Raw genomic sequence first — 60,479 nt, forward strand, 5'->3', positions numbered from 1 at the left:
ATGTATGGAATATGTTGAATAAAATTGTCTTTTATTGAATGCTTTGTTTATTAAATAAAGAAATCCAATACAAGTCATTAAGAATTACTACTACTAAAATAAAATACATGAAGTACACCAACTTTAATAGAAAACATGAAAAATAAAAATACATAAAAGGTATGCCAACTAATTTAATGGTTTTGATCATTTAACCAATCCGTGTTGCTAGGCCTATCATCCTGGAAAAGTCTTCTTCTCATAATATCCCTTCGTTCTAGCTTCCAATATTGTTTTGTATCAGGGGACATATGGCTTGTATCCATCGTCATAGTTTCCCGATCCGTCTTCTCTATATCTTTTTTGCGCAAATACTCCTTTTCTCGTGCACACTCGGCTTGAATTGCCACCTCCATATCTTGGCGTTTCTGCTCCATTTCAATTCTTATGGCGTTTTGCCTTGCAATTTCCTCCAAAAACTTTGAATTATGATTGCTTGAATTACCCGCTTTCTTTGCCTTCGCAGCCTTTCGGCCAATGGGCCTCGGTTCCTTTTGGATGGGTGAGTCTTCACTCATAGAGGAATCGAGAGGTGAATCCGATGTCGTTGCATCACGGAGAGGCGTCTCGTTTAACACAACGTCGGGACCCGTGAGAATAATTATGAAGCGTTTACAATATTTCACCACCTCCCAACATTCATGATGGGTGAATCTTTTTTTGCCACCCCCGGTTGCACCGAACCACATCTGTGCTTGAATGAGTTATTTAACAAAAATAATGGAAATGCAATTAACCTTACAAATAAATTGGAAGTGCAAGAAATATGAAGAAACAATTGGAAATGCAAGAAATATTAACAACATATTGAAAATGCAAGAAATATTAACAAAATATTTGAAATGCAAGAAATATTAACAAAATATTGAAAATGCAATAAATATTAACAACATATATATATTAGGACATTAAACTTAATATAACGAAAATTACAAAATACTTACCTCGTTAGTACGATTTTCCCCACTTTTATACAAGTTCATCGCTTTTGCCAAGGTATCTCTCCATTTTGCCATCTCTTTGTTGAGAAGTTTCCACCTAGACAATGTCATTTCCATACGAGGCGAGTCCGAATTTTTTCTCAAAATTCGGCATGAATTTTTTTCCACATATGGAAAAATTTCATCTCATTGCCTGTCAAGGGACAATGACAAACTCGGAGCCAAGCCTCACACAAAGAAACATCTTCCATGGTGCTCCATGCCCCTCCGGTTTCAATAGAAGAAGCCATAAAAATAAGAAATAAAATTACAAGGTGAAAGAGATGAAAATGTTGAGTGAAGAGTGAAGAAAATGTTGAGTGAAGAGTGAAAAAAATGTTGAGTAATTGTAGAAGTAGAATAAAATGTATGAGAATTGGTGTTGAAAGTGAAAGGTATTTATAGGAAAAAAAAAATCAGAATTTTTTAGTATTTTTTAAAAAAATTTTGATTTTTTTTCATAATTTTATTGCTGGAAAATCACCATTGTTGGATGAAGTGGAATCAAATCGGCGTGTACACGTGTCTTCCAACTGGTTCAAAATTTTTTACGCGTAGGTAAAAAATTTGAAATCGCGTGTCGACGCCACCCCGCGCTTTGGACTCGGGCGGAACTTGCCTTCGGCCAGCCCGGTTGGTGGGTCCCACACCCCGCGGGCCTAGGTCGCTCCTGAATGCAATTTTTTTTTCCCCTACCCTCGGGCTGGGCTCATGGATGGACTTGGTCTTATGGCCGAGGGAAACCATCGAGTTTTGACCGATTTAGCTTTGACTTTGTCTATTGGGCCAAAAATTTGGGGTGAATCCATAATTTGGGCTAAGCCTTTTTACTCGAGCCGAGGTTTTTGAGTCACGGCTTGGGTTTGTAAGCCTTGCCCTTTGGTTTTGCTTTTGGGCCAAATCTCTTCTGTCTTTTGCCCAAAATATGACTTAATGGGCATTCCAATGTCATCTCCTCTCGTGGGCCAAAATAGAAAAACTTGGGCACAAACAAAACCATCTCATTAAAGGGGTATTAGTTGGATTGACTCATGATTTTGGTGTGCTTGCAAGTGGTTCATGGTAACTGTGTGTGTGAGTTTCCCCCTCTTCTTCCTAACTTTGGCCCCCCCAAAAAAAGGTATTAGACCATCTCCAAGTCAAGCATCCTACGGACCCAAATTTGGGAAATGCCACAGTACTCGAGGATTAGGTTACAAATTTGGCCTAAAACCGACCCAACCAAACCTGTGCCCATTAAGTTGGATTGGGTTCCATTTGACAATGTCTAGATTTTATCGATACCTTAGTCTTTGAGAACACAATCTTAAAATTACAATGAGTTTTTATAATAAATAGCCAAAATTTACCCATTAAATTCATAAATGTCAATTTTTTATTATAAAAATTTCAATTATAGCAAAAAATGCAATTAAAAATATTAAATGCCCTTAAATTTAAAACCCATATAAAAACCTAAAAAAACAAAACCAAGCATTGTCTTTGCTGTTGTTGGGATGAACGAACGCACTTTTCCCATAGCCCAAAAAGCGTAGGGAGGAGGGATGCCCAAGTGGGAGTGAGCGAATGACCCAATGTGTGTGGCGGTTGTCAAGGGGAATCCTAAACCTTTTAATAAACTGAAAGAGAGTGAGGCTCCCCTACAGGAGCCGAGCGGTAGAAAGTAGTAGTATTCCGGTTACCTTAAATTTAAAACCCAGATAAAAACCTAAAAAAACAAAACCAGTTCTTCATTTTCTGTGTCTTCCCTTCTTCGTTTCTTAAACATGATTTGAATTAGGAATTGAAATATACATGATAATATTGGTAACAGCTGCAGACTCTTTCTGCAGTAACCAGCATATGGGCAAGCAAATCAAACATAAGCTTTAAACTTTCTCATATAGCCTACCACACTTTGTCTGCAACCAAAAAAAAGCCTGTCACACTTCTGCTACTCAAAATTTTCCTTCGTATACAAAATACTAGAGCTAATTAATTTGGCCGATGGTTTTCTTATTATTATAATACTTCGGATTTTGTTTGGTTCTGTTGTTAAATACTCACTATTAATCACCCGATGCAACAAAACCACCCCCACCAAACAGCTTCATCATTCTAAGCTTTTTCCTTGCCCATCTTATATATTCTTATTTGTAAAGAAAATTCGGACCAACAAAAGTTTGTACAGATAATCAATTTTTACTGGTGAGAAAAAAAAAAAAATTTAACTACATCCCTCCCTCTTTGAACCGATGCGAAGAAAGAGTTTTTATTTTTATTTTTTTGGTAATTAAAAAAAAAAAGAGTTTTGACTTTTAGGTTTACGAGGATTATAATTTTGAAAATATTTTAGTCTATTTAAGTGAGATTTTTTCTATATTTGAAAGCTTTTATAAAAACTGACACTTATGAATTCGGGTAAATTTATGATTAAAACTCAATTGGGTTTGCTGATTTGGTTTCCATGAACAAGCGGCATCAGATGGGAAACCCAAATAGTCAACATCTACAAGCTCACTGATTTGAGTCATTTTCAGAGAAAAAAAACTTCAAAACGACGACGTTTCTTGTTAACCATTACACTAATGCACCATCATAAACACCAGCACCTTGGTTATCGGTGTCAGTCGTCATTTAGTCAACAAAGCTGAAGGCTGAAATTGACTCTCCTTTTGGTCCCGTAAGGTAATTTCTGGGTTTTCTTTATCATTTTCTGCTTCACAACCTGTTGCATTGAAAATCTATCATCTCTCTCTCTCTCTCTCTCTCTCTCTCTCTCGGTTGTGTAATTGATGTTTTTGCTAAGTGTATCTAAGCACCGATTTCAGTTTGGATGTTCTAGTTTATATTTCCTTTATACATAATAAAAATTAAAATAAAATAAAACAAGTAGAATATTGTCTTCTCCACTGCCCTCTGCAGATTCTCCTTCTGTAAACCTAGCGTCATATTGATTGACCCAAATAACAGTTTGGGCATGTTAAGACAGTTTGGGGAAGTTGGGAGCTATATTTGTGGTAAAAGCATGTTACTTTTCTTGTGAATTTAATCACGCCCAGTACAAGTCAAGCTCCAGTTCTATGATTGTCCTCAGTAGTTTTATACAATTCTTGTTTGATGGTTTTAGCTCTAAGGAGAAACGGGTGCTCTTTATGTCCCCTCTCCCCATTTGACTTTTTTGATATCAGGATCAGTCATTAGGAGAAGCCAATTCTTGGAAAGCATTCTAAGAAGATATTTATTTCTTGTGTGGGCCACGTTTTGACACTCTAGGCCTCCATGAAAGAGAATTGATGGAGATTAATCTTTAATTTGATGTGTGTTTTTTTAATTTCATTTCCTAATCAAAGTTTGTTTGGGGCCTCCTTATCCAGAACTTAGTGGTAACTTAACATTAATGTTGAAGGTAGACTGGATTTCTGAGTTGACCATAATCTTCCTTTTCGTCTTCCACCTCTGTTCCTTCCTCATTCTCTCTCTTCTGTTTCTCTCCTTTTAAGTTTCGTGTATTTGGTTGGGTGCATTCCAAGAACCAGTTGGCCATGGTCCATCCAAGTGTGATAGGTTGGTAGGTTGGATGTAATCACATGGTTCATGAACCATTGAATCATCCAATTGTGAATTTTTTATCTCTGGATTAGTATGTTAGTTGGCTGATCCGAAGTTGTGCAAGTGGCTGATCAGCTATGGCTTAGTAATGTAGCAAGGTGGGCTTGATAAGTGTGTTGTGGCCAAGGAGGATGTTTGGGTGAGGAACTCAGGTGATCATATAATCAAGTACAGTATAGAAATGGTCTTTAAAAATCAAGGGTGTGTGCTAGAGAGGTGCACCATCATGTTGTTGTTAACCCTTTACCAGTAATGCCACATCTAAGAGAAGAAAGTATCGAATCCTCTCTTTGCTATGGTTAAGATATCCCCTGCTATATCTGCTGTTGAGAATCCTCTTCCAAGGAAGTCTTCTGTTTTTTCTTTCCCCCCTCTTAAAGTCTATCTAATTATTGCTTTTATCTTTGAAATATCAACTGTCTTCTTATTCAGAATGGAAAAGGAGAAAGGAAGAAATTGAACAGGAGGAAACTAGAATAAGATCAACTTGAATGAACTGGAAATTGCAATTGCAGATGTAGGTTCCATTTTACAACAAAATTTTCTGATGTTCTGTTTCTTGACAGGTCAGAGCGGGTGCATTTAGAAATTAGAAGAGGTAATCCTAGTCATTGGCCCTGTTGAAGAATTAGAATCTTGAGGCATGGACTCTGAGATGGTAGTGCATGAAGGTGGGTGCCATTGCAAGAAAGTAAGATGGCGAGTGCAAGCGCCTACCGGGGTTGTGGCGTGGAGTTGCAACTGTTCGAATTGCTCTATGAGGGGCAACACTAATTTTATTGTCCCTGCTGACAGATTTGAGCTTTTGGGTGATTCTGAACAGTTTCTTACTACTTACAGCTTCGGTACTCATACAGCAAAGCATAAGTTTTGTAAGGTTTGTGGGATAACTTCATTTTATTATCCACGCTCCAACCCCGATGGCGTTTCCATCACATTTACGTGTGTTGATCCTGGAACGCTAACCCATATTGAGGTTAAGTATTATGATGGGAAAAATTGGGAAACCTCACACAATCAAACAGGAATTGCTTCTCAGTCGAAGGGTTGAAGAAATGATTCATGTTGGTGATATCAAATAAGCATTAGCAACAAATAGAAACAACTTTTGTAGAGTGAAGTTGATGTTCGTCATTGTGTTGCTTGCTCCTAAGAGTTAATCAAGGGCATCGTGTATCTACTGCTTTTCCAATCATCTATCTGGAACCATGACTTGTGTGTAATGCTTCCTTCTAGTTTTTGCTTTGTTTTTGTTTTTGTTCTTTGGTCAAACTATTATGTCCATTTCTAAATATTCCATTTTTAGTGTAAGAAAAGGAAAAATGAGTAAAAACTCCCTATAACTCAGAAATTTATTATTCTTAGGCCGTAAATGGGTTCTATACTATAACCCAGAAATGGAGGACTTAAAGCTAAACAACAAAAATAACTGATGTTGTTTTTTGAGTTTACTGCGAAAAGCCCCCCAAAATAAAAAAAACCACACCATATTTATACAGAACAAACACACCAAAGGCCAGCTCAATACAGAACAAACAGAGGATAACCAAAAAAAGAGCCAGAAGCACACAAAATTGCACATCAGAAAAAGGCCCCATAGAAGTCATCGTTTCCTTGCATGACTTATGTTGGGATCAATCAATCTGCACATTCTTTGAGGAATTTGTGAAGGCACTTTTCTTTTCTAAGACATGCCAACAAGGAGGAGCCAAAATTTTGAAACAATGCATGTTTATAGGGACAAAATTATGTTGATCTCCGCCGTGTTTGGAAGCTAAACTTTTGTTGTTGCATGGAAATGGAATGGAAGAGGGAATAGGATCATTGGCTTCACCCGCAACTCGCAAAAGCATAATTGACAAAATCACAACCACAACAACCACCAACATGCTATTTCTATCCATCTCTCCTTAGGGTTTCTTTTTTTCTTACTTGGAAGTTGGGATAACTACTCAAGCTTTTATAGAAGACTTATGGTGTACTTTTAACGTACTGTAAATATATATTTACATGAGTGAAGGTGGAAGAGCACAACTAACAAAGTAATATTTTAAACTACTCTATTGTATGGAGAAAGAAATTGAACTTGAGTGCGAGTGAGCGTATATACACACCTGAACCAACTGACCTAACTCACATTTGTAGACTAATACCATTAATACAAATTTATAAATAAACCCAATCCTAGACATGTATTTATAAAAAAACTCAAGTACTATTTAAACATAGAAACACACCCAAAATCAACCCCAAAGTCAACTTTTTGGGTGTGTTTATAAATGGGTTTTGAGTGTGTGTAATGATGAGTTTTGGGTGTGTTTATATGTTTAAATAGTGCTTGGATTTTTTTATAATTTCAACCCCCATTTTAGGTGTTTTAGTGAAACTCCCTACTATTAATTAGTACTAGTCAGTCTAATATAATTTATGTATTACAATTAGTACATCAAAACTAATATTTGCATTGGAACTAGTGAGTCTAGTGTAACCCAATATAGTTTAATAAAAGTTGGAATTTACCGAATTATTGAATGCATGATTAGATCCAGATCCCTTTCCCGCTTGTGCTTCGGCGAAATTTTGTCCCACTACTCCGAACTGTATGTCATTGGCTGGAGAATTTGAGCTCTCAGCACAACACAACCATTTCTTCCTTTAAAAAAAAAACAATTTTTTCTAAATCTTTTTCGGTTTTAAATTATCCGATTTTCAGATTCTAAAATGCAGTTAACAAATAAAAAAGTTGATTTGGTTTTCACCATACCAAGGGGCAGCCCTAGAAAGAGAGATGGGATCATTGGCTTGCAAGTGAACTTGCAAAAAATTAAATAAATAAAAAAATTGTGAACAAAATCATCACCGCCAAATGACTCTTTTGGAAAAGAGCATTGACTTGCAAACCAGTAATTTCATATTCGAACCCTCACATACGCTATAAATATGAAACCAAAGAAGTTCATATACTAAATGATTGTTAATAATTATTAGTTTATACTAAGATCCGTCTCGTCTGCGCCAACTAAAGACTTTGCCATGTCCGGTGGTGAAATCACTGTTGGAACAAAGATATGAACTAGGTAAATAGAAATAGTACATTACCTATGTATACATAGGTACCTCATAGCCTTTAGCCCCCCCATTGGGAACTTTTTATAGCCAAAAGGTGGTGTTTTTTCGGGCTTATTACTGCGAAAACCTAAAAGCCTAAAAAAAACACACCATATATATACACCAAAGGCCAGCTCATTACAGAACAAAATAAAAAGAAAACAACCGCAAAACAGAGCCACAACAGAAGCTCACATCAGAAAAGCCCCATTGAAATCCTTTCCATATGAAGACTATATCTTGGGATCAATCTTTGCAAGATTTTAGGAATTTGTGAAGGCACTTGTCTATTTCTACGACATGCCAACGAAGTGGAGCCAAAACTTTGAAGCAGTGCCAGTTGACTGGGGCAGAATTACGTTGATCCCCTCCGCCAGATTTTATTGTAGATTTTGTGAGTTAGACAAACAAAAAACATTTTCAGTGGGTACGTAATCTATTAATTTTTTTTCTTTAAAATATTGGATATTATGCGGATTTTGAGTTACACAAGAGGCAACTCTTCCCTTCATCAAGCATCATGTATCAAACTCCCGCCCACAGAAACACTTCCTCGAAGTGGAGAAGTCTACATTTAACCAAACCAATTATTCTCTTTACTGGTTTTCTATTCATCGAACGAAAAGGTGAACGAAAAATCTTACAGTGATTTGCTTTACAAGAGAGCCTGGAGAAAAAAAAAGAAAGAAAGAAGAGAATAATTAATTAAAAAGAAATAGTAAATTTGATTTATATCCTTCAAATTCAATTTGCGTTACCTACAACTCTTTACTTTTTGTTCATATAAATAGTACCTAATTTTTATAAGTAAAATCCATGACTAGGATCCAACTTATGAAGTTACCTTATTAAGCTCAATATATCTGATGTATTATAATTTTTTGATTCTCGAAATACCCCTATTTACAATTCAACATGTAATGGAGTGATGTTTTAAATTTTAGTTCCCCAATTTATTGTGGTGATTCCCTTCAAAATTTTTGTATGCAATTAATTATCCGTTTTTTTAATAAAATTCATTAATAGATATAGTCAACAATGAGTTGGCCGGAAATGCTTAGTTTTCCTTATTTGCTTGCCTTTTTGAAATTTTGTTCCATCTTTTCCTTTCTACACATGCTCTCGGATTTTGGTTCAATAAAAGTGCCTCAAGGTTGATTATAAAAAATAAAATAAAAAGTGCCGCAGGGGATTTCATTTATTTAAAAAAATAATTTTGGATTTCATTTATTAAAGTTTTACTGTACCTAGTTTTTCATGGATAATCATCTACCTTTTTTTTAAATAAATAATAATGTACCTATTTCATGACTTATTTATTTAAATAAAAAATTTATATATAGTTTCTTTTTCTTTTATGAATGATAATATACCTATTAAAGTTTTATTGTACCTAATTTTTCATGGATAATAATCTACCGATTATTTTTAGGGAGTTTCACTAAAACACCCAAAATAGGGGCTGAAATTATAAAAAAACCCAACACCCAAAACACTTTATAAACACACCCAAAACTCATCATTATACACACTCAAAACCCATTTATAAACACACCCAAAAAATATACAATTATTGATTTTGGGGTTGATTTTGGGTGTGTTTCTATGTTTAAATAGTGTTTGGATTTTTTTATAAATACATGTCTAGGATTGGGTTTATTTATAAATTTGTATTATTTTTAATAGGTACAATAATTTACCTATGTTATGGATAATATAGCTATTACTGCACCTATTAATTTCATCCATAAAATAATAGGTAGACTATGATTTTTTATTATTTTTAAACTAATAATGTACCTATTATATGATTTATTTAAATAGAAAATTTATTTATGTTCCTTTTATTATGAATGATAATATACCTATTATTTGTATGGATAATAATATACCTATTATCTTTTATAGACAATAATTTACCTATTATATTTTATGAGTAATAATCTACCTATTATGTTTTATGGACAATAATTTACCTATTATCTTTTATGAGTAATAATTTATCTATTATTTTCTCCTATGAGTCATATGATGTAATATATGTAGGCATGAAAATGTTAACGTACATAATATCATCTAATTAACATACTTTTTTTTTCTATGGCATTGTACCTATTAGAATATATATTATATAGATCTATATAATTGAAGAATATTAGGTAAATATATATAATTGGAGGGTGTAGGTATAAAACAATTCATTTATCCGACCTGTAGGAGGTTAAGAGGGAGTATTTGAACTAATTTGATGGTAAGCCATTATTACATGAGTGCAAAAATAAATGTGCAGTGAGAGGTATTATTCATTTGCATAAAATTAGAGGATGAAAAACAGTCAGCCACCAAATAAAGATATAGTGGCATGATTTGTAAATAAATCAACTTACATGGACACATTGTCATCCAATTTTAAAATTAGATTTTACTTAAACGTTGTATTATTGGTGGGTTATCGTTTATGGTATTTGAGTTACAAGGACCTATTTTAGCATGATAAAGAAAAAGCCGACATTTTTGTATCTTGATGGTTGTTACCAAAATAAATAAATAAAATTTTGGCAATTTTTGATTTCAATAATTTCGGTATCGGTAACTCTAGGTTTGGTAATTTACGGTAATTTTGGGTTTTCGGTATATTTGGATAAATTCAATTTCCAATACTTGTTGATTTGCTTTTGGTTATTTTCTATTAGTTTAGTTTTTGTTTATAGCCATTAATTCACTAACATTACGAGCAAGGCCTAAAATATCGAGGCTTTCAAAAATATCGGGGGTCCAAAAACACAAAAATATTGATGGAAATTATCGATATTGGTAAAATTTGAATAAAAATCATTGAAATTGTAAGAAAAACTTGAAAATTTTGATTGAAACTTTAGAGGATATTTATTTAGTCAATTATCTATTATTTTATCACCAAAAAAAATTACATTGCATGGTAGGTTTGATTGATTTAAGTTAATTATATAGTGAGTTGACAAAGACTATGAGTGTAGAAAATATGTAGTAATTAATGAAAGAAGATTTAACACACCACAATCATTTATTTATAATGATTTACTACAATATTTTACACTTTATACATTGCATGGTAAAATACATGAGTGACTTAGTACCACATAGAGTTCTTATGAGGATCAAATTTGTCATTATCTTCACCATCTCTATGTGTAGGTTATGTGTACTGTGAAGAGTAGTCATCAAATGATAAATCCCAAAATAGTTTTGTATGTAATTGTTAACATGTCACCCATATTGATCCGAGATTGGTTAACATTGCCCATAAGAAAAATCATTTGAAGATTGGGTCTCACATTCTTTCTATGAGCCGCTCGATTCCATCCCAAAAGGCATGAGATATGAAAGGTAGGGAAAGGGTTGGAGGAAAAATAGAAGTGGAAGGGGTTTGAATCCGCATGTGCACGTGCATAAGCCTTTTCATTATTTTTTTCTATTCCACGTCGATATCGCGATATTATTGATATTATCGATATTATCGATTTTATCGTGATAAACCAAATGCTCATGATAATTGAAGGACATTATCGGCACCGAAACTTCCCCGATAATATTGATATTTATACAATAAGTACAAAGATACAATACAAAATATCCCCCTCCCCAAAAAAGATAATATCCCCAATATTTCAGCGATATTATCGATATCTCAGTCCTTGATTACAAGTAACAAGTAGTAGTGAGTCAAATTTACAAACTCTCTTACAATTAATAGTTTAGTACACTTGGCTATGTGTATGTAGGCTATATGTATGTATTTTTATGAACTACATGTATGTATAATTGTAACACTACTTTTTTTCTTATAAACTAAGTAGTATAAGAATTTGTTCATTAATACTACTAATTAGTACTAGTAAGCAATATAATATATGCATTACAACTAGTGCATCAAAACTAATACTTATATTTTGGGACTAGTGTGAGTGTAGTGTAACTCAAGATGTACATATAATGAGTGTAAGAATTTATCAAATTGTTGAAAGTAATGCTAGTACTAGATCAGAGTATTTAGGCATTTTTGTCCACATGTCATGGATTGAAGAATTTGTGCTTCCTTCCGAAAAAAAAGAAAAAAAAAACAGAAAAAAAAAAATTTGTGCTCCCACACTATTAATGATACTCGTATGATAACATAATAAATATGTTTATAAATTCTTTATGCAATACATATATGTATCTCTTTACATATATACAATAAACATTAATAGATTAGTTTAGTATTAATATTCACTAATATTTTAGTAACCACATCGATATATTATGGTAATAACCAGTAATTGAATTACTTTAATTCGATATATTTTTTTGTTTTCACCACAACAAAAGCAATATTTTTTTTCGGTTTCAAATTATTTGATTTTCAAATTCTAAAATGCAGTTACCAAATATAAATTTTTTTTTTGATAATAAGTTGATTCGGTTTTCACCATACCAAGGGGCTCCGTAGGAAGAGAGATGAGGTCATTCGTTTGCAAGTCAACTTGAAAAAAAAAAAAAACTAAAAAATAGTGAACAAATCCATCACCACCAAATGACTAATATTTCCATCCATGAATACCTCCTTAGAATTTTTTTTATATATAAATAATTTGAACACCAATCCATAATTTATAGGCTTAGTTGCTCTAGTGCTCCTTAAAAGAATGGTCTAGTCTCGCATAACCCACTGAAATAAAAATGACTCATTTTACCCCCTTAATCGATCCTTTGCGTATGACTTTTGCCCCTTAAAAAAATATTTCATTTTAAATGTATATTTTAATTAAGATTATTTACTGTAACACCCCTTGAAACTACAGTCAAGTCCCATTTTACCCCGCTTAAAGTCCAAATGACACACTTTGGCCCAGTTTGGGATTGCTGTCATTTTTAAAAAAAGTTACTTCTGTTGTGCTTTGAAAATAATTAGTTGTAAACTAAAGCAGCTCCGTGTTTGGTAAACAATATTTTTAAAGTGCTGTTAGTACAAAAAAAGTGTCAAAACCGTTTGGTAAATTTTAATATAAAATTGTTGTAACTGTGAATAATGACTAAAATAGACATGATGTTAAAAGTGTTATGTACTAATCATGTGGTGGTAGTGGTAGTGATGGAGTGGAGGTAGTGGTGGTGGTGGTGGTAGGGATGGCGATTGTGGAGGTGGTGGTAGTAGTGGCAGCATGGTGGTGGTTGTGGAGGTAGTAGTGGATGTGGAGGTTTTGGAGGAGTCGGTGGTGGTGGTGGTGGTGGTGGTGGTGGTGGTGGTGGAGGAGGAGGAGGTGGTGGTTGTGGTGGTGGTGGCGGAGGATGAGGAGGAGAAGGATGTGGTGGTGGTGGTGGAGGTAGTGAATGTGGTGGTGCAACTAGTGGAGTTGGATGTGGAAGTGGAGGTGGTGTCATTTTTTAAAATGAATTATTGTATTTTGGGAATTAAAAAAAATTCATTAACAGTGTGTTTGGATGCGGTAAACTAACTCAGATTTTAATAAAAGTCGGAATTTGGAGCGTGGAAAAGGAAAAATTCAGCATTTGGCAAAACCAACTCAGGATTTGCCAAATTACATGCATAAAATATCATGGGAATTGCACATCTAAAATCCAGAGTTGAAATTCCATGGTAATAGGGTGTACAATTCCCAACAGAGAGGGAATTTTCATCTTTGCCCGCCAAATCTCCTCTATAACCCATCTTCGCCCGCCAAAATTTTCATCTTTGCTGCCAAAATTTCAGGAATAACCTATCTTCTTCAAAGAGAACAAGCCTGCGCGCCATGAGTATTCTCTTGATGGTGTTCTGCTAAGTTTTCTGGTGAGTTTCAGTTTTCAGTTTCTTTCCTTGTTGTTGGTCTCTTTTTTGTTTGCTATATTGATTCTTTTCATCCATGGAACCAGGGTTCTGCTTTTATTTTATTTCTCCTATTTGTCTTTCAATCTAACAAGAAGATTTGCTCTTTCAATGAAGGTAAGAGTCTCAACTATCCAGACTCATCTTTCTCTGTTCTTCCTAGACTCATCTTTCTCTGCTCTTCCCATGGTTGTACTTGCTAATTTTGAGTTCTCTAGTTTTCCTTTTTCAGTTAATTGAATCTTGTTTACAAGATAATAATTCTCTGTTGTTCCCCTTGTGCTTGCCCCTGCTATGGGTTTGGTTGTGCTTTATATGTTATATTCCTATTGTATTGATCGTATTGTTGATTAGTTGGGATTGAAATTTTGGTCTAATTGCATTTTGGAGCTTACAATATGTGATTTTTCCTTTTCTTTTTTGTTTTTTGGTTGTTATTGATGCTATTGAATCTGGAGGACCCATTTATTGCTTTTCTAAAGTTAACTCTTTGTTTTTTTTGTTTTTTTTTTCTTTTTGTGCGTTTACAAGTACATATGTGATTGTTTTATTTTTAGTTTGTAGGTAATATGCTGGATTTATATGTTATGTGAGAGTTGGTTTTCTATTTCAATATCACAAAGAAGGTGGGAACATGTTAAATTAGTATAAACGCTGTTTTCAATCACATTGCATATTGGTATAAGAGTACTTATTAAATGCATATTGGTATCAGAGTACTTATAAACGCTGTTTTCAATCACATTGCAAATTAGTATAAACGCTATTGTAGTTGTTTGGGTTCTTCTCTGGTGTCCTTTATTATTTGTGGGCTTTTGGCATGGTTTGCCATTTTGAGCTATAACCTGTACTGTTATTAGATCTCTATGGTTGAGTTTGTGTTCTAATCAGTGTCCAATACCTCCAATGACTAAATTTTCTGTATTTGATCTGATATAAATTTCTTCCTAGTTAAGTAATGAGACTGCAATGCATTTGGTTTAATTTGCTTGTCAGGTTTGATATCATAGAATTGTGTGGATCATGTAATCCCTAGGCTTGATCCAACAGAAGCATAGAATGAAGTCATTGCAATTCCAGATCTTAGTCCAGATGAACAACTGAAGGCATGCTCTTGGTTTATAGAAAATGAGAAACAGTTTCTCATGTTAAAGACAATTTCAACTGAGAGAAAGAAGGGAATGATGTTGATGTTTATTTCACCGAGAGCGTAGACACATTTTATATTCAGTTGACATCTTTAATTTTTGCTGTTTTGTTGAAACATTGGTTGGGATGATTAGCTTCATTTTTTTAATTACATGATTTATGCTTTTTTAAATTACACAAGCTATAGTTGCAATTCTTTACATTAGTAACAATTGAGGTATGTGCTGTTAGATAATTTTCATATTGCACAAGTCTTTCTAATTATATAGATATATATATATATATAATGCGTTGAACAATGCTAATTATTCCTATCCAGATTTTATATACAAGACTGTTGGGAAAAAAAAATGTTGTTACTTTTAAGTAATTCTAATTCTGTGATGATTATCCAAACATGTGAAATTGTAATTTCTGTCATTTCTTAAATTCCACATATATGACATCCAAACTCTGAAATTTTGCAATTGACGGAATTTTTAAATGATGTAATTGGAAATTCCGTCATTTACAATTTCCATGGAAATTAGAATTACTTCATCCAAACACACCATAAAGTTCATCTCTGCTTCTTTTGAAAGCAGTTTTGAAAAGCAACTCAGAGCTTCCGCTTTTAAAAGCTCTTGTAAAGCCATCTTTTAAAATAGTCGGGATATTTTATTTTTACAAAATACCTTAAACTGCTTAACTTTAAAGTGAAGCAGGTTTTTGCGAAAAAAAGCAATCCCAAATAGGGCATTTATTCCATTGACTAGAGTTTTGTGTTCCGCATTGGCCATATCAGTAATTCTACATAATAAAAAGTCTTCAATTAATTTACAATAATTATATAAAATATTAACTATTTTCGAATGAAAAACGCAGGCGCGGAGCACTTTCCCCAGATCAATAATCTACAGGGGAAACTCAGTTATGGTGGTACCCATTGTAAACTAATTGAAAACAATTGTCAAACTCCAAGTGCAGGTTGGACAAATACAACCTCAAACGCCTCATCAAAAAAAAAAAAAAAAAGAGAGGAAAAAAGATGATTGGAGAAATCAAGATGTACTTGTTACACAAGCCTACCTACTCTCACATATATTATTATTGAATATTGATGAAATAATATTGAACTCTATCTGCCTTGGAGAAAAAGTCGCAAAACATGTACAGAAGCTAACGTGGGCGCCCATTACCACCAACATAAACCCAAGTGAAGAGAACAAGAGGCTCATCTATATCCACACACACAACAGAGTCGGTCAGTCAAGAAATCAATTCATAAAACCCATTTCCCTGATTTCACATTCATACCCAAAAACCAAATGGCCACCGCAGTTGAATTGCTCCCCAGAGAGTACGGCTATGTAGTCCTTGTTCTTGTTCTCTACATCTTTCTCAATTTCTGTATGGCTGGCAAAGTAGGCAAGGCCAGAAAGAAGTATGCAAATGCAAAGCTTTTATTTTTTATTTTTTAAATAAAAAATTCCCAGAAATCTTTGTTAAAATCTCTGATTGAATTTGTTATGAATTGGGCAGGTACAAGGTGCCTTATCCAACCCTGTACGCTTCAGAATCTGACAACAAAGATGCAAAAGTTTTCAATTGTGTTCAGAGAGGCCACCAGAACTCTCTGGAATTGATGCCTTTGTTCTTTGTGCTTCTGTTATTGGGAGGTCTTAAACATCCTTGCATCTCAGCTGGCCTTGGTCTGCTCTACATTGTCACCCGCTATTTCTATTTCAAAGGCTACTCCACCGGCGACCCCGAGAACCGCCTTGCCGTCGGGTTTGCCCTACTTCTTTCTCCATTTTCAATCTTACCCATTTCCCAATCTCTACTCATTTAATAATTTTTAACATATCTAGCATATGACGTGTTATGTAATTTTTCTTCTTTTTGATGAAAAAACTGTGGCTATTTGTCTTAGTACCATTTTTCAGTCTTCTTACTGATGAAAAAAAGACTTGTACTTTAAGTGGTTAATAACATTTACCCCTATATTCAAGGTGCTAGGTTCGATTCCCCATCCCCAACATCACTTATATCAAATAATTTTGACCAAGAGCATAATCAAATAAGATTTGATTGTATATACGTGGCCGCCGTCTTAATATGTTGAATTGAACTATTTGGAAATGGAAAATTTGCCTATAGAGTTCATTTTTTATTTACTTTTTTTTTTTTTGGTGTGTTGATGATGATAGGAAGTATGGGTTCTTAGCTCTGTTGGGGCATATTGTGTGCACAATTTCCTTTGGGGTCACTCTTCTTCTCCGAGGATAAACAGAAGTAACCAAAACCGTCATGGCCGTTTGGGGGCTTGCCAGTGCCATCTCATATGCTGCTGCTACTTTTTGGTCCCATAGTTTTTTTTTATTTTGTATTGTTTGGCTTTTGAATAAGAAAGTGCAAGAAATAGGAAGGAGGGTGTTTCCGTTTGTAGATTTTCATGTCTTTATGTTTATGTGTGAATGAATTGCATAATTACTATCTCATTTTATTTTCTTGTACTCGTTACCTTTCGTTTTCTCTGCCTTTGGTTTTGTTGAACAAAGCACCGTACGTGGTTGTAAAAACTAAACTTATTAAAACAAAGAAAGATACATGACCAAGACCAAAACAAGAATAAATAAATTAAGTAAATAAACGGCTCAACAAGAGCATACAAGAAGAAGAGCCACCCAAATGGCACAAAACAGGACAGACAAACACATTCATGAACTGACGAGGAATTGGTGGAGTTTTGTTTGATATAAAACAAAAAACTCAAATGATGAAGCAAACATAACAACACCAAATTGGCTAGAGCCAATGTGCTCTCCACTCTGCATCCGAATTCGAATTCCCCTTCCATAGTTTAGATTAGATTAAAGTAGAATATCGTTTGTATCAGAAAAATTAACAAAGTGACAAGATTTGGTTATTCAACTAACATCTTCCACATAACAAGAAGCCCCTTTATCTAGAGGAGCTTTGACTTGGGAAACAAGAAAACATATGAACGCTACTTTCTTTGGAACTGATAAAACATATAACTCAGCTAATTTATAAAAAAAATTTCTCTTCATTTGCATTCTGATTTGGTCCTTCATGTGTTGCATTCGAATTTGAGTAAAAAGCTTCGGTGTCGTACATTCAGTGAAGATATACAACAAATGGCTGGAAATATAATATGAAAGTATGAGTTCCTCAACAAAACTATATTTAAAAAACACTTTATCCACTCATCAGCAAATACCCACTAGGCCACTACCCATTCATCCATCTTCAGCATGTCATACGAGCATACCTGGGTACCAACCAATAGAAAAGCATCCGCTTTCTCAAGCCCAGCAATGCTACTGTTCATAATATATCCAGATCGAAGATCGGCATCACGATTTGAACCATTTCCTTCACACCACACATTGTTTGAACCCATTTTATTTAAGAAGTCTTTCAGTGCCATCATGGACTCGGCATCAGACAGCTGACCAGCAATCCCAACAATCTCCTCTGGTTTAACTTGATGAGCCATCTCAGCAACTACGGCAAGGGCATCACGCCAGCTCACAGGCTGAAAGCGCCCATCAGCACCACGAATCATAGGGTCATTTAACCTCTGCCTCTTCAAACCATCATAACAAAATCGAGTCTTGTCTGATATCCATTCTTCATTTATGTCCTGCAAGAGGTGGTAAGGAAATACATTATAGAAAGAAAAGAAAAGAAAAAATTTAAGGTGAAGGATAACACCCAAATACTTTAAAATCATAGGTAGATTATGATTTTTTTACTGTAACTATGATTTTTTATTATTTTTAAAATAATAATGTACCTATTATGTGATTTATTTAAATAGAAAATTTATTTGTGTTCCTTTTATTATGAATGATAATATACCTATTATTTGTATGGATAATAATCTACCTATTATCTTTTATAGACAATAATTTACCTATTATATTTATGAGTAATAATCTACCTATTATCTTTTATGGACAATAATTTACCTATTGTCCTTTATGAGTAATAATTTATCTATTATTTTCTCCTATGATGTAATATATGTAGGCATGAAAATGTTAATGTACATAATATCATCTAATTAACATACTTTTTTTTTTCTACGGCATTGTACCTATTAGAATATATATACATATATATTATATAGTTCTATATAATTGAAGAATATTAGGTAAATATATATAATTGGAGGGTGTAGGTATAAAAAAATTTCATTTATCCGACCTGTAGGAGGTTAAGAGTGAGTATTTGAACTAATTTGATTGTAAGCCATTATTACATGAGTGCAAAAATAAATGTGCAGTGAGAGGTATTATTCATTTGCATAAAATTAGAGGATGAAAAACAGTCAGCCACCAAATAAAGATCTAGTGGCATGATTTGTAAATAAATCAACTTACATGGACACATTGTCATCCAATTTTAAAATTGGGTTTTACTTAAACGTTGTATTATTAGTGGGTTATCATTTATGGTGTTTGAGTTACAAGGACCTATTTTAGCATGATAAAGAAAAAGTCAACATTTTTGTATCTTGATGGTTGTTACCAAAATAAAAAAATAAAATTTTGGCAATTTTGGATTTTGAATAATTTCGGTATTGGTAACTCTAGGTTTGGTAATTTATGGTAACTTTGGGTTTTCGGTATATTTAGATAAATTCAAATTCTAATACTTGTTGATTTGCTTTTGGTTATTTTCTATTAGTTTAGTTTTTGTTTATAACCATTAATTCACTAACATTACGAGCAATGCCTAAAATATCGAGGGTCCAAAAATACAAAAATGTTGATGGAAATATCGGGAAATTATCGATTTTGATAAAATTTGAATAAAAATTACGGAAATAGTAAGAAAAACTTGAAAATTTTGATTGAAACTTTAGAGGATGTTTATTTAGTCAATTATCTATTATTTTATCACACAAAAAAAAAAGAAAAAAAAAAGAGAAATACATTGCATGGTAGGTTTGATTGATTTAAGTTGATAATTGTAGAGGCTTTTTCTTCCGGTAGCTGCTACGGGCCTAGGCTGCCGTAAATAACAAAATGGATGAAATTTCCCTTTGAGCTTGAGTTCGAAGTTCAAACCCCAAGAATGCTTCGAAAGGACAGAGATTTCTTAGGAAACACCTTGGTTACCTTCACCAACAAAAATAACAACAGCTTACAGATGGATTTTCTAGCTTGGCATGAAAGGCTTGTGACATGGGAGCAAAATTGACATGAGTTTAGCACTGAAGAGAAAGTTAAGCGTTCTTGGGGGAAAAAGGATGAATGGAGCACGAATTTGCTGGGTTTTGCAGGTGAGAGAGGAAGCTTGCTATCTGGATGTGGTTGTTTTAACTAATGATGAAGTAGTGGGTGTGCTGTGTAGTTTCTTGACAGAGACTCATCAAGCTTTGGAAAAGTTTACCAAAAGAGAAAATGAGAATAGATGAAATGATGGGGCTCGAAATTGCAGAGGTTTCAAAGGTGAGAGATAAAACTTGCTCTCCAGATGTGTGCTGTGGCTAGTGGTGAAGTATTAGGTGTTTTGGGTAATTTTCCAGTAACCTGACAAAAGCTATGTTAGACTCTGAAATGGCTTGCCATAAGAGAAAATGGGAGGAGATTGAGAAATAGGGCACGAAATTGCAGAGTTTCAGATATGAGAGATGAAGCTTGCTCTCTAGATGTGGGTTGTTATGATGGGTAGGAAATGCCTTTTTTTTTTATAGGCGCTGGAAACTATCATTTTCCAAGAAACCCTAATGGTTTCTATCCAATTTGGCTAAGTCTTTTCCTTTCTTTCTCCTCTCATCCCTTCAATCATCCTATTTTGGTGAAATCTACTCTGCCCATTTGCACAAAATCAGGATTTTGGGAGCTCAATGTTCTTTCCCGCAGCTTCCTCAGTGGAGAAACCCCATTTTCAGCCATTTGTCTTCCTTCTTTTCTCCCCTCTTCTATGGCTAGATTTGATGGGGGGAAAGAAATGAGTATGTACACTGGTTTGAAGGGTGTTTTGCTCAAGTATCCCTTGGTTTTTGGATTTTTTTGCTTGAAACTTGTTTCCCCCATGTGCTAGAGCCTCCCAACAGCTTATACACATGGATATTTTGGCTTTCATCGTGGCTTTTATTTTTCAGCTTGGTGCTGGAGATTTGCAGATATTTTATTGGGTTGCTGGGGCCTTCTAGGACAATAAGTTGGTTTATCAAGTAAATGGGCTAACTTAATCAATTGTTGGGCTATTTTGGTTGGGTTAATGGGCTACTTTGGTTGGGATACTTTCTCTTTTATGCTCACCCACATGTTTGGCCCTAAGAAATGAGCTTGAGTTCTTAAGCTCTCAAGCAACCCCGTGACTTCTATTTCTCAGCCTATCAATGAGCCTCATGTTAACTTATTACCATCCATACCACAACCCACTCAAACAAGCCTCGGACATCTTGAGTGGCTTGGGCCCACTTAAGCTTGTAGCGTGGCGTGTTGCTTATTTGCTTGGAGTGGCATGTGTGCAAGCGCATATGACGAACTTTATGCGTGCCCAAATCGGGTTTCTTCTCTCAGAAGGTATCGACAATTGGGAATTTATTTGGGCCGAACCGTGGATTTTTTTGGGCCTCAACAATAATATAGCGAAGCTGACAAACACTATGAGTGTAAAAATATGTAGTAATTAATGAAAGAAAATTAAACACACCATAATCATTTATTTATAATGATTTACTACAATATTTTACATTTTATACATTGCATGGTAATATACATGAGTAACTTAGTGCCACATAGAGTTCCTATAAGGATCAAATTTGTCACTGTCTTCACCATCTCTATGTGCAGGTTATGTGTACTATGAAGAGTAGTCATCAAATGATAAATCTTCAAAATAGTTTTGCATGTAATTGTTAACATGCCACCCATATAGATCCAAGATTGGTTGACGTTGGCCATAAGCAAAATCATTTGAAGATTGGGTCTCACATTCTTTCTATGAGTTGCTCGATTCCATGAGATATGAAGGGTAGGGGAAGGGTTGGAGGAAAAGTAGAAATGGAAGGGGTTTGAATCCGCTTGTGCACGTGCATAAGCCTTTTCATTATTTTTTTTTTCTATTCCATGTCGATATTGTGATATTATTGATATTATCATGATATATTAACTAAATGCTCATGATAATTGAAGGACATTAGCTGTGCTGAAACTTCCCCGATATTATCGATATTTATACGATTAGTACACATATACAATACAAAATAGGGAGTTTCACTAAAACACCCAAAATGAGGGTTGAAATTATAAAAAAAACCCAAACACTATTTAAACATATAAACACATCAAAAACTCATCATTACACACACTCAAAACCTATTTATAAACACACCCAAAAAGTTGACTTTATGGTTAATTTTGGGTGTGTTTCTATGTTTAAATAGTGCTTGGGTTTTTTTTATAAATACATGTCTAGGATTGGGTTTATTTATAAATTTGTATACAAAATATCCCCCTCCCAAAAAAAAAAAATGATAATATCCCCAATATTTCGGCGATATTATCAATATCTCAGTCCTTGATTACGAGTAACTAGTAGTAGTGAGTCTAATTTACAAACTCTCTTACAATTAATAGTTTAGTACACTTGGCTTTGTGTATGTATTTTTATGAACTACATGTACGTATATTTGTAACACTACTTTTTTTCTTATAAACTAAGTAGTATAAGAATTTGTTGATTAATACTACTAATTAGTACTAGTAAGTCTAATATAATATATGCATTACAACTAGTACATCAAAATTAATACTTACATTTTGGGACTAGTGAGTGTAGTGTAACTCAATATGTACATATAATGAGGGTAAGAATTTATCAAATTGTTGAAAGTAATGAGGGCATTTGTGTCCACACGTCATGGACTGAAGAATTTGCGCTTCCACGCTATTAATGATACTCGTATGATAACCTAATAAATATGTTTATAAATTCTTTATGCAATACATATATGTATCCCTTTACATGTATACAATAAACATTAGTAGTTTAGTTTAGTATTAATATTCACTAATATTTTAGTAACTACGTCGATATATTATGGTAATAAGTAGTAATTCGATATTTTTTTTTTGTTTTCACCACAACAAAATATCAAATTATTTGATTTTCAAATTCTAAAATGTAGTTACCAAATAAAAAAGTTTTGGTTGATAATAAGTTGATTCGGTTTTCACCATACCAAGGGCCACCCGTAGCAAGAGATATGAGGTCATTTGCTTGCAAGTCAACTTAAAAAAAAAAAAGCTAAAAAACAGTAAAAATAAAATAGTGAACAAAACCATCACCACCAAATGACTAATATTCCATTCATGAATACCTCCTTAGAATTTTTTATTATATATAAATAATTTTAACACCAATCCATTGACTAGGGTTTTTTGTTCCACATTGGTCTCTGCCGGTAATTCCATATAATAATAAGCCTTTAATTAATTTACAATAATTATATAAAATATCGAATGAGAAACGCAGGCGTAGAGCACTTTCCCTATGTGGTCTCTGCCGGTAATTCCATATAATAATAAGCCTTTAATTAATTTACAATAATTATATAAAATATCGAATGAGAAACGCAGGCGTAGAGCACTTTCCCCAGATCAATGATCTAGAGGGGAAACTCAGTTATGGTGGTACCCATTGTAAACTAATTTAAAACAATTGTCAAACTCTAAGTGCAGGCTGGACAAATACAACCTCAAACTCCTCATTAAAAAGAAACAAGGAAAAAAGATGTACTTGTTACACAAGCCTACTCTCACATATATTATTATTGAATATTGATTGATGAAATAATATTGAACTCTATCTGCCTTGGAGAAAAAGTCGCAAAACAAGTATAAAAGCTAACGTGGGCGCCCATTATTACGCACCAAAATAAACCCAAGTGAAAAGAACAAGAGGCTCATCTATATCCACACACACAACAGACACAGTCGGTCAGTCAAGAAGTCAATTCGTAAACCCCATCTCCCTGAGTTCACGTTCATACCCAAAAACCAAATGGCCACCGCAGTTGAATTGCTCCCCAGAGAGTACGGCTATGTAGTCCTTGTTCTTGTTCTCTACACCTTTCTCAATTTCTGGATGGCTGGCAAAGTAGGCAAGGCCAGAAAGAAGTATGTAAAATGCAAAGCTTTTATTTTTTATTTTTTTATTTTTTTAAATAAAAATTTTCCAGAAATCTCTGTTAAAATCTCTGATTGAATTTGTTATGAACTGGGCAGGTACAAGGTGCCTTATCCAACCCTTTACGCTTCAGAATCTGACAACAAAGATGCAAAAGTTTTCAATTGTGTTCAGAGAGGCCACCAGAACTCTCTGGAATTGATGCCTTTGTTCCTTGTGCTTCTGTTATTGGGAGGTCTTAAACATCCTTGCATCTCAGCTGGCCTTGGTCTGTTTTATTCTGTCACCCGCTATTTCTATTTCAAAGGCTACTCCACCGGCGACCCCGAGAACCGCCTTGCCGTCGGGTTTGCCCTATTTCTTTCTCCATTTTCAATCTTACCTATTTCCCAATCTCTACTCATTTAATCATTTTTAACATATCTTAGCATATGACATATGACATGTTATGTTATTTTTCTTCTTTTTGATGAAAAGAACTATGGCTATTTGTCTTATTACCATTTTTCAATCTGCTTACTTGTGAAAGACAAAAAAGGTTATAATTGAAGTGGTTAATAACATTTACCCCTATAACCGAGGTGCTAAGTTCGATTCCCCATCCCCAATATCGCTTATATCAAACAATATATAATACAATTAGTACAATTTTCAAGTATTTTATCAAATATATGTTATGTTGTGATATGCTAATTCGGACTGAACATGTTATGTTATGTTGTGAGATTGTTACCTTCGAATGAACTTAACGTGCGTCATGTTATGTCGTGAGATTGTTAATTTTGACCGAAAGCAGAATCAAATAAGATTTGATTATATATGTGGCCACCGTCTTAATATGTTGAATTGAACTATTTGGAAAAGGAAAATTTGCCTATAGAATTCATTTTTAATTTACTTTTTTGTTTGTTTTTGGTGTGATGATGACAGGAAGTACGGGTTCTTGGCTCTGTTGGGGCATATTGTGTGCACAATTTCCTTTGGGATCACTCTTCTTCTCCGAGGATAAAACAGAAGTAACCAAAACCCTCATGGGCGTTTGGGGCTTGCCAGTGCCATCTCATATGCTGCTGCTACTTTTTTGATCCCATAGTTTCTTTTTTATTTTGTAGTGTTTGGCATTTGAATAAGAAAGTGCAAGAAATAGGAAGGAGGGTGTTTCCGTTTGTAGGTTTTCATGTCTTTATGTTTTTGTGTGAATGAATTGCATAATTACTATCTCATTTTATTTTCTTGTACGCATTACCTTTTGTTTTCTCCGCCTTTGGTTTTGTTGAACAAGCCCGTACATGGTTGTAAAAACTAAACTTATTAAAACAAAGAAAGATACATGACCAAGACCAAAACAAGAATAAACAAATTAAGTAAATAAGCGGCTCAACAAGAGCATACAAGAAGAAGAGCCACCCAAATGGCACAAACAGGACAGACAAACACATTCATGAATTGGCGAGGAATTGGTGGAGTTTTGTTTGACATAAAACAAAAAACCCAAATGATGAAGCAAACTTAACAACACCAAGTTGGCTAGAGTCAATGTGCTCTTTCTCTGCATCCGAGTTCGAATCCCCTTTCCCATAGTTTAGATTAGATTAAAATAGAATATCGTTTGTATCAGAAAAATTAACAGAGTGACAAGATTTGGTTATTCAACTAACATCTTCTACATAACAAGAAGCCCCTTTATATAGAGGAGCTTTGACTTGGGAAACAAGAAAACATATGAACGCTACTTTTCTTTGGAACTGAGAAAACATATAACTCAGCTAATTTATAAAGATTTTTTCACTTCATTTGCATTCTGATTTGGTCCTTCATGTGTTGCATTCGAATTTGAGTAAAAAGCTTCGGTGTTGTACATTCAGTGAAGATGTACAACAAATGAGTTGAAAAATCCCAAATTATATATGCAAACAACAGTTGTACAGAAAATGCTATTACATTGCATTACAGTGAAACAAAACCTAGAATAAATTTATTGGAAGGACTTCCAATGTTCCAGAAGCTTTGGCCAAACAGGGCCTTACTCAACCCCATAAAAATAACAGGAGAAAACAGGCGAATCTGCAACTTTATTAGAGAATAACAAAAATCCACTGGTCACTTCTTCAACAGCATTGAACTGCATTGTGCCATTATCTTTGATGCTCTGGTGATCGAATCAGTCATATAGAAATTCTCAACGGCAGTCCCAAATGGAGTCGAATCCAACTTTTGCTTGGATTCCGGCTTAATTGAAAATGAAAATGTAGCTGGCTCTCTCTCGTCTATTTGCAAAATGTTTGGTGCTACTGTCCTGATCCGGGATCGGATGGCCCCTAGTGTATCATATGGCAGCCGCACACCTGCAACCTCAGATAGAGCCCGAATTATCTTCCAGTCATCCCTAGCATCACCGACAGTCGGAACTGCAGGTACTGTTTGCTGAGAGCACCCTTCTGTATTTACATACGTCCCTTCCTTTTCACTGAATGCTGCTGCAGGAAGGATGACATTGGCACGATACACACCCCGGTCCCCATGATGCCCTTGATAAACCACAAATGCATCGCTTGGAACCTTCTCCAAGTTAACATCATCAGCTCCCATCAGGTAAACAAGCTTTGCACACTCAATGCTGTTTTCAGATTCTGGCACAAGTCCAAGGTCAAGTGCTGCAGCCTGGGCAGCTTTGAGAAGCAGTACATTGACTCCATTCCAATCAGGCCTTACAACTTCAGCATACTTTGCAATGGTTTCAACAGCAGAAAAAATTGCATCCTTGTCTTTTCTCTCAAAGACCCCAGCACCAATAATGATGGCAGGGTTTTTGGCATTTGAGAGGACTGAAGAAAATGGGTGACGACGCTCAGCAATTTCTTGAAGTGTTTGAGGGCCTGTGCCAAGATGCTCGTGATCATAGTTGAAATCAGCTGCAGGGCCAATGTACCCAACCTTGGCGTGTGTAGCTTGCACTGTCTTCCGGATTCTAGCATTTACAATAGCAGCTTCTACTCTTGGCTGGAAATATAATATGAAAGTATGAGTTCCTCAACAAAACCATATTTAAAAAACACTTTATCCACTCATCAACAAATACCCACTAGGCCACTACCCATTCATCCATCTTCAGCATGTCATACGAGCATGTAAGAGGCAGGTGAAAATCACTTAAACTGGACTATAAAGATCATTAAGATTAAATTCCTAGAAACATACCTGGGTACCAACCAATAGAAAAGCATCCGCTTTCTCAAGCCCAGCAATGCTACTGTTCATAATATATCCAGATCGAAGATCAGCATCACGATTTGAACCATTTCCTTCACACCACACATTGTTTGAACCCATTTTATTTAAGAAGTCTTTCAGTGCCATCATGGACTCAGCATCAGACAGCTGACCAGCAATCCCAACAATCTCCTCTGGTTTAACTTGATGAGCCATCTCAGCAACTACGGCAAGGGCATCACGCCAGCTCACAGGCTGAAAGCGCCCATCAGCACCACGAATCATAGGGTCATTTAACCTCTGCCTCTTCAAACCATCATAACAAAATCGAGTCTTGTCTGATATCCATTCTTCATTTATGTCCTGCAAGAGGTGGTAAGGAAATACATTATAGAAAGAAAAGAAAAGAAAAAATTTAAGGTGAAGGATAACACCCAAATACTTTGAATTTCAGTGTCTTGATATATGGTACTAGTGCACCCAAGTAGATTGGCAAATTTCATGATCTGCATGTCCTTAAACACTGACTTCCAAATAGGAAGTCACATGCCGCTAATGAAGCAATCAACAATATGGGTTCACTTGCAAACTTAACTAGCATCAAGACTAAAGGCAAAATCAAAAGAAAATATATGGAGCCATGAGAGTTAAGATACACTCGGGACAACTGAGACAGATCAAACATGACAGGTTCAGGTGTTCAAGGTCAATAATAAGAGACCAAACTAGGACAAGTTTCTTGACTCAGACTCAAGAGTAGATTGTGACTAAAAATGTTTCGGATAGTCCAAACATTGCTCCTAAAAATTACTAAAATTCGAGTAGATTTAGTCAAAAGAGTACATAAGTCATGGCTGACAAGTGGGCCGGTCAATAAGAGTCAGGTCAATTGACCGAACCACAAAAAAAGTTGATTACAATCTGAAATCGCCAATAGTCCAAAGACAATATTATGGTTGGTCTCAGCCATTTGCATGCAGCCCATATTGGAGTCCAGAAACAAGTTGACGCCACTTTATCAGATGTTTATCCTTCATTTTTCACCTTCTCTCTCACCCTTCAAAACAACAGCGAACCTCTAAGGCCCAACCATTCCATTGAACCTCACATCTAGACTGTCCCCATCCTCTTGTAGCAACCACTGTTTTATGGTCATGTTTCATGGTGACGATGGGAAGAGGGTGAGGTTTGACTTGTGTCAATTTGCAGAAAGGAAAAAGAAAAAAAAGTACTACTTGTAGATGGTGTTAGTATTGTGGTGCCCACATCCACACGGCTTAATTTTATGGAATACCTAAGTCTTTCCCCTCAGGCCCCAGCCACTCCGTTGAATTTCAAATCTAGACACCACTGATCCTCTTCCATCAACTCCTGTTTTACGGTCAGATTTCATGGTGCCATGCACTTGATTCATACTGATGGATAAGGGAAGCGAGGTTTTACTTTTCAATTTTTGGATTAAAAAAATATTGAATATTAACATAGCGTTAGTGCTGTGTGCCCATGTCCATGTGGCCTCTTTTTTTGGAAAACTGGATGTGCAAGACCTATGAAATGTGGATGGTTGTTCTTGCATTTATGGATACACATGTTAGGTTCGCAAGGTCCATCATGATAGAAACTAACCTGCAACTGTTTAGTTGTATCACACTTTGTTGGGAACAATACTATGATGGGGCCTTTTGTATCTTTAAACATGACCATGCAAAATAACGTTTTTTTGTGACAGAATGTTGTAGTTATGCAGTGGCATTTTCTAAGCAGCAAATAAAAGAAACTATTAATGATTTATTACTAGAGGAAATCAATATCCGACAAATTAACAAAGACTAATGTCAGCCATTAACTTTAATGCCAAAAAAATGTTAGTGCATGTTGGTTTTTATGTATAAGAATCTTTTCTTTGTTCTTTGTTCATATTTTTTGGTTGTGCAATAAAATTGTCCCTTTTCCCAAAAGAAAAAAAAATGTATTGCATTAATTGTATTGTGAAAACAAAATAACTCGTCCAAAAGATAATGCACATCAAAATAGTCCAATAAAAAATTACCTCATTTAACCGTGGAACGATGCGCAGGACTTCTGGACCTCGGCTATCAATTCGAATGTTCGACCCAACAGCATCAGTAATATCAATGGTCTCTGTTCCCTTCAATTCCCAATTTCGAGCTTTAAATGCAAATGGTTTTGAGGTTAGAGCTCCCACTGGACAGATATCTATCACATTTCCCGAAAGTTCACTAGTCATAAGTTTTTCAACGTAAGTCCCAATTTCCTCTCCGCTGCCACGGCCTAACATGCCAAGGTCCTGAACCCCAGCAACCTCTGTTGCAAATCTGACACACCTGTTCAATCAAAAGTGCTCTTTATATCAGAAGCTTGCAACTATGGTTAAATAAAAGTGTGCCTTAAAGTGTAGTTGAAGCAGTGACCACAAGTTAAGAAAGAAACAAAAGCAAACATCCTGAACAACCCCTAGAAGACTTAAGATAACTTAATACTACAGGTGTGATAATAGAAATAAGGTGTTAGAGACACTGTACTGCTAACTTGATAATACATTATATCATGGATATGCATCCAAACTTGGCTCAACAGCTTTATAAAGAGCAGAACCATGACAAACCGCAAGTTAAGTAAAAACAAATTTGAAATGAACTATACAAAGATTCCGATAACTAGGCATTTCAACATTACATAACATTCTAGGTATAAGACAGCCTCATTTCCTGTTTCAAATGCTAAGTACATATAGAATACTGAAAGATAACTCAAATATGCTTAAGGCCAATTAGGTTCTTATGGTTTCTAGAAGAGTTGATCTCCAGAAGATCACTACTATACACAACTTGGTGCTAAAGTGTAGATGAATAGGATTGAAATAATTGGTCCGTCAACATCCACATGTCACTCACATCACAACATATCAACAAATTGCCTTGTCGATGATAGTTAGTAAGATATGGCATTATGTGGCTACAAGAATCCACGATCTATGCAAACAACAAAATTATCTTACACATTCATGGGAGCAATTAAAAGCAAGAAATCCAAATGTGAAAATAGGTACCAACTCACAGAAAATCATAATCTTCTTCAATTGGAATACCAGTCATGAGATTTCAGCATTGACAGCATCATTATCACAGGAAAATTTGATGATTAAACTTATAAGATAACCCCATTGAGGGAAATTATTCTCATGTCTAATGCAGCAGAAAAACCGAGAAACAATTACAAGCAGGTCAATAAACTTAACCCTATAAATTATATTATGTACATTTTGTTAATTTGAAAACTTATGATACCTAGAAGACATATCATCATGCTACATGGATTTGGCAAGACAATTTCATAACTCACTGTAGAATGTAATAACTAGGGTTAGACTGACAACTTTCAAATATGGCATACTTCTACATGTTAAAATGCTACAGCATCACAAAAATAATGTTCTCTCCAACCGAAAAAAAAAATAAAAAATTCAATCAATCAATGTTAGTTTATCATGCTTTGTAATTGAATTCCTAAGCAATTAAAAATGTTAGAAAAGAAAAAGTTAATTACTGTGGTGAATAAGTGGGTATGAAAGGTAATGTTAGATTCTGACCTTGTACATTGAATACAACGAGTCATCACAGTCTTCACCAAAGGACCAAGATTCTTATCCACTACGGATCTCTTCATTTCAGTGAAACGGCCGCGATCAGATCCAAAGGCCATAGACTGATCCTGCAGATCACACTCCCCACCCTGATCACAAATTGGACAATCCAATGGATGATTCATCAGCAAAAACTCCATCACCCCTTCTCGAGCCTTCTTGGCTATTGGAGTATCAGTCTTAATTTTCATGCCTAAAAAGAAATTTTGTCAAGAAAACTGCAACTTTCAGCAAACGTATATGAGGTCTACTGCGACCAAAAAATACCCCATCTTCAAACCATTGCATTGGTCAATTATTAAAAACTCAAATCAGAATAAAAGAGGTTACAATAGAATCTAATAATCAGAGGCTCATAAAATCGTTCTCTACAGAACATCCGCGTCTTAAATATAATCACAATCCATATTAATATTTAGCAAAAATGTAAAAGAATCTACGTCCAAGAGAGAAAACTAATACATACGCATCCTCCCAATAGTCACATTAAGATCATACACGAATGAGATTAGAAATTTGACAAGGAGGAAACTTTTCATAAACCATACGATACAGCTTAGAGGCCTTAATCATGCTCCATAAAAATCGAAATATACCCAAATAGTAGAGCCAAAACTGGGAGTGGAGAAAATCCAAATATGGAACTTTCAAAAGCAATGAACAGCTAACCAAAAAACTGGAAATGGAGAATAAAAGGGAATCCTAACCAGGCATAGCAGGCATGGCACAAGAGGCGACGGGCTTCGGCGACTTCTCAACTTCTACGAGACACATCCGGCAATTACCAGCGATCGATAACCGGCTGTGGTAGCAGAACCTAGGGATGTCAACGCCGGCGACCTCACAGGCCTGCAACACAGTGAATCCCTTGGGGATTTTGACCGGGTAACCATCGACGAAGACCTCGATGGCATCTTCCGGGTTGGGGAAGTGGACTCGGGCCCCGCCCACGGGGGTCCGGGGAGGAAGATCGGCGGCGGGCTCGGGCTGGGCTGCGGAGGCGGATTGGTCGGCGTTCTGGAGCTCCGGAGTGGTTGAGACCGCTCTGTGGAAAGAGAAGAAGGGTCTAGGGTTTTGGGAGCTGAGGAGCCTTGACGCTGTGGGCCGCATGGCCCTCGAAGCAAGCGATCCTAACCCCATTTCTGTCGACAATAGCTCGCTCTCACAATGTGTATGATTTTTGTTGTTTTCAGAGGTCTAGAGATTCGAGCTCTGTGAGCTACGAAGAAGACTGATAGAAACGGAAGATGTGGCTGTTGCGTTGCGACGTTGGAAATGAAAGCTCTTCCCAAAATAAAACAAGTGTCGTCGGATCAGTGGAGTGGGTCTGAAAGCCCACATTGAGGCCCAGTAGTATTCTAGAGCCCAACTTACTCACTTCACTTTTTTCTCCCTTCTCCGCGCGGACAACACATGCTCTTTATCTTTGTGGGGAATTAGACATGCTCTCGCTTATAAATTTGACTAGTATCAGAATTCTGTTTGGTATGAAGAGTAGCTGGTCTTGAGCCAAGTTTGATGCCCCTAATTTCAATACCCACCCACCTAGTTGTAGTGCCTCTATGGGTATAAAAGGAAACCGTTGGATAAAACCGATATTAAGGAAGGTAGAATCGCGTATGAGATGTTGAATGTAGAGTTAAATGCTTTTATAAAAATAATACTGATGAAGGGAAAATCGAATATAAAACATTAAATATAAAACTAAATACTCTTAATCCCTTAAGTTACAAATGTCTTACACGGTTCTTTTTGTTTGATAAAAACAAGCAACCACTAACGGGAAAAACAAAAATAGTTTCCAGGAAGCTTTGATTGTTTTTTGGTTGATTAGAGTCTTTAAAATTGACGCCAAAATAACGGGAAAAAAAGGACCAACCCGACCCGTTCCACCTCAGGGTCAGAGGGAGAGAGAGAGAGAGGTTAGACGGAAATCATTTGGTTGCTTGCAGTCGACGATGGTCTAGGGTTCTGGTAAGCAAGAGCAGGAGGTCAGCTGCAGAAGCACCATGGCCATGAAATTCCTTCAACTGCTTTTCTTTTTCAGTTTTCAGCTTCGTCTCTCATTCTCTGGTGAGCGATCTTTCTTCCATTTCTCGCTCTCTATCTGCAATTACTTCAATCTCTTTCCAATTTACGCAACTTTTTCTGGTTGTGATCGATTTTGATTATTACTATATGCCTGGTTGCTAAGAAACTCAATGAGTGAAAATGGAAACCTTGTTTGTTATATGCTGTTCTCAACTTTGTTGTTTTCCTACTTTTCTCACCTTTCACATGAGTCATTTGCTTCCAATTTGCATAATATCTATCTTGCCAATTTGAGCACATATCTAATTCTCATCTGGAATGCCACTGCGGTTTGTAGCTGCTGAGTTTCTGATCTCATTCATTGTGTTATCTTGGAGTATAGTATCAGTATGAAGTGGTTCTTTTTATTACGAAGCAAGAAGGATTTTGCAATATCAAATTTATAAGGAGAATGATATTAAGTAATATGAAAATCTGGATGCCTCTCAAAGGCTACAAATGGTCTTATTAATAGGTCTATTATACTAAATACATCCATTAGTGAATGGAACTTCAGAATACATATTCATAAAGTACTAATAGTTGATATATGGTCATAATGATTTAACAATGATTAATAATGGATAGTCATAATGTATTCTTAGCTATGAATATGTGTTACGGTGAACTTACACTGCGTGCAATCACTTGAGTCAAGAAATCTTATTTCATGGCTGTGTCATTGTATGTCGAAAATATGAGCACTCATTGGAAATGTACATGACAATCATGATGTTTGTCTTGAACTATAGTTTTATTTTCTTTGAAATTTTAGGACAGACAATCATGATGGAGTCAGTTCCTGATCTTCAGAGTTCAATGTACATGACACTTGATGGATATCCTTGTGTACGGCTACTCAATCTTTCTGGTGTGATTGGTTGTTCAAGTAAGTACGTTTTATTTTATTTTTAAAGGAAACATAATTTTATTAAAGTAGGAAAGCTAATTACAAAGAGAAACTACAACTAACAACAACAAGAAACTACAACTAAAAAAAAATGTAAAATAGAACATGCTCTCTAAAGTATTATTTTGTTATCATAGTTCTGTCTAATTTTATATGTGACGGAACATCTTTATAATGAACCTCTGGTGAATTTTTCTTAGATCCTGGAAGAGTGAAGGTTGTCGCTCCAATTATAAGATTAAACAATGCTACTGAGCTGTCTCAGTTATCTGCAGTTTTGCTGTCAGTGGATGAAATTCAAAGTTTTCTTACCAGGTGTCTATATAAGCTTCCATATTTGTATTTATTGTATATTTTGTTTTCACTTTTTTAGGTCACTTATTTTGTATGCTTTGAACTATGTTATGCAGTAGTGTAGCTAACAACTAACAAATGATGATGGAAAGATAAACCTTTTTTTCTTTTTTCAAAGATGGCAACATATGTTTTTACGGATTAGAACTCATTCTTGTTAACATGTTTTTTTTTTTCTTTCCTTTTTTGTGTTCCATGGGCATTCTACATATCCTTGATAGTTACATGGATTGGTAAAATATGAGGGATTGAAAAAAAAAAAAAAAAAAAAAAAAAAAACATTTATTGAATGATTGAATAACCCACTTCATTCTTGTAGATTATATTTAAATGATAGTGGGCCTACTTTGGCTTGTTTTAGTGTGTCTTGAGAACTAAATAAATTTTGCTGAAAAATGTTTGTCTTGGTGGATGTTTATATATATTCAATTGAAGAACGATCTTAGGAATAATTTTCTTGGTAATATATTAATAGCTCATACAAACAGCAATGTGTTGAGAAATGAGAAGTCGACCTAATTATAATTCCATCTTCTGTTATTAAAGAAACTACTGCTGTGTTTTGGCCATGGATCAAAATGTCCTTCTGTGTTTTGGACTTGGTGGATTATTAAAGTAGAAGCTTTATGTTATTTTTATGTACTCTGTGTTCTTATTTTCATTATGTAATATGACCTAGGGCTTGGATGCCCTAACAACCTAGACTTTTGATAATTAACTTGAGGATGATGCTTGTAGTAGTCTATTTGTTATTCTGTAGTTCTTTGGACTAAGAAGTATTGCTTACTTGTAAGATATGTGGCCTGTTTCAGAATATTGAATGATTCGACTTTTGCTAAAAATGTTGCTGGTATCTTGGTTGAATCAAGCCCTGAGTTCCAAAGTAAGTTAAAAGGTAAAGATGCAGTTATATACTAGCCATTCTTTTTTCTGTTCAAATTTTTTCATTGAAACATTGCTACAAGTTGGTTGAATCAGGGCCTGAGTTCCGAAATAAGTTGAAAATGTGAACTTGCAGTCATCTATTTGTCATCTCTCTGTATTTTCTGAATTTCTATATTTTTTTTTCAATGAGGCTAAGGTAAGTTAACCTCAGCATCTTTATGGGTGTTGCTGACAGTGGCACTTCATCTTGTTTGTAGGATTCTCTCCAGATCAAAAGTTCCCACAATCTGAATTTGCTCCTTATCAAAGCATCAACTACGAATGGAACCCAATTGTAAGTTCTTTTATGTATTTGTTTTTATTTGTATCTGTATGCATGTATATATATATGCTGCTAACTAGTGCTTACCTTTTGTTGTAAATATCTTAATGAATCGATAATGTGAAAAGTGATAACATATCGTACCAAATAAAGCGCTTGACTTGCTTAGATAAGCATAATGCTACTTGACAATCAATTCCAAGGATACAAGTATACTGTTTAAGCGAACAAACTTAGTCTTTTAACAAGTTTTTTTTTTTTTCCAACTAAATTATTGAGATTAGAGTAATAATTTTAGATCAGAGGATGTTCGATTTTTTACTTTTTTTTTCCTCTGACAAATTGAAGCATCAACTTTTTAAAATTTGCAGGGCTCTGGTATAATGTGGAACCCATATAACTTTCCTGTATTCTTACTCTCTCACAGTAGCACATTGACCCTGCAGGAGGTAATGCAAGAACTTAAAACTTTCCAGTACTATACGTAACCCTGGATATATGTTATAATAATTACTATGATATGCAAGACGGCTTCGCAGGGCTTTGCACTTATGATTATTCTAACAGACAGAGTATTATGGGTGTTTGACTTGTTACTTTGTTAGTTTTTAAAAAGTAGCACTAGTAACCTAAATAATCTTTTAAATCTCTATCAAATCAAAAGAGGAATTATTGTTGACCTATATGCATGATCTTTTAATTCTTTGTTTTGAAGGAGTGCTTCATCTACATGTGGAAAGATTTAATGGAGTGAAAGCTTTAATTAAAATACCATAGTAAATGTTTGTGCTTCATCTATATGCCTCTTGGTAATTTCAGAATATGAGGAGAGCTTCTTGCATCCTTAACAAATTACAAGAATGGTGCTTTATAGATTTTTTCTGATATATTGTGCACTGAAGAAATTATCAGCTGAAACAGGGTGTATCCTTCCATCCTATAGATATTTTGGCAAGAAACAATTTTAGTAAGATCTAAAGGTTATTTTCCCAGTTTTCTTGAAATTTTACGACATTTTGTATCGAAATCCATCAAACTGCGCAGAATACCGGTATTGCAGTGTCAAAAAGTATAGGTTGGTGCAGCAGAAAATGAAATCATGTGATGGTGCAATGAGATAATATATTATGCATTTTTTTCTGACTCAATGTAAAATAGCGAATCAGCTATGTAGGCAAAGCTTGGGTTCTTCGAAATGTGAATAAATACTTAATAAAATATGGGCAATGTAAGTAAAATGTAAAACTGGAATTAAATTGTGGGCTTATATTAAAGTGTGGATTCTTCAATTAAAGGTCTTAGTGTAAATTAAGTTTGTGATAAATATCAAATTAATTTGTTAAGTGTTACTCAGTGGTTTAATGTAAGTTAGATTTAATTAGTGTAACTAATGTAAGTTAGATTTAATTAGTGTAACTAATGTAAATTAACTTCACTTAGTTTGATTTAGATTTACTAGTGTTGCCTACTGTACATTAAGGTTGTAATTAATGTGAAATTAGTTATATCAGGTGTTAACTACTGCTAATTAATTAAACTAGTCTTTAGCATATAAAATGTTGTCAAATATTACAAATTCGTTGAACTAAAGATGTATGTATTTTTCTTACAAAGTTTTTCAAGGTCATAATTGTCATTGTTGTGCTCTTTATTCATCCACCTCATAGATTTGTAATTTATGCACAAAGTTTTTCAAGTTTATGTCTGTCACTGATGCACTATTAATAACATTTTACAAATTTTAAAGCAAATTTTTTTTTTCTCATTCATTTTTAACCATACTTTCATCATTTTCCCTAAATCCAAACTAGCTATTTTCCACAACTTGGACATTTTAAATCTTGTGTGCACTTGATAACAGTTTGACTACTTTTAGTGTCGGATTAATTTTTTTGTAAATTTTTGTTGGTATATTTATTTGTGCTGTCACTTATATTCAGGCTGCCATAAAGAATGAGAAGAACGTAAAATCTTATACAGCTGACGTGGCTGAGTTTGATCTGGTGATGCAGGTATAATCTGTTATTTCAGCGTGATTTTTTATCTGCCACATTTTAATTATTTTACCCCATGTGTGTTTGCTTAACCTAATATCATAAAATGACCTCTCATATGCTTGGCTTGGATCAGACAACGAAAGCTGGGACTCATGATTCAGAATCTTGTCTAAAGGAAAATACTTGCCTTCCCTTAGGTGGATACAGGTGAGTTTTCATGTGATCTGTTGTAGTAATGAATCAACTGAAGTCATGATCCAGTCAGTTTGCAGTTTATATAGTTGTTTTGTAGAGTATGCACATACATGTTTGTTTCAAATGATTTACCTCCTTTTGCAAGTACCATAAATGTTCTTATTTGTGCTTTTTTGGAATGGAAAATGGTCAACGATGTTGGTATTGAACCCACTTCAAGTTTATTCAAATTTTTATTCTTTATTAGAAAGATAGAGAAGAGGAAAATTTCTATCTTTATTTGCCCTTTACATTTTTTAATTTGTGTGAAGTTTAATTTGGGCATCTTGATTATGAAGGGCAGTGTTTGGTCATCGCTTCCCCCAATCAATTTTTCATCATCAGAGCAGTCTAAGCCCATTATACTCGTGGTGGCGTCGATGGATTCAGCTTCATTTTTTCGTGACAAAGGCCTTGGCGCTGACTCCCCTATTTCTGTAAGTTTGTTTTTATTTCCTTAAAATGTTTTGGCTCCCTAAATGAACATACTCAATTATGTTTGGAACATTTCTTAGGGGCTGATTTCATTGCTGGCAGCAGTTGATGCACTTTCTCATGTGGATGGTCTGGATGACTTTAATAAACAGGTGTGTTATCCGATGGCTTATCCATGCATAAGACAACATTCTGTCAGTTTGTTCATATTGAAGACTTGTTAAATGTTATGGGGGAGAGAACAACAATGGATGATATGTCATATTTAACATGTAAACTAACCATAGCTGAGTGAAGTTTAGGCATGTGCATGGTCACTTGATTCAAGGCATGAACCAGACTATAATTTCTTGAGTTCAGCTCCACCAGAACTGAAGGTGCCTTCTGCATGAGCTGAATGCCCTATCACTTGGATTATTAGAAAAGGCATATTATGTCCGTTTCTCTTTTGTTGATATAACTGCTCCCTTCTCTTTAAGTGGTAGAAAGAAAAGTCATTTGCAAAAAGTCAGAGATTAACACTTATATGCTCCTGTTGTAAGATCCTTGAATAGTAGGAAGTTTATATTTGCAGATCTCATTTAGGAGGCAACTCAGTCAAGGGAACCACTATTCTTGTTTGTTTCACCATTCAAAGTTTGGAGTCTTGCTGCATATTAAATGGGTAACAGCATAGTTCTGCTGTCTGCCCAAGTGCTCTATCTCATCACTAGTCATGTATTGTTCTTTATTTTATTTTATTTTATTTTATTTTGTTTTGGTAACATTTTTACGCATTCAGCTAACAAATCACAATATGTCCTTTGCTGATTGTTGGAATATTCTGTATTTGTTTCCTCAAGTGGCTTCTGTCCAGCTCAGATTACAACCTTGTAGGTAGCCCCAAGTATGCTTCCCTTGTTGACCACATTGTAGCTGTGAAATGGATTTATTACTATTCCCCAAACTATACCATTTTCTGAATTTTGGAATTTCTACCTGCAACAGCCCCCGAGTATGCTTCCCTTGTTGACCACATTGTAGCTGTGAAATGGATTTATTACTATTCCCCAAACTATACCATTTTCTGAATTTTGGAATTTCTACCTGCAACAGCTTTTGCCTCCTAAATTACATCTGCTACAATCAGACATCTTGTTCTTATATTAGTTTACATTTATCAGGGTTTTCAATGTGGCTCATCTTTATTTCAGTGAGGTTCGGTTTATTTTCACAAAAGTTCTTCCCGCATTTCTCCTGAAGTTTGCTATAAAATCGGACAAATCAGTCATGGAATGCAATTTATTTATGTGGAGATTTTGTTGACCTTGAGAATCCAGTCTTAGTCTTAATTAAATGTTGCTTATGGTTTACTCTAAGCGTGTAGTGCTCTTTTATTGGACTTTTAGTGTCATAATAAACTATTGAGGGAGCCATATAAAAAATAAATTATCAAGGGGCCAACAGGGTCTAGTCCAGTGGAAAAGGGCATTAACTTGCAGACTAGAGGTCTCACGTTCGAACCCCCATGGCATCATAGTTGTGTGTGAGAGAGAAATCGTCCACCCCTATAATTTAGACTATCACTTGTACTATAAAAAATTAAAAAAATTATCAAGGGAGAAATGATTGTGTGGTTAATGTTAGACTCTCCATGTTGTTATTTACTTATGTGTTTATGCATAAAGAGTTTTGTTGTCTTAGTGGTCTTCTCTTGTATACTTGGCTTGCCGTCTCTTTATTTTTAAATATTTTTTCTACTAATGCTTAGTTATTACCAATATGAAAAATAAATTTTAAAGGACTATGCATTAATTTAATTTTTAGGGGCATATAACATAAAGGGTGTAGTTAGAATGTATTTTTGTGTGCATTCATTTATCTTAAACAATTTTGTTTTGTTCTTAGATTTTTGGTAACCATCTATTGCTGCTGACTGCTGTGCATGTGGAATTGTAGTTTTCATGATCTTAAATTTTAATGCAGCTTGTTTTCATTGTTTTCACTGGAGAGGCCTGGGGCTACCTTGGTAGCAGGAGGTTTTTGCTTGAACTTGATCTGCAGTCTGATGCTGTTAGTGGCCTTAATTACTCATTGATTGAGAAGGTATACTTGTGCTCTTGCTATAATTGAAGTCATCTACTGTAATCCGAAGGTTTCTTATGGTAATGTTGCTCAATTAGTTAAACATCACACAACCACTCTCCTGGCATTACAAAATTACTAGTTACAAGACTGTCCAGACACAGAATCATCAAACACATTGGTTAGAAGAGGATTTGAGTTTTACAGTCCCCTCCCTCCATTTCTGTTCGGGGAGAAATACAGTTATTTTTCTCATGTATGATATGTCATTTCGCTTTCATAATGTGACACATGTTATGCAAGTTTGAGTTTTATGTCAAGTTATTAAGTTTAATTTCTTGTAATTCACTTGGCTCTTTCACATTATGCGTCGGTAAATCTTTCGAGAACCTAACTATTTGGTAATTGGATGATTGAGTGTAGGTTGTGGAAATTGGATCTGTTGGAAAGGGCCTCAACCAAGGAGTTAAGAACTTTTTTGTTCATACAACTGGGGTGAGAAATTTGTTCCCTAAAATTTAAATTTTATGCATATCCTTGTAACTTGCATTTCATATGGTTAAGTGGAGAAGTGGTAAGTTGCATTTCACATGCTTAATTGCAGAATTAAAAAAAGTTCCCTCCCAAAATTGTGCTTGCGCTGAAAATTCAGTACCTCCCCATATACATGGCTCAAAGTTGAATACTCGGTTGATCAACCCTTACCGTTACTGCATGATCATATCATAATAGAAATAAATATACTCTTTGTTCTCTTCATTGTTTTAAATAATTTCCATTTCCACCATTGGATCACCAATCATTCATCATTGATGCAAAAATAACCAAATACAAAATTCACCCTCTATGAAACCTTCAGTAGAAGAAGCTCTTGTGAAGATCAAATAAAGAATCATTCTTCCTTATTATCATCAAAGGGCATTTGCATTCAAAATGGTTATATTTTCTAAGGTGTTATTTTTTAGGTTTCTTCTGCCACAAATGAGACATTGGATGCTTTAAAGCGTGCCCAAGATTCAGTCAAGTCTGAAAGCTTTACAATCTCATCTGCAAATGCTTCAAATCCTGGGATACCTCCATCCTCATTGATGACTTTTCTGAGAAAGGTTTGTAACAGTACAGTTGAAATCCTTACTTTTGTTAGCTACTTCCTAATTTATGTCTCTGTTATTTTGTTCTTGCTCATGTAAGGGCATAACCTCTCGTCTTGTAAGGGGTGCTTTTGATAGACTGGATTAAAGTCGTGTTTTGGACTAGTCCCACTTTTAAGACTTCCTTGGACACATGAACATGAATCTTACAAGAAAACATTTGCATATATATTTAAATTTGGAAAATAATATGCAGTCCACTGAATACATGACAGTACTATGTCGATGGGCCAGACAGCACACCAAACACAGGACAATACTAAGTTCAATCCAGTTTTGCGCAATTAACCTATAATGTAAACATCTGGAGCTCCCCCTTGTGGAAGTCTCATTTTCTTGAATCCACTGTATAAGTACTAACTAAAGGAACAATTAAAGTGTTGTGGCTAAAGTATTTCCTGAGCCATATCTTTTAAAAGTTATTTTAGCTGTTTGTTTTGTGTCTTCTGTTTGGGGTCTTAAGTTTGTACCTAGAGACATTATCTTTCTTTTGGACAGCAGAAACATAAAGAAGAAAAGATTTTCTCTTTATGCCTGCTATTTGGGTGTATAATATCTTAAAAAGAAGAAAGACCAAGAAGATATCCTAATATGTTCAAGAAAATTGAAACCATTTTGTTGTTGCTTTCATTGAACTCTAGTGAATAGCTCCTCTGCTCTTAACAGAACTCTCTAACTTCTGGGGTTGTTTTAGAAGATTTTGATACTGTCTTCACCAACAAGTTCTACAACAGTCACCTTGATGATATATGTGAGTTTATTATTATGCTTTTGTTCTTTCTTGATTAATCATCTTAATGCTAAATGGTGATCCCAAATCTATTTTGTTTCATTCTTGCTTCCAATGCAGCCAATGTAAACTCTTCAGCAATTGTGGCAGCAGCTTCCCTTGTAGCACGCACCCTTTACATTCTTGCAAGTGACAACAAAAATTTAAGCAGTTCAGCTTTAACATCTATCAACGCGAATGTTTCACTAGTTGAAGTACTAATGGGTTGCCTATTGGACTGTGAGCCTGGTCTTTCTTGTGAGCTGGTGAAAAGCTATATATCACCAGCCAATACCTGCCCAAGCCATTATGTTGGTGTCATCCTTGGTGAACCTTCCTCCCCACCTTATCTTGGATATGTTGATGACATTTCAAGGTTCGTTTGGAATTTCCTGGCCGAAAGAACTTCCATTCCAAGGAAAAATGGGAGTTCTGTTTGTTCACAAGACTGCAGTAATGAGGGTGAAGTATGCATTAGAGCTGAAACTGAGGGAAAGGGAGTCTGCGTTGTCTCCACAACCAGGTAACTAACTAGCTAGGAAATAGAAGTTGCAGATCCATTATAAGAAGCATGCTTAGTTAAATAGTATTTAGTGTTTGGGGCAGTACTGGAATAAACAGTGGTCATAGTCCTAGTTGTGGGGTCTTGCCCGCCTGCCACGTCATATTGTTTGAAATTTGATTATGAGATTCCTCTGTTAGTACTATAGGCCAACCTTGTATATAATATATGGAGATTCTCTTTCCAAGACATCTGTCCTTTATTAAAGGAAGGATTTGCAATAATGTCAATGAGGTATCAATAACATGTTGATAAATCCGTGGATACCTATTTGTTATTGACTTGTTACCTATATGTTATTGCAATTCGCCCTTCTATAAATGACGGATACCATGCAGAATTTTGAATTAATGCTTGTGTTTGATGATGCAGATATGTTCCAGCATACTCAACACGGTTGAAATATGAATCTGGAACTTGGAATGTGTTGCCTCCAAATAACTCAGAACCCATGGGGCTGGTGGACGCTGTTTGGACAGAAAGCAACTGGGATACGATTGGACTCCGGGTCTACACCATCCAAAATGCTTCTTTCGATCGTCTTGTCTTACTTGGGAGCATTGCCGTTACAGTCTTGTCTTGCTTTGCAATAGCGATTACAAAGGCCTTCGTGAGAAAGGCTCTAAAACGTGATTGATAACTTTTGTAAATTGCTGTTATGCTCTGCTATATATTCTTAGACGTAAATACTGGAGCAAATGTGGCAATTATTTTAATTACTTCATATCAACTTTTGTAAATCAACAGATTATGCGAATCAGGACACTGCAATGGCATGGCATAGCTATTACCAAAACGTTTAAGTGTTGCATTAATGGAAAGTAACTTGAATTCGACCCATACTAAATGCATTAAGGTGTTTTTAAAATCTAAGTCGCCTAAACAAAACTTTTAACTTTTAAAAGTTCTAGCTTCTGCTAGCCAATAGGGCAACCGTACAAATTAGCAACAGAGAACAGAGATCTCATATCAAATCTGTAACGTTCATAGGCATTTCGTCAATCTGGGTGCTGTAGTACTGTTCAATGTCTCTTAAGATCTTTATATCATCGCTTTTGACAAAGTTTATTGCCACACCCTACAAATAATCAAATACCAAATTGTGATTAAAACTTGCAAACATAAAGCTAATGAACAGTAATCAACACAACATACTTATAAATACACCTGCATACGAATTAGAATACATGCATACCTTGCGCCCAAAACGACCAGAACGACCAATCCGATGAATATACAGCTCTCGATTGTTCCGGAAGATCAAAATTGATAACCAAAGAAACCTGAGAAAGGGACAAAAAAAAACTCCAAAATAATTATTAGAAAATCAATGCAGGAAAAACATATGTATACGCATAACATGTTAAATTGCTATTAATACAAGAACCAAGGAGAAATTAAAAGCAATGTCATGAAGAGAGTTTAGATTAATTTGATTCTGATGGTTGTTAGACAATTAGAAGAAGAAGAAAAATTAACATACCTGCTGAACATCAAGGCCTCGTGCCCAAACATCTGTTGTGATGAGGACCCGAGAATTGCCACTGCGAAACTCTTGGGTGATAGCTTCTCTCTCCTTCTGAGGCATGTCTCCATGCATTGAAGACACCGTAAAGTTATTACTCCGCAGCTTCTCTGTGAGCCAGTCCACCTTTCGCTTTGTGTTGCAGAAAATAACAGCTTGTGTAATTGTAAGAGTATCATAGAGATCACATAGCGTATCAAACTTCCACTCTTCTCTTTCAACGGAGACGAAGAATTGCTTGATTCCCTGTGCATGTCATCAGAAATACAAGTTATTAATTCAATTTTACACCAAATTTGACATCATCACATTCAAATTATTTGCTTAAGTTGTGCGTAAGTTACCTCCAAAGTCAACTCATCACGTTTGACAAGGATCCTTACAGGTTCAGTCATAAACTTGTTGGTCATCTCCAAGATTTCACGAGGAAGTGTAGCAGAAATTAAGCAAACCTGCAAAAATATATTACAACTGAATTCAGACAAACATACTACTAGCTTTGAACAAGACTTGAGAACATGCTAAAGAAAAAACCTTAACTGAATTTATATTTCAAGTATGGCCCAGTAAAGTTGAGTGTTGTCAAAAGAATTATTGTTAATAAAAAATATGAAATAATTTTGCTTTCCACTATACTTTCTGCTTTATTAAGTTTAAGTCGGTCTTCGTGCACAGTTGAGTTGAGTCTTCGTGCTAGAGACCCGACCGTACTGGTTGGAAACGGGCCCTCTTGGCTTAATGATTGCCCTGGTTTCAACAGTGATAATTCTGCTTAACCTAGCTTTGGCTAAAAAGATGAAATAATTCTGCTTTGTTAAAGTTGAGCAGATCTCTCTTAAAAGCAACTGGGACGTTGATCTTGTCTTTTCCAGGCTCATTTGCATTCATCTTTTCTGATTGGTTTTTTAAAAAAAGTAACAGTGCGGACACGAGGCGACCTAAGCTTCCTTGACGTGTTCAGGTTTTAGGGTTTATGTTTAGATTAGAAGAAAATTTTATAAGACAAAGATGACTGAGACACATAAGAGATCAATCGAAGAGAAAGAAAACCTGGAGGTCAGGTGGAAGATATCGGTAGACATCGTAAATCTGATCCTTGAATACTGTACTTAACATCTCATCAGACTCGTCCTGAAAAGCCAAACCAAACCAAGGTTAAGAAAATTAAGAAACTAAAACATAAAGGGAAATTAATTAAGAAAGAAGAAGAGACGGAGTGAGAAACTTACGAGAACTAATAATTTAATGGCTCGAGTGCTTAGAGTTCTCCTCTTGATCATGTCAAAGACTCTACCTGGAGTTCCACAAACCACATGAACTCCATTCTCAAGCTTTCGGATATCCTCACCCACACTTTTGCCTCCAACGCAAGCATGCACTTGTATGTTTATGAAGTTTCCAACTGCTAAGATCACCTTCTCAGTCTGTAACGCCAATTCCCTCGTAGGGCACAATATCAACGCCTGAACCTCTCTGCAGGAGGTGTCCACCATCTGGCAAACGCTGAGGGCAATCATGGAGGTCTTGCCGGTACCCGACTGCGCCTGCGCTATCACATCGTGGCCGTCGATGATGTGCCTCACCGCCCGCTGCTGGATGGCGGAGGGCTTCTCATAGCCGTATTGGTAGATGCCTCGGAGGACGTCGTTCTTGAGTCCCATCTCATCAAAGCTCGCGATTGGCTGTATATCATCTGACGTCACCAACTCCAGCTTCTCCTGCCGTAACATGCCGCTCTGTCTCCTTGCTGTCTCTGCTGCCATGGCTAAAACCTCGACTACTAGGGTTGAGAGTGTATTGGTTATTGGTGAAGAGTTTTGCTTTGAGTCTCAGGTTTGCTTTGATATGCGCGCTTAAATAGAAAATAATAAAACCCAATCAAGGAAGGATGTGTAAATTAGAACCTAATGATTACTCATATTTTGACCTAATGATTTAGCCTACAATTAAAAGTAAAAACTAAAACCATTTATTTAGTTGTTTATTTATTTATTTGAACCTAGACCCCTTTGGCACCACGTCATATTTTGCCTGAAACATGTATTTCGTTTTAACCAACCCCAGATCTGTCATAGACCCTTTCAAGCCTGAAACATGTTCTTCGTCTTCTCCAAAAGGCGTGTTTTGCTTTCTTTTACTTCCTTAATTTAAGTTTTTGTTAAATAAAATTAATATAAAATGATAACATATTGATTTTTAAACTTGTTTTTTCTTAACTATTAGATTAAATCTAATAGTGATTGACCACAGTTTTCTTGAACTATAGAGGTCCAAGAGAACGGGACTGATAAAGTAGATGCCAAGTTGATAAACAAGGTGGTGTCGGTAGCTTTATACAAACCCTAACTCTAATATATCTAGGAAACCCTAACCCAACTAGACTTAGGAAATCCTAAACATACTTGAAACAAAACTCTAATATATCTAGGAAACCTTAACCCAACTAGACTTTGAAAGGGGCAACCAACATTCCAGAGGGAGATCGAGAATATACGGCTTTTTTTGTTATATCTACCAAAAAAGGAAAATAAGAAACGACAGAGGGTTGACATTAGCATATTATGCAAAGCGTGGTGTTTAATTATTTTTTTAAAATTATTATATGTAGGAACATAGAGTCGACTGTGCATTAATTTTTTGGAACATATTGCGTCGTCCTACTAGTTTTTCCTGCAAACATAGGTGAGTGATCCTCCGTTGGATTTACTGCACGGCTGCTGGAAAAAGCTCCGTTTTGATTATTTTGTGCCTATTAAGTACGTCTAGAGCATTTACAATGAGCTTCCTAAGCTATCTTCATAGACATATTCTAGAAATAAATTGGAAAAATACAACTTCAACCATACTCCGTATCCACCTCTTTATAGAGATCTCTGCGAGCTTCTAAATCTAAAAATTACTCAAAAATTATTCCATGCATAGCTTTTGTGTGTTTATAGCTAATTTTTAACTGAAAAATACAGTGGAACTTAATTGTAGATGTTTTTACAGATGGCTTTCTCTCAAACAAAAACAAAAGGAAAAAAGGTTGGGAAACTTGAACTATCTTATTTTCCTCACTAGCATCCCGCTTAAAAGAAAAATTTCTGCACTCAAGAAGTAGTTGGCATTTATAGTATCATGAAAGCTTATGATTGATTTCTCGTATCCTTGTTTTACATAAATTTTCGTTCTTGTAGCCTTCTTCATGTTGTCCAAATTAAATTACACCAAAAATGAACCATGAAACTTCAAAAAGCTATATAAAATTTCCATATGGGACTTGAGCAATAATAATAATAAATGATCATCTGCCAATATCCTGAAAAGAAAATCATCTGCCAAAGAAATAGCGAATGATTGAATCTAATCTAACATAAGTAAAATGTATTGAAACTTATTCATGTTATGTTATATTGATAAAATATTACATGTAACTCCTAAAGCTACACCATATAAACCAAGGATATGAGAGGTGACACTGACCCCTCCTATCGATACACCTCTGAAAACAAAAACAAGAATGAAAAGGTTTAAAATCAACCTTACTACAAGCCAAATTCTAGTTCAGCCCGCTTCAGAATAGATGTCACTCTAACAAAATATTCTGGTTCTCTTTCTTTAATATCCTCAAGCAACCTCGATTCATGTTCTTCTGCCTGAACAGTAGCAGCAGACCTCGTTAGGAAACCCGAATCCAAGTACAGAAAAAAGTAATTAAATGATGGTTTTAAATAAAATGGAGGAACATTTCTGCAAACTTAAACTTACATCAAAGACCTCTTCACAAGATAAAACTTTATGTTATATACTTGTAACAATTGCTACACATAATTTGGGGTAAATGGGGATGACTTCAAGTATATTTTCCTTAAATTCCCATGGAAAAAATTCAGGTGATAAAATGAAGATTTATGAGACTAAATGTTACAATGTTGATTCCCAATGAAACCCAAAATGAATTTGTCTCCATCTGGGAGGAAAGCAAATTTAAACTTCCGTGTACTAATTGGAACCAATAAGAAAATGCCAGTTTAAAGCTTCCTATAGTAATGCCAATATATTCAACCATTGAGTGCAGAACTCAACCTTTAGCATTCAGAAAGGATAGAACTTGATCTATGAAACTGTGACATGAACATAAAAATAATAAAATAAAACTATTGTAAGCAAAAGAAAATTAGCTTGCACTTGCATTTTCTCAAACAACAAAAGTAATCAATACACAGCTGGCTTCCAAGGTTTAACGAAGCACTGCTAATACACTATACCTCTTTAAATTTCAGAAGAATTAGGTTGGCCACAGATGCCGGCTTTTCCTGGTCCCACCTGGAAACAAATGGAAAAGAAGATCAATAACCTCAGTGATAAATAAGTCGATTTAATATTTAAAAGATTTGTGAGATTCAAACAACCTAAAAGTTATATGTAATGGTAGTACAAGAGAAAATCCATACCTCACAAGCATTAACTCATTTACCGATCGCCACATACCACGCCCAACATCTTTAGCAAACGGTTCTCTTGCACTTCTTCCATGCCACAACTCTTTTACAACAAACATCACTTCCTCGACATCTACCTAATAAAATGGCAATGGGTAAACAGCATTACTAAGATGAGTTTTCTAAGACAATATGAACAATGAATTACAAAAGATTGTAATTCTGATTGACAAGCAATCAGTTTTATTATTTTATTTTGTCCGCATCGAGTAAAATTCGATGCTCTAATTTGTGGTCACATAAACTGTAGCTAACCCACTGACTGATAATTGTACTTGGAATGGAAAAGAACATCAAAACATTACTAGGTGCAACAACCAAAAACAGAATTTTGGCATAAAATGTCAACTGTGACTTAGAAAAATGACAGGAAATACAATCCTAGTTCGTTCATTGTTCTATTCGAATGAAATATTAATGAGGATTACAGAGTATAACTGCAGCTGGCTAAATCAAAATAATGGAGATCCCAATGGTTAGAAACTCCACAAACCATTTGGGATGGCTTCTTGAAATGTATGGGCTAATCACCGATGATCTTTCAAGGAAATTTATCGTACGTGCCTAAAGAAGAAAATGCTTGATTCCACCATAAGTTAGATTCACACTCTTGGAATCAATTGAGAGATGCATTCCTGTCTCTTCCATGCTGTTAAACCTATAGGTAGCTCTTAAATACTAAATTATTACCTAATATAATGAATACCAGAAAAATGATATAAAAATTTAAAATCCAACAGCTCCACAACCCTAGTACAGATGAAGCAGTTAAGAACAAAACTTAAATCATCCCAATACAAAACATGAAAGAACTTAAAACAGCCATAGCCATCCCCAAACAACCAACAGCGAAGTAACCTCAAAGGAGAAAATTTAAAATTTGAAGGAAACCTTTCCATACCTGGACTTGCAAGGCAGTGCCGTACAATGACTCCTCATGCTCAATAAGGCGTTGGTGAAGCATCCGGTAATGGTCAATATCCAAATTTACAATAGGTTCTGTTTGAACTTGCAATCCTGCCAGTTGTGTCAAAACATAGGAGGCCATGACCTGTCCAAATATTGCAGGGATGGTACCCAGAACAGGTATTATGCGAACCCTAAACCCCGGTAGTATCTGATATCATGGTAAGAGAACAGAATGTCAAACCACAAATTGTTAACCAGGGGAGAGAACAACTACTATGGAGCTCCATATGGTAATGTAGTTTCAGTGCAGAGAAAATTATAGAAGTTTTGAATTTCTTGACAACATTAAAGGGTATACACGTCACAGATTAACAGCACTTGGAAGTCTGTATAATTCATTGAAAGTAACAAAACCTCTAAACTAAAAACCATCATCACCTGATAATCTGAAGGGTTTTCTTCTTCTCCACTTGGTCCTTTAAATGGAAGAAGCTTTGCCTTAGGTTTCTCTAATGAAAATACAACAGTAATGCCACCTTCAATGCCATGATCCCTCCTCAAACGGTGTCTTACCTGGAAATTACAAACTCGATAAGGAGCTATAAGATCAATGCCAAGTATCCATCATTATCTGGACACATAGCATACTAGAATGTCTGAAAAAAGAAAATTACCCAACAAATAAATTATAAAGGCATTTTCTATAGAAAAATGAACATTTTACTAATTAATATAAAATATGAAGTACAAGTTGAGGAACAACTGACTACTGCTACAAGAATTATACACACAATCATTTCAAAAAGACAAGAACATGAAGGGCTTTTGGGAAATACAGGCATCTAATAAAGGAAGATTTTACTGCAAAAAATTATAAAAATTAATATCCACTAAGAAAAATCATAAACCATTGTTTAGAAATAGCAAACTATAAAATAAAATAAAAAACTGCAGTAAAAATAAGCTAAGATCATTACAGCTCGTGATAATGGGTCATTTGTTGATTGTCTTAAATCAGCAATGCGTATTCTGGTGGGGTCAGCTCTAGCACCAGCTCCTGTTGCCGATAGTACCTTCAAACCCCTACGTACACACGCAGCAAGAAGTGCCACCTATTACATATGTGGCAAATCAAGAATTTAGAGATGAACTTTCAGTTCTTAATGGGATACATTAATAATTTCTAATGATATAGGGTAAAGAAAACAGTACTTCTTGGAAAAACAAGTACTGAAAAGATATCTGTCAATGCTTTCTCTAATGTAGGATGAATCTAGTGGGATGAATCTAGTGGGATTATAGCAGGATGTGAGTTCCAACCAATCAGTGAATTTTCACAGATTGATCAACGCTCATGTCTTGCAACAATCTTGCAACAAACATCACGCCTTGGAGAAAAAATAAATATAATATTATTTATACATTTGCCAGGCATTATTTTTAGATGCAACTCTGTATATCCTCACAAGTACCGCGCTTTCTAATGGACTATGGGATGCTTAGTTCATGAACGAGAGCTGTACAGAATAACAAAACTATATAGCCAGAATAGAGGCACATAAAATGATTTGTCACCTAAAGCATAAATCAAGCAAATCATCTGAGAAAGGTCCATTAGTTCTTATTTGCATTAAAAGTCACACACATGTCTGTTACATAGTGTGCACTGGGGAAGGATATAATCTGCATCTATAAATTTAAGTGACCAAGCACTTGCTCGCATTGCATAACTAGCAACACTTCAAATATCACAGACCCAGTTGGAAGCCAGACTTCTCCTCTAAGAGGACACCCCAAGTTCAAATCCACTACCCAAACGTCATAACTGATGGATGAAGTTAATTAAGTTATGGTCACTGTACTTTATCATACTAAAAACTAATGGACCTTGTCTCAAACTGATCTATGGACCATGGAAGATGTATGGAAAATGAAAGACAATACAGAGGATATTATAAATAGATAAACTCTAAAAGTTAAGTAGTTATGTATCATAAATGATAAATCTGAATTAAAAAAATGGATAAAATAAAATGCATCAGAATAAATTTCAGTTTCAGGCAGAAGAGGTACCTTTGTATCTATGTTATCAATACAGTCTAAAACAAAATCAGGATGACCTGAAAGAATTTCCTCTTCTGTTGAAGCATCGTATAATAGAACTTTCGCTTCTATCTGGCACTCTGGGAATATTGACAAGAAATGCTCTTTCAGACACTGTGCTTTTGGGATACCAACATCTGCTCTTGTTGCAACAGCATGTCGATTAAGTGATGAAACTGATACCTTATAATGAAATCAACAAATAAGTAAAGATTTCAGGCAGAAGTTAGATTACAAGATTTGAAGAGATGGAGAATGGAGATTAAGAGGAGAAGGATCCTACACTAAAACTAGGGGCTGGACTCCTCTATGACATTTATACAGATAAAGTTCAAAGTAGACAGGAACCCACTTACAAACGTAAGTTGTTGGTCTCACACAATAATATACACTCCCCTCCAAGCTGGAGAAAACAAGTCAACCATGTCTAGTCATAATATCATCAAGCTGATCAGACGGCTCATAAGAGGTGACAATATCAGTATGTCACAACAAAAGAACTACATTCATGAAAGACTTGGTTACTATTAAAGAAAACGGTTGCCTATTAACATTCTCTAACAAAGTTATATCTTAATATAATTGTCAAATATATCATTATTTGTGAGTTTAAAAAAGTTATTTTTCACGTTTCAACCCCCTAACCATAAATTCCTGGCTTTCCTCCTGCTTATGCTTGCTCTGTGAAACAATGAAGCCTTTCTTGGAATTATCACTCTCAAAACAAAGAAAGTGGTGGAGACCCAAAATCCTTTGTATGTAAATGACAAGAAACTTAAACATTCATATCAACAATACCAACATAATTATTCCCCGAAATTATAAGTTAAAGAAACAAAAATTACCTGAGCTAATTATCATAAAATTTGAGACATTATTAAGAGAGAAAGAGAGAATGAAACTTAACAAGCTAGGCAAACCCGAAAGGATTAAAAGAAGTCAAGTCATACACAGAGATACCTGATCAAAGTCCACAAGGAGGAGCTTGCCAATCCCTGATCGCAAAAGCATAGATGCAGCATGACTTCCAACTCCACCAAGACCAATGACCACAACATAGGATGCAGTCACTTTTTGTTGAGGCTCAAGTCCAAAGAATTGAATGTTCCTATGAAACCAAAAGGTAGCACATATAACTAGTCAACCACATCAGAATATCCTACCTAATAAAAGAAGTTTTCAAACATTGCACCCTCAACCTCACTCCAGAAACAGTCAGTTTGCACAAACACAGAAGAAAAAAAATAGATACATACTCATAATTTCATGATGCCTGTAGTCAATTTTCAATAGAAAAAGAAATGTAAATAAACAATCCATATTTTCCATTTTGTCCTTGAAAAACAAAACAAGATTTACTAACATTGACGCTGAGCACTTGTTTGGGCCCACTCCGCTGTATTTAGCATGATCTGAATATATAAATGTTGTCTGCTATATATGTGGCATACAAATGATACATGTTGCTCTTAGTATTTTTCAAATTCCAGCTAACTATACTACGCTAGATTTTCGTATAATACATTATTTTCCTCAGTGGTGAAGTATGCATACCTCTTTAATTGTTCAGAAACTATCTCATCACTTAGAAGGTCCAGACCAGCCATCCTACTATTTCCATTCCCAGTAACTGCACAACAATTTGTAGGTGTCTTTCATAAAAACCCTTTACCTATAATAATAACAATAAATAAATAAATAATCAAAAAAATACCACAGATTTTGTTTCTCTGTAACTTGAGTCGGTTTGGTAACTTACTATTCAATTCAACTCCCTTTTCATCACATTGTTTCACAGTCCGTCTGCAAAAGAAGCAGATAAAGTTAACACCTTTCACCAGTTAGCATCAAACAATAACATCATGTTCATATCAAAATCAAAAGCATGATCACCACCTCGCTCGAAGCTTCAATAGAAAGATGGTGGAAACAGAGCCTACCAGAGCTCCGGCTCCGAGCAATGCCAAGCACTTTGCTCTCTCCTCCATCTCTCGTCGCCCTCCCTCCCTCCCTCCCTCCAACTTTTTCTTCTTTTCTTTGATTTTCTCGGGCCCAAAACAACAGAATCACCCAAACAGAGACTTATTAGCCGCGAATGTAATAAGAGAGACTGAGATGAGGGTTTTCTTTTTCGCACTGCGCTTGGCGGGGACAGGGTTTTAGTTTTAGACATTGCTCCTCTGGTGGTAACCGAGTTCAGTGCTAGTCTACCCGACCCGACTTAAATGGGCTTCATTAGGGGCAAACCAGGCCCCTCTGATATGGGCCTTGCAAGTGATCAAGATATTGTATTTTATTCTGCGCTAGTTTTTTAATAGAGGTGCAAACTATTTGCATTGTTCGACCCAATCCAGAAAAGATCAAATAAACACGTGGCAGCACATGTGCAGACCTCATTTGTGTCTCACTTATGCCACTAAAATGGGAGAAGGTCTTGGGTTCGACTGCACAGTCCCGTTTGGTTCACGGAATGAATTTGAGAAATCATTCCTATGTCATTCCCAAGGAATGAGAATGGAATATTTCCTTCCCACGTTTGGTAATCTTGAAATAAAGGAAATATCACTTTATTTCCTTTTCCATGTTTGTTTTGAGTAGGAATGGAAAACAAATTTTGTATAAATTTTCAATTATACCCATATTAAATCAAATAAAAAAAAATGCATTCAATGATATATTGTAATTCTAAATTGTTAATGGGGATAAAATGGTCATAAAAAATATGTATTTAATGTTATCTTATTTTCCCAAACTTTCCCATGAGGAGAGAAAACAAAACCCAAGTTGGGAGGATGGCTTCACTTTCTCCCCTACTTTCCCATGAGTCAAGCAACGATTTTCCATACCTAGACTTATCAAACATGGGAAAGCAATTGATTTACTATTCCCAAGTCTCCATTCCCATGAACCAAACGAGAGTAGTATACTCACAATGTATGGGACCCAAATACAAGGGGTGTCGTCTCATTGTGCGGTTGTTGCCCTATGCAGCAAATGTGTGCAAAACTTTCTTCAAAAATGAATACATGCTCTTCAAAGGAGAAATTCTTTAATGCAATTGTTGACAACCGGACATAGGAATTGAAGGTGAAAACCCAAGACCCTTGAGTGTGTTTTATTTTTCAATTTCTATGTATGATGGGGATTTTCAAGTTAACTTAATTCATGTTCATAAGTTCATATATGTAACTTTGAGATCAATTTCTTATTTTAAAAGTATTTGGGTCGACTATAAGGTTGTGACGAACATGATATCACTTATAATTCCACAGAACATACATAGTATATTTTCAATTCACTTTAAAATCCATAATACTTAAAAACTAAATTAAAATTTCCTAGTCGAGCACTTTAGTAACTAGAATAACATATCCTCTAGCTATAGCTAACATGAATATAAATACAGATCAACCCAAGAACTAAACAAATAACTGCTCTAGTGACATATCCATATGCATAATATTAATTTTGAACAGCAACTTGAGTCTTAGCAACAAGGTTAGTGGCTCTAATTAACATTTAACAGGTAGTGGTTTGTGACAACAACGTGGGTTTCCATTAGGAAATCAGTGTGGGGTGGTATTAGCAGAGTTTCAATTTGTAATAGTACCTAGTGCTCCACCAAAATTAATGAATTAAAGTCGCTTTTGAGCGCCGACCAGCCCACACAATGCTCTATCTACCTAAACTTCCAAAGGTTTAGGATAAACAACAACATAAACAACCATGTAAGCACAAAGTTTGGAGTCTTTATCAGAAAATTGCACTAAATTCTCAGCCAGTGATATGATTCAGTATGTATGAAGGCACTAGTTTAGATAGAAACCGCAATAAATATTTTAAAATGACGTGTACAATTAGAGCTTGTGTTTCAATACATAGAAAATAATAGATGGAAAATTGATCTCACCAACGTATAATCTGATAACTTGTATGGATGATGTTTTGGTGTTTCAATACATAGAGAATAGATGGGAAGTTTATCTGAGCAATGCATAATCCAAAGAGTTCTATGCTTTGGGAGCTCCCAAACTCCCCCTAACTCTAAAATTTGTAATGCTTTATTATATATCTATATATATAAAGTAAAAGACAGAGAATGTGAAATATTTAAAATACCAAAAAATGCCCTTGGTTAATTCGAGTATTAAGAATTGAAATTATTAATTAAATGAAGATAATATGGTAAATTCACTTTTTTCATATTAAAAAAATTAAAATTAAAAACAAAATCAGATAATAGTTCCTACTTTTATGGAACATAACTACTCATGTTATATTTTCTTAATTCTAAAAATAAAATAAAAAATAAAAATAAAACCAATTGGCACATGCGTGAGCATGTGCCAAGAGGCTAGTATAAACTAAAGCAATGTTTGCAAGGGTTTGTAGTTTTTTTGGGGTATTGTAGAGAATGTGGTACCAACCTTCGAACCCAAGACCACTAGGAGTTAGTGCAAGCACTTAATCACAAGGGTTTGTAGTTGAAACAGTTAAAAACAGTTACTTTTCCATCAGAGGTTATGTGTTCAAATACACCCTCCTATAAATATTGCTTATGTTAAAGAGAAAAAAAACTCAAACAATGTTTTTTTAATTGAATTTTTATTATAACCAATTGGAATAATTATTAATTTAAAAATTAATTTATTATCTTTTAAACGTTAATTTAGGCATAAATGAGTACATTGCCTTGCATAGGCAAACATAGGGACCATTCCATTAAACATATATAAATGTATTTCCACTACACTATAAGCTTATAACACATAATTTACGGTGCACAAAACACACCGTAAAGTGCAATTCAAGGCATGAGGTTGCAAGTAGTTCGTAAATAATGTTGTACTCAGTTAATTTTAGGATTTGTTTAGCAGCACTCTTTAAAAACCATTTAAAACATGACACCACATATTTTTCCCTACACTTCTCTTCTTCTCCATCTTAGCATTTGGACAGCCGAACTCTTTTATCTCTCAAAACCAAGCCCAGCAGAACCTCTTCTCCTTTCAATCACTCTTCTTCTCCAAACTTATAATTTTTTTCATTTTTCTCATCTTTCAATTCAGAAAATTCCCTAAAATATTTGAAGCTCCTTGTAAAAACTTGTTTTCTCCAATTTCCCTCCACAAAAGTAGCCACACGAATCATATTGGGGCTTATATCAGCAAGCAAGGCAATCAGTGGGTTTTTGTTTTTTGTTTTCTTTGGTGTGTGTGTGTGGTCATGAATCAAAGATTTCATTGAAAAAAAGACAAAGACTGTAGATAGGCTAACCTTATCAACACTTGGCTGAGAAGGCAATCATAGTTGTTTTTTGGTTTTAGATGTTGGATTCATTAAAATAAAATAAAAAATTAGACGGCATGAAATACTATGTTTCTTGGGAAAAAAATTTAAAACCCCGAAGCTGCAAAATAATAAGAGTGATTCCCTTACTTAGTATTACTTATTATTTGATTTAGCATCAAGAGGAATGAAATCAAAGAATTATGTTGAACGTTTTTGTATCATTAGTTAGATTTAGGATATATCAAAAAGAACAATATTGTCCAGATTTTATAGTTAAATTTTTTTAGAATCAGAGTATGGAGAAAAGGAGATCATAGGGAGATCGATGAATGTTGGTTTTTTTTTTTTTTTTTGGCAAGATAGAGTGTATTAGGGTGTACCATGGGTATTTTTGGTTGTTAAATAGGGTGTACTTAGTTATAATTTTACATTTTGATTTAAATATTAGAGTGTATTTAGATTATATGTACTCATTAATTTTGTTCGTTTAGCAACACTCTTATATTATTAAGCTTCAATTGCTTTGCAGCGCATTTAATACCAACTAGCTGCCCTCGTTTCCACACTTCTTTAGTAATTTACATATATGATATCCCCAAAGCTTTGCCATATTTTGTAATGCATACTCATCAACAATAAATTTAATCTAAAAAGAAACAAAAATGAAATTATTAGAAATAGAAATACAGCTAATTTAGACAACAACAAAAACAGAAAGAAAACTAATAATCATGTGCATAGTTTTCAAATTCAGATTAATACATACAAACTCTCACCTAACACCAAACATAAGAAAAATTGCTGCTCAAGTCTGTATTAGAGCCTATACATAGGATGCTTCAAATCCAAAACAAATTGGATTACTTAATTTGACATCTTCCCACGTGGTAATGTGTGCAAGCTATAGAGAATGATACTATATAGAAGAGAAGATCATCATGAGCATATATTAATCTAATCTAATTTATATTTCCACATCCACGTCTTACTAACCTAATTAAACCAATCTTAATCAACCTCATTCTAGCTGTTTACCAGCCGCCGCCAGCAGCCATCTTGCTTTGCCCGTCACCTTATAATTTAAGGCATAATATGAAACGTACCACAACTTAATTTATTGATTTGTGAATCTATTATTCTTTATTAATCATTAGGTGTCTGAGATTTCGAATCTCTGACCACATGAATAGAGGTGAAAAAGCTCAACCGATTGAGCTATACTACACTGGCGTTCATATTTTATTTTTAATCTTGTTTGTTCGAAAGGAAACAATAAAAATAAAAAGAGATGCAAGAAGAATAGATAAAATCAAGGGTTAAATAAACTTTTTGTCTTTGGAGTTTTTAGATATAATTTTTGGTTCATGTGTTTCAATTAAATTTGGTCCATGTGGTTTACTTTCTTACAATTTTGGTCATTTTGTCTACTTGGCCCATATGTACTCCAACGAGTGTGTACATTTACGTCAAGTTATTAAGCATAAAATATATAGACTAGAACACAAGTATTAAATTGACCAAATCAATAACACATGGACCAAACAGTATGTATTTGACCTACAGCTAAACAAACAATATTCAACTTAGTATCATTTTTTATTTTCAAAACTATATTATGCATTATTCTTGTTTTTGAATTGGGTATTTCATCTCATGTCTTTTTGTCTCATTCTTTTATTTTTTTGGCTAAAGTTTTTATCTCCCATGTTCACTGGTAGACCTAGAAATTTTGTAAGGAATGGGCAATATTGAAAAGGCTAAAAGCTCTATAAAAAAAATTTAGACAACTAAATACCCTTATAATTTAAATAAATACAAGCAAAAACATATTTCTCAATGTAAACTACACAATTAGTCTACGAAAATTCATATCAAATCATCAATTAATCTCACCAAAATCAAAATCAATTAAGCTAACCAAAATGCATATCAAATTATCAATTAAACAAACAAATAATAATTGATCCTACCTGGAGCTTGAGTCGTTCAGCCTCTTTCTCGTACCAACAGTGTGTACAACGGAACATCTTTCTCCTTGAGTTTGAAAGCCAAATTAGAAGGAAAAAAAAAACGAGAAGAAGAAAAAAGAAAAATTTGCCAATTTCCACTACTGACACAACAACATCATATCAATTATTCTCTCAAAGAGAAAATCAATTATCAATTAATTTTTTTAGAAGACAATAATCAATTAACTTAACCTAAAAAAACTTTGATTTTATTGTAGACAAAAAGAAAAGATAATGTACTGTCCCTTCGAAAAAACAAAATCCGAAAAACATAAAAAAGTGAAGATGATAATGTTGCTTTTTCAGTGATGGCTGTGGTCGTCCAACCCAAAAAATAAAAAGTGGAAAAAATCATGCTTAGCAGTAGCAGCATTAGCGGATTCATGAATTTTTTAGCTGAGGTGCAATTTTGAAAGGCTAAAAACTCTTTGTGGATTGAACATCTAAGGCTTTTTACATAGATTGACCTTAGGTCCCTTCATGCATTCATATCATACATAAAAAATTGTTTTATGTAAAAATATTGACTAAGTATGAAAAATAGTTTTTCGGAATAATAATTTTCTCAAGATAATTTTTGGCGGTTTTTATTCCTTACACATCAAATAAGAAAACTTGATTTTATGAGATTTTATTATGAAGTATATATTTACTTAATGAGCTATCATTTTTAGCCTAAATCGTATTTTGCACTAAAACCGATTTTTCAAATTTTGATTTGGAGGGAATTTGATTTTCTAGTATTTTTATTTAAATCCAAATGGGGGTACTTCCTTATTTACATTGTAAACTTAAGTAAATAGAGTAATATAAAAATAAATGAAAGTAAAAAGACAAAGACATTTACTTGGTGCAACTGCATCTCCTTATTCCTTAACAGGTCCGCCAGTGAATAGCAGGACAAGAAAGTCACGTTTAAACAAAGTCAAGCTTCGACATTGTTTCCTCTTATTTAATTTATTTTTTCTCTGATCCAAAACGACTTCGTTTTGATTAGGAGATTAAGTTGTGCGTACGCAGCAAACAGAGCACCTCGTTCAAGCATTTCGTTGAACAGATTTTGTGCAGTAGCAGAGGGGCACCATTTCAGCATCTCCATGTCGTTTTCAAGCGAAGGAAGGTGTAGTTGCACCCTCCTTACGCCTATGTGGATCCGCCAATGCCCATGTTCATTCATTATCTCTCTGAATTTACAAAATAAATTCAAAAAGTTCAAAAGAAAATGAAACATCATTGAAAGAATCCTCTATTTTTTTTTTAGTCTTCGGTAAAAATAAATTAGATGGCACCACTACGCATACCAAGGCACTGAATATTCTTTTTAAGATATTAGAGAAGAAGTCCAAAAAACTTATTGAAGGAATCTTGATAAAATGGATTCGATGTGTGATTAACATGTTAATCCAATTTAAAATAAAACATTATGTACTAAAACATAATGAGAGAATAATTAGATTTGTTATTGGGCACCCCAGCCTCCAATGCGGTACACGTTGCGTCGCAGAAGATACAAATATTTATAAAATAAAAAATATTAAAAAAACGTAAAATGTTGTAAATACGTCAGCATGAAAAAAGGCACAATAGGAGTTGCAAGTATAAATTGGGAAGAGCGCAAAACAGATTTGAAGCTCAGTACTGCAGTCTTTCTGCGTTGCGTGC

General features: G+C 34.8%; 6 protein-coding genes and 1 pseudogene across 14 annotated transcripts; 4 read left to right on the top strand and 3 right to left on the bottom strand.

Annotated features, from left to right (window-relative positions):
• The first annotated feature begins 3,528 nt into the window (after positions 1-3,528).
• LOC103343994 (carbon-sulfur lyase) lies at positions 3,529-5,867 on the top strand. Of its 2 annotated transcripts, none has more exons than XM_008247618.2 (2): positions 3,529-3,686; positions 5,177-5,867. In XM_008247618.2, exon 2 carries the CDS (start codon positions 5,254-5,256, stop codon positions 5,659-5,661), a length of 408 nt encoding a protein of 135 aa, XP_008245840.2. In that variant the 5' UTR covers positions 3,529-3,686; positions 5,177-5,253; the 3' UTR covers positions 5,662-5,867. The 2 variants fall into 2 exon arrangements, with proteins under 2 accessions (XP_008245840.2, XP_088907488.1); XM_089051362.1 differs by lacking the exon at positions 3,529-3,686 and adding an exon at positions 3,783-4,762.
• A 10,007-nt stretch (positions 5,868-15,874) lies between these two features.
• Positions 15,875-17,214, top strand: LOC148918288 (uncharacterized). The gene is made up of 3 exons (XM_089050646.1): positions 15,875-16,135; positions 16,234-16,482; positions 16,902-17,214. The coding sequence occupies exons 1-3, from the start codon at positions 16,020-16,022 to the stop codon at positions 16,978-16,980; spliced, it is 444 nt and encodes a 147-aa protein (XP_088906772.1). The 5' UTR covers positions 15,875-16,019; the 3' UTR covers positions 16,981-17,214.
• A 6,392-nt stretch (positions 17,215-23,606) lies between these two features.
• LOC103328720 (uncharacterized) lies at positions 23,607-25,110 on the top strand. Its single transcript, XM_089049753.1, has 3 exons — positions 23,607-23,858; positions 23,967-24,215; positions 24,799-25,110. Exons 1-3 carry the CDS (start codon positions 23,743-23,745, stop codon positions 24,875-24,877), a joined length of 444 nt encoding a protein of 147 aa, XP_088905879.1. The 5' UTR covers positions 23,607-23,742; the 3' UTR covers positions 24,878-25,110.
• Positions 25,111-25,754: 644 nt separating this feature from the next.
• On the bottom strand, positions 25,755-32,034 carry EMB1467 (NADH-ubiquinone dehydrogenase). Its single transcript, XM_089049748.1, has 5 exons — positions 31,450-32,034; positions 30,689-30,935; positions 29,129-29,423; positions 27,067-27,441; positions 25,755-26,868 (listed from the first exon to the last, which is right to left on the bottom strand). The coding sequence occupies exons 1-5, from the start codon at positions 31,880-31,882 to the stop codon at positions 25,969-25,971; spliced, it is 2,250 nt and encodes a 749-aa protein (XP_088905874.1). The 5' UTR covers positions 31,883-32,034; the 3' UTR covers positions 25,755-25,968.
• A 498-nt stretch (positions 32,035-32,532) lies between these two features.
• LOC103328718 (Zn-dependent exopeptidases superfamily protein) lies at positions 32,533-43,291 on the top strand. 4 transcript variants are annotated; one of them, XM_089049749.1, is made up of 16 exons: positions 32,533-32,815; positions 33,588-33,701; positions 33,923-34,037; positions 34,889-34,971; positions 35,219-35,295; positions 35,655-35,732; positions 37,224-37,295; positions 37,414-37,487; positions 37,819-37,951; positions 38,030-38,101; positions 39,915-40,034; positions 40,437-40,508; positions 40,979-41,119; positions 41,831-41,915; positions 42,015-42,456; positions 42,868-43,291. In XM_089049749.1, exons 1-16 carry the CDS (start codon positions 32,752-32,754, stop codon positions 43,130-43,132), a joined length of 2,007 nt encoding a protein of 668 aa, XP_088905875.1. In that variant the 5' UTR covers positions 32,533-32,751; the 3' UTR covers positions 43,133-43,291. The 4 variants fall into 4 exon arrangements, with proteins under 4 accessions (XP_088905875.1, XP_088905877.1, XP_088905876.1 ...); XM_089049750.1 differs by having other exon boundaries at positions 32,597-32,815; positions 34,889-34,959; XM_089049751.1 differs by lacking the exon at positions 35,655-35,732 and having other exon boundaries at positions 32,594-32,815.
• Positions 43,292-43,310: 19 nt separating this feature from the next.
• On the bottom strand, positions 43,311-45,881 carry LOC103328722 (eukaryotic initiation factor 4A-3-like; annotated as a pseudogene). Its single transcript, XR_016125915.1, has 6 exons — positions 45,250-45,881; positions 45,071-45,151; positions 44,365-44,472; positions 43,979-44,266; positions 43,691-43,778; positions 43,311-43,573 (listed from the first exon to the last, which is right to left on the bottom strand). The product of XR_016125915.1 is annotated as a eukaryotic initiation factor 4A-3-like (transcript).
• Positions 45,882-47,359: 1,478 nt separating this feature from the next.
• Positions 47,360-53,687, bottom strand: LOC103342466 (NAD(P)-binding Rossmann-fold superfamily protein). Of its 4 annotated transcripts, none has more exons than XM_089051056.1 (11): positions 53,413-53,687; positions 53,276-53,319; positions 53,071-53,146; positions 52,477-52,624; positions 51,487-51,699; positions 50,391-50,525; positions 49,852-49,986; positions 49,406-49,621; positions 48,457-48,581; positions 48,271-48,328; positions 47,360-47,658 (listed from the first exon to the last, which is right to left on the bottom strand). In XM_089051056.1, the coding sequence occupies exons 1-11, from the start codon at positions 53,502-53,504 to the stop codon at positions 47,548-47,550; spliced, it is 1,353 nt and encodes a 450-aa protein (XP_088907182.1). In that variant the 5' UTR covers positions 53,505-53,687; the 3' UTR covers positions 47,360-47,547. The 4 variants fall into 4 exon arrangements, with proteins under 4 accessions (XP_088907182.1, XP_088907184.1, XP_088907185.1 ...); XM_089051058.1 differs by having other exon boundaries at positions 53,071-53,188; positions 53,413-53,505; XM_089051059.1 differs by having other exon boundaries at positions 53,071-53,188; positions 53,457-53,478.
• Between the last annotated feature and the right edge of the window lie 6,792 nt (positions 53,688-60,479).

The sequence above is a fragment of the Prunus mume genome, linkage group LG4 (genome assembly GCF_029339155.1).
Source record: "Prunus mume cultivar Tortuosa linkage group LG4, ASM2933915v1, whole genome shotgun sequence".
NCBI lineage: Eukaryota > Viridiplantae > Streptophyta > Magnoliopsida > Rosales > Rosaceae > Prunus > Prunus mume.

Coding starts and splice junctions, on each gene's coding strand:
- LOC103343994 (XM_008247618.2), top strand. CDS start 5,254: ATGGACTCTGAGATGGTAGTGCATGAAGGTGGGTGCCATTGCAAGAAA.
- LOC103342466 (XM_089051056.1), bottom strand. CDS start 53,504: ATGGAGGAGAGAGCAAAGTGCTTGGCATTGCTCGGAGCCGGAGCTCTG. Junction 53,320..53,412: donor CTATTGAAGCTTCGAGCGAG/GTGGTGATCATG, acceptor CTTCTTTTGCAG/ACGGACTGTGAAACAATGTG. Junction 49,622..49,851: donor AAAACCCTTCAGATTATCAG/GTGATGATGGTT, acceptor CCATGATATCAG/ATACTACCGGGGTTTAGGGT.
- LOC148918288 (XM_089050646.1), top strand. CDS start 16,020: ATGGCCACCGCAGTTGAATTGCTCCCCAGAGAGTACGGCTATGTAGTC. Junction 16,136..16,233: donor GTAGGCAAGGCCAGAAAGAA/GTATGCAAATGC, acceptor TGAATTGGGCAG/GTACAAGGTGCCTTATCCAA. Junction 16,483..16,901: donor GAGAACCGCCTTGCCGTCGG/GTTTGCCCTACT, acceptor TGATGATGATAG/GAAGTATGGGTTCTTAGCTC.
- LOC103328718 (XM_089049749.1), top strand. CDS start 32,752: ATGGCCATGAAATTCCTTCAACTGCTTTTCTTTTTCAGTTTTCAGCTT. Junction 35,296..35,654: donor ACTACGAATGGAACCCAATT/GTAAGTTCTTTT, acceptor TAAAATTTGCAG/GGCTCTGGTATAATGTGGAA. Junction 38,102..39,914: donor TGGATGACTTTAATAAACAG/GTGTGTTATCCG, acceptor ATTTTAATGCAG/CTTGTTTTCATTGTTTTCAC.
- EMB1467 (XM_089049748.1), bottom strand. CDS start 31,882: ATGGGGTTAGGATCGCTTGCTTCGAGGGCCATGCGGCCCACAGCGTCA. Junction 30,936..31,449: donor TGCCATGCCTGCTATGCCTG/GTTAGGATTCCC, acceptor ATTTCTTTTTAG/GCATGAAAATTAAGACTGAT. Junction 27,442..29,128: donor TCGTTCCACGGTTAAATGAG/GTAATTTTTTAT, acceptor CACCTCTTGCAG/GACATAAATGAAGAATGGAT.
- LOC103328720 (XM_089049753.1), top strand. CDS start 23,743: ATGGCCACCGCAGTTGAATTGCTCCCCAGAGAGTACGGCTATGTAGTC. Junction 23,859..23,966: donor GTAGGCAAGGCCAGAAAGAA/GTATGTAAAATG, acceptor TGAACTGGGCAG/GTACAAGGTGCCTTATCCAA. Junction 24,216..24,798: donor GAGAACCGCCTTGCCGTCGG/GTTTGCCCTATT, acceptor TGATGATGACAG/GAAGTACGGGTTCTTGGCTC.